Here is a 72,089-nt window from a genome sequence, read left to right as displayed (position 1 = left end):
TTTTACTGAAGTACAAAAATGGCAAAGTTACTTAAAAGGTTTGAATATTCAAGCCCTTTAAGTGTTACTGAAGTACGAAAACAGCAAAGTTACTTAAAAGGTTTGAATATTCAAGCCCTTTAAGTTTTACTGAAGTACGAAAATGGCAAAGTTATTTAAAAGGTTTCAATATTCAAGCCCTTTAAGTTTTACTGAAGTACGAAAATGGCAAAGTTACTTAAAAGTTCTGAATATTCAAGCATTTTAAGTTTTACTGAAGTACGAAAATGGCAGAGTTATTGAAAAGGTTTGAATATTCAAGCCCGTTAAGTTTTACTGAAGTACGAAAATGGCAAAGTTATTTTAAAGGTTTGAATATTCAAGCCCTTTAAGTGAAGTACGAAAATGGCAAAGTTACTTAAAAGGTTTGAATATCCAAGCCCTTTAAGCTTTACTGAAGTACGAAAATGGCAATGTTACTTAAAAGGTTTGAATATTCAAGCCCTTTAAGTGTTACTGAAGTACGAAAATGGCAAAGTTATTTAAAAGGTTTGAATATTCAAGCCCTTTAAGTTTTACTGAAGTACGAAAATGGCAAAGTTACTTAAAAGGTTTGAATATTCAAGCCCTTTAAGTTTTACTGAAGTACGAAAATGGCAAAGTTACTTAAAAGGTTTGAATATTGAAGCCCTTTAAGTTTAACTGAAGTACGAAAATGGCAAAGTTACTTAAAAGGTTTGAATATTCAAGCTCTTTAAGTTTAACTGAAGTACGAAAATGGCAAAGTTACTTAAAATGTTTGAATATTCAAGCCCTTTAAGTTTTACTGAAGTACGAAAATGGCAAAGTTACTTAAAAGGTTTGAATATTCAAGCCCTTTAAGTTTTACTGAAGTACGAAAATGACAAAGTTATTTAAAAGGTTTGAATATTCAAGCCCTTTAAGTTTTACTGAAGTACGAAAATGGCAAAGTTACTTAAAAGGTTTGAATATTCAAGCCCTTTAAGTTTTACTGAAGTACGAAAATGGCAAATTTACTTAAAATGTTTGAATATTCAAGAGCTGTAAGTTTTACTGAAGTACGAAAATGGCAAAGTTACTTAAAAGGTTTGAATATTCAAGCCCTTTAATATTTACTGAAGTACGAAAATGGCAAAGTTACTTAAAAGGCTTGAATATTCAAGCCCTTTAAGTTTTACTGAAGTACGAAAATGGCAAAGTTACTTAAAAGGTTTGAATATTCAAGCCCTTTAAGTTTTACTGAAGTACGAAAATGGCAAAGTTACTTAAAAGGTTTGAATATTCAAGCCCTTTAAGTGTTACTGAAGTACGAAAATGGCAAAGTTACTTAAAAGGTTTGAATATTCAAGCCCTTTAAGTTTTACTGAAGTACGAAAATGGCAAAGTTACTTAAAAGTTTTGAATATTTAAGCATTTTAAGTTTTACTGAAGTACTAAAATGGCAAAGTTACTTAAAATGTTTGAATATTCAAGCCCTTTAAGTTTTACTGAAGTACGAAAATGGCAAAGTTACTTTAAAGGTTTGAATATTCAAGCCCTTTAAGTTTTACTGAAGTACGAAAATGGCAAAGTTACTTAAAATGTTTGAATATTCAAGCCCTTTATGTGTTACTGAACTAAGAAAATGGCAAAGTTATTTAAAAGGTTTGAATATTCAAGCCCTTTAAGTTTTACTGAAGTACGAAAATGGCAAAGTTACTTAAAAGTTTTGAATATTCAAGCCCTTTAAGTTTTACCGAAGTACGAAAATGGCAAAGTTACTTAAAATGTTTGAATATTCAAGCTCTTTAAGTTTTACTGAAGTACGGAAATGGCAAAGTTATTTTAAAGGTTTGAATATTCAAGCCCTTTAAGTTTTACTGAAGTACGAAAATGGCAAAGTTACTTAAAAGGTTTGAATATACAAGCACTTTAAGTTTTACTGAAGTACGAAAATGGCAAAGTTACTTAAAAGGTTTGAATATTCAAGCCCTTTAAGTGTTACTGAAGTACGAAAATGGCAAAGTCATTTAAAAGGTTTGAATATTCAAGCCCTTTAAGTTTTACTGAAGTACGAAAATGGCACAGTTACTTAAAAGGTTTGAATATTCAAGCCCTTTAAGTGTTACTGAAGTACGAAAATCCAAAGTTACTTAAAAGGTTGGAATATTCAAGCCCTTTAAGTTTTACTGAAGTACGAAAATGGCAAAGTTACTTAAAAGGTTTGAATATTCAAGCCCTTTAAGTTTTACTGAAGTACGAAAATGGCAAAGTTACTTAAAAGATTTGAATATTCAAGCCCTTTAAGTGTTACTGAAGTACGAAAATGGCAAAGTTACTTAAAAGGTTTGAATATTCAAGCCCTTTAAGTTTTACTGAAGTACGAAAATGGCAAAGTTACTTAAAAGGTTTGAATATTCAAGCCCTTTAAGTTTTACTGAAGTAGTAAAATGGCAAAGTTACTTAAAATGTTTGAATATTCAAGCTCTTCAAGTTTTACTGAAGTACGAAAATGGCAAAGTTACTTAAAAGGTTTGAATATTCAAGCCCTTTAAGTTTTACTGAAGTAATAAAATGGCAAAGTTACTTAAAATGTTTGAATATTCAAGCTCTTCAAGTTTTACTGAAGTACGAAAATGGCAAAGTTACTTAAAAGGTTTGAATATTCAAGCCCTTTAAGTTTTACTGAAGTACGAAAATGGCAAAGTTACTTAAAAGGTTTGAATATTCAAGCCCTTTAAGTGTTACTGAAGTACGAAAACAGCAAAGTTACTTAAAAGGTTTGAATATTCAAGCCCTTTAAGTTTTACTGAAGTACGAAAATGGCAAAGTTATTTAAAAGGTTTCAATATTCAAGCCCTTTAAGTTTTACTGAAGTACGAAAATGGCAAAGTTACTTAAAAGTTCTGAATATTCAAGCATTTTAAGTTTTACTGAAGTACGAAAATGGCAGAGTTATTGAAAAGGTTTGAATATTCAAGCCCGTTAAGTTTTACTGAAGTACGAAAATGGCAAAGTTATTTTAAAGGTTTGAATATTCAAGCCCTTTAAGTGAAGTACGAAAATGGCAAAGTTACTTAAAAGGTTTGAATATCCAAGCCCTTTAAGCTTTACTGAAGTACGAAAATGGCAATGTTACTTAAAAGGTTTGAATATTCAAGCCCTTTAAGTGTTACTGAAGTACGAAAATGGCAAAGTTATTTAAAAGGTTTGAATATTCAAGCCCGTTAAGTTTTACTGAAGTACGAAAATGGCAAAGTTATTTTAAAGGTTTGAATATTCAAGCCCTTTAAGTGAAGTACGAAAATGGCAAAGTTACTTAAAAGGTTTGAATATCCAAGCGCTTTAAGTTTTACTGAAGTACGAAAATGGCAAAGTTACTTAAAAGGTTTGAATATTCAAGCCCTTTAAGTTTTACTGAAGTACGAAAATGGCAAAGTTACTTAAAAGGTTTGAATATTCAAGCCCTTTAAGTGTTACTGAAGTACGAAAACGGCAAAGTTACTTAAAAGGTTTGAATATTCAAACCCTTTTAAGTGTTACTGAAGTACGAAAATGGCAAAGTTACTTAAAAGGTTTGAATATTCAAGCCCTTTAAGTTTTACTGAAGTACGAAAATAGCAAAGTTACTTAAAAGGTTTGAATATTCAAGCCCTTTAAGTTTTACTGAAGTACGAAAATGGCAAAGTTACTTAAAAGGTTTGAATATTCAAGCCCTTTAAGTGTTACTGAAGTACGAAAATGGCAAAGTTACTTAAAAGGTTTGAATATTCAAGCCCTTTAATTTTTACTGAAGTACGAAAATGGCAAAGTTACTTAAAAGGTTTGAATATTCAAGCCCTTTAAGTTTTACTGAAGTACGAAAATGGCAAAGTTATTTAAAAGGTTTGAATATTCAAGCCCTTTAAGTTTTACTGAAGTACTAAAATGGCAAAGTTACTTAAAAGGTTTGAATATTCAAGCCGTTTAAGTTTTACTGAAGTTCGAAAATGGCAAAGTTACTTAAAAGGTTTGAATATTCAAGCCCTTTAAGTTTTACTGAAGTACGAAAATGGCAAAGTTACTTAAAATGTTTGAATATTCAAGATCTTTAAGATTTACTGAAGTACGAAAATGGCAAATTTATTTTAAAGGTTTGAATATTCAAGCCCTTTAAGTTTTACTGAAGTACGAAAATGGCAAAGTTACTTAAAAGGTTTGAATATTCAAGCCCTTTAAGTGTTACTGAAGTACGAAAATGGCAAAGTTACTTAAAAGGTTTGAATATTCAAGCCCGTTAAGTTTTACTGAAGTACGAAAATGGCAAAGTTATTTTAAAGGTTTGAATATTCAAGCCCTTTAAGTGAAGTACGAAAATGGCAAAGTTACTTAAAAGGTTTGAATATCCAAGCCCTTTAAGTTTTACTCAAGTACGAAAATGGCAAAGTTACTTAAAAGGTTTGAATATTCAAGCCCTTTAAGTTTTACTGAAGTACGAAAATGGCAAAGTTACTTAAAAGGTTTGAATATTCAAGTCCTTTAAGTGTTACTGAAGTACGAAAACGGCAAATTTACTTAAAAGGTTTGAATATTCAAGCCCTTTAAGTGTTACTGAAGTACGAAAATGGCAAAGTTATTTAAAAGGTTTGAATATTAAAGCATTTTAAGTTTTACTGAAGTACGAAAATGGCAAAGTTACTTAAAAGGTTTGAATATTCAAGCCCTTTAAGTTTTACTGAAGTACGAAAATGGCAAAGTTATTTAAAAGGTTTGAATATTCAAGCCCGTTAAGTTTTACTGAAGTACGAAAATGGCAAAGTTATTTTAAAGGTTTGAATATTCAAGCCCTTTAAGTGAAGTACGAAAATGGCAAAGTTACTTAAAAGGTTTGAATATCCAAGCGCTTTAAATTTTACTGAAGTACGAAAATGGCAAAGTTACTTAAAAGGTTTGAATATTCAAGCCCTTTAAGTTTTACTGAAGTACGAAAATGGCAAAGTTACTTAAAAGGTTTGAATATTCAAGCCCTTTAAGTTTTACTGAAGTACGAAAATGGCAAAGTTACTTAAAAGGTTTGAATATTCAAGCCCTTTAAGTTTTACTGAAGTACGAAAATGGCAAAGTTACTTAAAAGGTTTGAATATTCAAGCCCTTTAAGTTTTACTGAAGTACGAAAATGGCAAAGTTACTTAAAAGGTTTGAATATTCAAGCCCTTTAATTTTTACTGAAGTACGAAAATGGCAAAGTTACTTAAAAGGTTTGAATATTCAAGCCCTTTAAGTTTTACTGAAGTACGAAAATGGCAAAGTTATTTAAAAGGTTTGAATATTCAAGCCCTTTAAGTTTTACTGAAGTACTAAAATGGCAAAGTTACTTAAAAGGTTTGAATATTCAAGCCGTTTAAGTTTTACTGAAGTTCGAAAATGGCAAAGTTACTTAAAAGGTTTGAATATTCAAGCCCTTTAAGTTTTACTGAAGTACGAAAATGGCAAAGTTACTTAAAATGTTTGAATATTCAAGATCTTTAAGATTTACTGAAGTACGAAAATGGCAAATTTATTTTAAAGGTTTGAATATTCAAGCCCTTTAAGTTTTACTGAAGTACGAAAATGGCAAAGTTACTTAAAAGGTTTGAATATTCAAGCCCTTTAAGTGTTACTGAAGTACGAAAATGGCAAAGTTACTTAAAAGGTTTGAATATTCAAGCCCGTTAAGTTTTACTGAAGTACGAAAATGGCAAAGTTATTTTAAAGGTTTGAATATTCAAGCCCTTTAAGTTTTACTGAAGTACGAAAATGGCAAAGTTACTTAAAAGGTTTGAATATTCAAGCCCTTTAAGTTTTACTGAAGTACGAAAATGGCAAAGTTACTTAAAAGGTTTGAATATTCAAGCCCTTTAAGTGTTACTGAAGTACGAAAATGGCAAAGTTACTTAAAAGGTTTGAATATTCAAGCCCTTTAATTTTTACTGAAGTACGAAAATGGCAAAGTTACTTAAAAGGTTTGAATATTCAAGCCCTTTAAGTTTTACTGAAGTACGAAAATGGCAAAGTTATTTAAAAGGTTTGAATATTCAAGCCCTTTAAGTTTTACTGAAGTACTAAAATGGCAAAGTTACTTAAAAGGTTTGAATATTCAAGCCGTTTAAGTTTTACTGAAGTTCGAAAATGGCAAAGTTACTTAAAAGGTTTGAATATCCAAGCGCTTTAAGTTTTACTGAAGTACGAAAATGGCAAAGTTACTTAAAAGGTTTGAATATTCAAGCCCTTTAAGTTTTACTGAAGTACGAAAATGGCAAAGTTACTTAAAAGGTTTGAATATTCAAGCCCTTTAAGTGTTACTGAAGTGCGAAAACGGCAAAGTTATTTAAAAGGTTTGAATATTCAAGCATTTTAAGTTTTACTGAAGTACGAAAATGGCAAAGTTACTTAAAAGGTTTGAATATTCAAGCCCTTTAAGTTTTACTGAAGTACGAAAATGGCAAAGTTACTTAAAAGGTTTGAATATTCAAGCCCTTTAAGTTTTACTGAAGTACGAAAATGGCAAAGTTACTTAAAAGGTTTGAATATTCAAGCCCTTTAAGTTTTACTGAAGTACGAAAATGGCAAAGTTACTTAAAAGGTTTGAATATTCAAGCCCTTTAAGTTTTACTGAAGTACGAAAATGGCAAAGTTACTTAAAAGGTTTGAATATTCAAGCCCTTTAAGTGTTACTGAAGTACGAAAATGGCAAAGTTACTTAAAAGGTTTGAATATTCAAGCCCTTTAATTTTTACTGAAGTACGAAAATGGCAAAGTTACTTAAAAGGTTTGAATATTCAAGCCCTTTAAGTTTTACTGAAGTACGAAAATGGCAAAGTTATTTAAAAGGTTTGAATATTCAAGCCCTTTAAGTTTTACTGAAGTACTAAAATGGCAAAGTTACTTAAAAGGTTTGAATATTCAAGCCGTTTAAGTTTTACTGAAGTTCGAAAATGGCAAAGTTACTTAAAAGGTTTGAATATTCAAGCCCTTTAAGTTTTACTGAAGTACGAAAATGGCAAAGTTACTTAAAATGTTTGAATATTCAAGATCTTTAAGATTTACTGAAGTACGAAAATGGCAAATTTATTTTAAAGGTTTGAATATTCAAGCCCTTTAAGTTTTACTGAAGTACGAAAATGGCAAAGTTACTTAAAAGGTTTGAATATTCAAGCCCTTTAAGTGTTACTGAAGTACGAAAATGGCAAAGTTACTTAAAAGGTTTGAATATTCAAGCCCGTTAAGTTTTACTGAAGTACGAAAATGGCAAAGTTATTTTAAAGGTTTGAATATTCAAGCCCTTTAAGTGAAGTACGAAAATGGCAAAGTTACTTAAAAGGTTTGAATATCCAAGCCCTTTAAGTTTTACTCAAGTACGAAAATGGCAAAGTTACTTAAAAGGTTTGAATATTCAAGCCCTTTAAGTTTTACTGAAGTACGAAAATGGCAAAGTTACTTAAAAGGTTTGAATATTCAAGTCCTTTAAGTGTTACTGAAGTACGAAAACGGCAAATTTACTTAAAAGGTTTGAATATTCAAGCCCTTTAAGTGTTACTGAAGTACGAAAATGGCAAAGTTATTTAAAAGGTTTGAATATTAAAGCATTTTAAGTTTTACTGAAGTACGAAAATGGCAAAGTTACTTAAAAGGTTTGAATATTCAAGCCCTTTAAGTTTTACTGAAGTACGAAAATGGCAAAGTTACTTAAAAGGTTTCAATATTCAAGCCCTTTAAGTGTTACTGAAGTACGAAAATGGCAAAGTTATTTAAAAGGTTTGAATATTCAAGCGCTTTAAGTTTTACTGAAGTACGAAAATGGCAAAGTTACTTAAAAGTTTTGAATATTCAAGCATTTTAAGTTTTACTGAAGTACTAAAATGGCAAAGTTACTTAAAAGGTTTGAATATTCAAGCCCTTTAAGTTTAACTGAAGTACGAAAATGGCAAAGTTACTTAAAAGGTTTGAATATTGAAGCTCTTTAAGTTTAACTGAAGTACGAAAATGGCAAAGTTACTTAAAATGTTTGAATATTCAAGCCCTTTAAGTGTTAGTGAAGTACGAAAATGGCAAAGTTACTTAAAAGGTTTGAATATTCAAGCCCTTTAAGTTTTACTGAAGTACGAAAATGGTAAAGTTTTTTAAAAGGTTTGAATATTCAAGCCCTCTAAGTTTTACTGAAGTACGAAAATGGCAAAGTTACTTAAAAGGTTTGAATATTCAAGCCCTTTAAGTTTTACTGAAGTACGAAAATGGCAAATTTACTTAAAATGATTGAATATTCAAGAGCTTTAAGTTTTACTGAAGTACGAAAATGGCAAAGTTACTTAAAAGGTTTGAATATTCAAGCCCTTTAATATTTACTGAAGTACGAAAATGGCAAAGTTACTTAAAAGGTTTGAATATTCAAGCCCTTTAAGTGTTACTGAAGTACGAAAATGGCAAAGTTACATAAAATGTTTGAATATTCAAGCTCTTTAAGTTTTACTGAAGTACGAAAATGGCAAAGTTACTTAAAAGGTTTGAATATTCAAGCCCTTTAAGTGTTACTGAAGTACGAAAATGGCAAAGTTATTTTAAAGGTTTGAATATTCAAGCCCTTTAAGTGAAGTACGAAAATGGCAAAGTTACTTAAAAGGTTTGAATATCCAAGCGCTTTAAGTTTTACTGAAGTACGAAAATGGCAAAGTTACTTAAAAGGTTTGAATATTCAAGCCCTTTAAGTTTTACTGAAGTACGAAAACGGCAAAGTTACTTAAAAGGTTTGAATATTCAAGCCCTTTAAGTGTTACTGAAGTACGAAAACGGCAAAGTTACTTAAAAGGTTTGAATATTCAAGCCCTTTAAGTGTTACTGAAGTGCGAAAACGGCAAAGTTATTTAAAAGGTTTGAATATTCAAGCATTTTAAGTTTTACTGAAGTACGAAAATGGCAAAGTTACTTAAAAGGTTTGAATATTCAAGCCCTTTAAGTTTTACTGAAGTACGAAAATGGCAAAGTTACTTAAAAGGTTTGAATATTCAAGCCCTTTAAGTTTTACTGAAGTACGAAAATGGCAAAGTTACTTAAAAGGTTTGAATATTCAAGCCCTTTAAGTTTTACTGAAGTACGAAAATGGCAAAGTTACTTAAAAGGTTTGAATATTCAAGCCCTTTAAGTTTTACTGAAGTACGAAAATGGCAAAGTTACTTAAAAGGTTTGAATATTCAAGCCCTTTAAGTGTTACTGAAGTACGAAAATGGCAAAGTTACTTAAAAGGTTTGAATATTCAAGCCCTTTAATTTTTACTGAAGTACGAAAATGGCAAAGTTACTTAAAAGGTTTGAATATTCAAGTCCTTTAAGTGTTACTGAAGTACGAAAACGGCAAATTTACTTAAAAGGTTTGAATATTCAAGCCCTTTAAGTGTTACTGAAGTACGAAAATGGCAAAGTTATTTAAAAGGTTTGAATATTAAAGCATTTTAAGTTTTACTGAAGTACGAAAATGGCAAAGTTACTTAAAAGGTTTGAATATTCAAGCCCTTTAAGTTTTACTGAAGTACGAAAATGGCAAAGTTACTTAAAAGGTTTGAATATTCAAGCCCTTTAAGTGTTACTGAAGTACGAAAATGGCAAAATTATTTAAAAGGTTTGAATATTCAAGCGCTTTAAGTTTTACTGAAGTACGAAAATGGCAAAGTTACTTAAAAGTTTTGAATATTCAAGCATTTTAAGTTTTACTGAAGTACTAAAATGGCAAAGTTACTTAAAAGGTTTGAATATTCAAGCCCTTTAAGTTTAACTGAAGTACGAAAATGGCAAAGTTACTTAAAAGGTTTGAATATTGAAGCTCTTTAAGTTTAACTGAAGTACGAAAATGGCAAAGTTACTTAAAATGTTTGAATATTCAAGCCCTTTAAGTGTTAGTGAAGTACGAAAATGGCAAAGTTACTTAAAAGGTTTGAATATTCAAGCCCTTTAAGTTTTACTGAAGTACGAAAATGGTAAAGTTATTTAACAGGTTTGAATATTCAAGCCCTTTAAGTTTTACTGAAGTACGAAAATGGCAAAGTTACTTAAAAGGTTTGAATATTCAAGCCCTTTAAGTTTTACTGAAGTACGAAAATGGCAAATTTACTTAAAATGATTGAATATTCAAGAGCTTTAAGTTTTACTGAAGTACGAAAATGGCAAAGTTACTTAAAAGGTTTGAATATTCAAGCCCTTTAATATTTACTGAAGTACGAAAATGGCAAAGTTACTTAAAAGGTTTGAATATTCAAGCCCTTTAAGTGTTACTGAAGTACGAAAATGGCAAAGTTACATAAAATGTTTGAATATTCAAGCTCTTTAAGTTTTACTGAAGTACGAAAATGGCAAAGTTACTTAAAAGGTTTGAATATTCAAGCCCTTTAAGTGTTACTGAAGTACGAAAATGGCAAAGTTATTTAAAAGGTTTGAATATTCAAGCCCTTTAAGTTTTACTGAAGTACGAAAATGGCAAAGTTACTTAAAAGGTTTGAATATTCAAGCCCTTTATGTTTTACTGAAGTACGAAAATGGCAAAGTTACTTAAAAGGTTTGAATATTCAAGCCCTTTAAGTGTTACTGAAGTACGAAAATGGCAAAGTTACTTAAAAGGTTTGAATATTCAAGCCCTTTAATATTTACTGAAGTACGAAAATGGCAAAGTTACTTAAAAGGTTTGAATATTCAAGCCCTTTAAGTGTTACTGAAGTACGAAAATGGCAAAGTTACTTAAAAGGTTTGAATATTCAAGCCCTTTAATATTTACTGAAGTACGAAAATGGCAAAGTTACTTAAAAGGTTTGAATATTCAAGCCCTTTAAGTTTTACTGAAGTACGAAAATGGCAAAGTTACTTAAAAGGTTTGAATATTCAAGCCCTTGAAGTTTTACTGAAGTACGAAAATGGCAAAGTTATTTAAAAGGTTTGAATATTCAAGCCTTTTAAGTTTTACTGAAGTACGAAAATTGCAAAGTTACTTAAAACGTTTGAATATTCAAGCCCTTTAAGTTTTACTGAAGTACGAAAATGGCAAAGTTATTTAAAAGGTTTGAATATTCAAGCCCTTTAAGTGTTACTGAAGTACGAAAATGGCAAAGATACTTAAAATGTTTGAATATTCAAGCCCTTTAAGTTTTACTGAAGTACGAAAATGGCAAAGTTACTTAAAAGGTTTGAATATTCAAGCCCTTTAAGTGTTACTGAAGTACGAAAATGGCAAAGTTACTTAAAAGGTTTGAATTTTCAAGCCCTTTAAGTTTTACTGAAGTACGAAAATGGCAAATTTGCTTAAAAGGTTTGAATATTCAAGCCCTTTAAGTTTTACTGAAGTACGAAAATGGCAAAGTTACTTAAAAGGTTTGAATATTCAAGCCCTTTAAGTTTTACTGAAGTACGAAAATGGCAAAGTTACTTAAAAGGTTTGAATATTCAAGCCCTTTAAGTTTTACTGAAGTACGAAAATGGCAAAGTTACTTAAATGGTTTGAATATTCAAGCCCTTTAAGCGTTACTGAAGTACGAAAATGGCAAAGTTACTTAAAAGGTTTGAATATTCAAGCCCTTTAAGCGTTACTGAAGTACGAAAATGGCAAAGTTACTTAAAAGGTTTGAATATTCAAGCCCTTTAAGTTTTACTGAAGTACGAAAATGGCAAAGTTACTTAAAAGGTTTGAATATTCAAGCCCTTTAAGTTTTACTGAAGTACGAAAATGGCAAAGTTACTTAAAAGGTTTGAATATTCAAGCCCTTTAAGCGTTACTGAAGTACGAAAATGGCAAAGTTACTTAAAAGGTTTGAATATTCAAGCCCTTTAAGCGTTACTGAAGTACGAAAATGGCAAAGTTACTTAAAAGGTTTGAATATTCAAGCCCTTTAAGTGTTACTGAAGTACGAAAATGGCAAAGTTACATAAAAGGTTTGAATATTCAAGCCCTTTAAGTGTTACTGAAGTACGAAAATGGCAAAGTTACTTAAAAGGTTTGAATTTTCCAGCCCTTTAAGTATTACTGAAGTACGAAAATGGCAAAGTTATTTAAAAGGTTTGAATATTCAAGCCCTTTAAGTGTTACTGAAGTACGAAAATGGCAAAGTTACTTAAAAGGTTTGAATATTCATGGCCTTTAAGTTTTACTGAAGTACGAAAATGGCAAAGTTACTTAAAAGGTTTGAATATTCAAGCCCTTTAAGTGTTACTGAAGTACGAAAATGGCAAAGTTACTTAAAAGGTTTGAATATTCAAGCCCTTTAAGATTTACTGAAGTACGAAAATGGCAAAGTTATTTAAAAGGTTTGAATATTCAAGCCCTTTAAGTTTTACTGAAGTACGAAAATGGCAAAGTTACTTAAAAGGTTTGAATATTCAAGCGCTTTAAGTTTTACTGAAGTACGAAAATGGCAAAGTTATTTAAAAGGTTTGAATATTCAAGCCCTTTAAGTGTTACTGAAGTACGAAAATGGCAAAGATACTTAAAAGGTTTGAATATTCAAGCCCTTTAAGTTTTACTGAAGTACGAAAATGGCAAAGTTACTTAAAAGGTTTGAATATTCAAGCCCTTTAAGTGTTACTGAAGTACGAAAATGGCAAAGTTACTTAAAAGGTTTGAATATTCAAGCCCTTTAAGTTTTAATGAAGTACGAAAATGGCAAAGTTACTTAAAAGGTTTGAATATTCAAGCCCTTTAAGTTTTACTGAAGTACGAAAATGGCAAAGTTATTTAAAAGGTTTGAATATTCAAGCCCTTTAAGTTTTACTGAAGTACGAAAATGGCAAAGTTACTTAAAAGGTTTGAATATTCAAGCCCTTTAAGTTTTACTGAAGTACGAAAATGGCAAATTTACTTAAAATGTTTGAATATTCAAGCGCTTTAAGTTTTACTGAAGTACGAAAATGGCAAAGTTACTTAAAAGGTTTGAATATTCAAGCCCTCTAAGTTTTACTGAAGTACGAAAATGGCAAAGTTACTTAAAAGGTTTGAATATTCAAGCCCTTTAAGTTTTACTGAAGTACGAAAATGGCAAAGTTACTTAAAAGGTTTGAATATTCAAGCCCTTTAAGTTTTACTGAAGTACGAAAATGGCAAAGTTACTTAAAAGGTTTTAATATTCAAGCCCTTTAAGTTTTACTGAAGTACGAAAATGGCAAAGTTACTTAAAAGGTTTGAATATTCAAGCCCTTTAAGTGTTACTGAAGTACGAAAATGGCAAAGTTACTTAAAAGGTTTGAATATTCAAGCCCTTTAATATTTACTGAAGTACGAAAATGGCAAAGTTACTTAAAAGTTTTGAATATTCAAGCCCTTTAAGTTTTACTGAAGTACGAAAATGGCAAAGTTACTTAAAAGGTTTGAATATTCAAGCCCTTTAAGTTTTACTGAAGTACGAAAATGGCAAAGTTACTTAAAAGGTTTGAATATTCAAGCCCTTTAAGCGTTACTGAAGTACGAAAATGGCAAAGTTACTTAAAAGGTTTGAATATTCAAGCCCTTTAAGCGTTACTGAAGTACGAAAATGGCAAAGTTACTTAAAAGGTTTGAATATTCAAGCCCTTTAAGTGTTACTGAAGTACGAAAATGGCAAAGTTACTTAAAAGGTTTGAATTTTCCAGCCCTTTAAGTATTACTGAAGTACGAAAATGGCAAAGTTATTTAAAAGGTTTGAATATTCAAGCCCTTTAAGTATTACTGAATTACGAAAATGGCAAAGTTACTTAAAAGGTTTGAATATTCAAGCCCTTTAAGTTTTACTGAAGTACGAAAATTGCAAAGTTACTTAAAAGGTTTGAATATTCAAGCCCTTTAAGTGTTACTGAAGTACGAAAATGGCAAAGTTACTTAAAAGGTTTGAATATTCAAGCCCTTTAAGTTTTACTGAAGTACGAAAATGGCAAAGTTACTTAAAAGGTTTGAATATTCAAGCCCTTTAAGTGTTACTGAAGTACGAAAATGGCAAAGTTACTTAAAAGGTTTGAATATTCAAGCCCTTTAAGTTTTACTGAAGTACGAAAATGGCAAAGTTATTTAAAAGGTTTGAATATTCAAGCCCTTTAAGTTTTACTGAAGTACGAAAATGGCAAAGTTACTTAAAAGGTTTGAATATTCAAGCCCTTTAAGTTTTACTGAAGTACGAAAATGGCAAAGTTATTTAAAAGGTTTGAATATTCAAGCCCTTTAAGTGTTACTGAAGTACGAAAATGGCAAAGATACTTAAAAGGTTTGAATATTCAAGCCCTTTAAGTTTTACTGAAGTACGAAAATGGCAAAGTTACTTAAAAGGTTTGAATATTCAAGCCCTTTAAGTGTTACTGAAGTACGAAAATGGCAAAGTTACTTAAAAGGTTTGAATATTCAAGCCCTTTAAGTTTTACTGAAGTACGAAAATGGCAAAGTTACTTAAAAGGTTTGAATATTCAAGCCCTTTAAGTGTTACTGAAGTACGAAAATCGCAAAGTTACTTAAAAGGTTTGAATATTCAAGCCCTTTAAGTTTTACTGAAGTACGAAAATGGCAAAGTTATTTAAAAGGTTTGAATATTCAAGCCCTTTAAGTTTTACTGAAGTTCGAAAATGGCAAAGTTACTTAAAACGTTTGAATATTCAAGCCCTTTAAGTGTTACTGAAGTTCGAAAATGGCAAAGTTACTTAAAAGGTTTGAATATTCAAGCCCTTTAAGTTTTACTGAAGTACGAAAATGGCAAAGTTACTTAAAAGGTTTGAATATTCAAGCCCTTTAAGTTTTACTGAAGTACGAAAATGGCAAAGTTATTTAAAAGGTTTGAATATTCAAGCCCTTTAAGTTTTACTGAAGTACGAAAATGGCAAAGTTACTTAAGAGGTTTGAATATTCAAGCCCTTTAAGTTTTACTGAAGTACGAAAATGGCAAAGTTACTGAAAGGGTTTGAATATTCAAGCCCTTTAAGTTTTACTGAAGTACGAAAATGGCAAAGTTACTTAAAATGTTTGAATATTCAAGCTCTTTAAGTTTTACTGAAGTACGAAAATGGCAATGTTACTTAAAATGTTTGAATATTCAAGCCCTTTAAGTGTTACTGAAGTACGAAAATGGCAAAGTTACTTAAAAGGTTTGAATATTCAAGCCCTTTAAGTTTTACTGAAGTACGAAAATGGCAAAGTTTTTTAAAAGGTTTGAATATTCAAGCCCTTTAAGTTTTACTGAAGTACGAAAATGGCAAAGTTACTTAAAAGGTTTGAATATTCAAGCCCTTTAAGTTTTACTGAAGTACGAAAATGGCAAATTTACTTAAAATGTTTGAATATTCAAGCGCTTTAAGTTTTACTGAAGTACGAAAATGGCAAAGTTACTTAAAAGGTTTGAATATTCAAGCCCTTTAAGTTTTACTGACGTACGAAAATGGCAAAGTTACTTAAAAGGTTTGAATATTCAAGCCCTTTAAGTTTTACTGAAGTACGAAAATGGCAAAGTTACTTAAAAGGTTTGAATATTCAAGCCCTTTAAGTTTTACTGAAGTACGAAAATGGCAAAGTTACTTAAAAGGTTTGAATATTCAAGCCCTTTAAGTTTTACTGAAGTACGAAAATGGCAAAGTTACTTAAAAGGTTTGAATATTCAAGCCCTTTAAGTGTTACTGAAGTACGAAAATGGCAAAGTTACTTAAAAGGTTTGAATATTCAAGCCCTTTAAGTTTTACTGAATTTCGAAAATGGCAAAGTTACTTAAAAGGTTTGAATATTCAAGCCCTTTAAGTTTTACTGAAGTACGAAAATGGCAAAGTTACTTAAAAGGTTTGAATATTCAAGCCCTTTAAGTGTTACTGAAGTACGAAAATGGCAAAGTTACTTAAAAGGTTTGAATATTCAAGCCCTTTAAGTGTTACTGAAGTACGAAAATGGCAAAGTTACTTAAAAGGTTTGAATATTCAAGCCCTTTAAGTGTTACTGAAGTGCGAAAATGGCAAAGTTACTTAAAAGGTTTGAATATTCAAGCCCTTTAAGTGTTACTGAAGTACGAAAATGGCAAAGTTACTTAAAAGGTTTGAATATTCAAGCCCTTTAAGTTTTACTGAAGTACGAAAATGGCAAAGTTACTTAAAAGGTTTGAATATTCAAGCCCTTTAAGTTTTACTGAAGTACGAAAATGGCAAAGTTACTTAAAATGTTTGAATATTCAAGCTCTTTAAGTTTTACTGAAGTACGAAAATGGCAAAGTTATTTTAAAGGTTTGAATATTCAAGCCGTTTAAGTTTTACTGAAGTACGAAAATGGCAAATTTGCGCAAATCATAATGAACCATAAGAACAACGTAGATGAGATAAAATTACTATTAAATTATTATCGAAAAAAAAAATGAAACAAACTGCTCTGCATTTAATCTATTTCCCGGTATCTGAACCCTGTAGCACGGCTAGTGTTCAACGGCTTTATTGCCAGGACACTGGTGGACATTACTTATAAAATTAAACTTTTCGTTGCAGTGAAATTAATATATATGCATCTGTTCGTGCTCACGTTACACACGGGGAAAACATCGAAAACATCCATGTTGTCAGTCCATCCAGCTGTTGTTGTTGTTGACTAATGCTAACTTGTCTGCTTGTACTATAGTCAGCCCAAGCCTACTAAATTCCTCGTGACAACGAGCGCAATATAACGCCTGTCGTTGGCAACAGCCTTGAGCACCTTACAGGTGACAGCGCGATTCTCTCGGGGCGGGTCCGAAGGTCTCTCACCCCTCTTCCCCTATCACCAACCTCTCGAGAGGACTTGGCTAACCGCATATTTAGAGGGTCCCCCATGCTGCACGAACACTATACATTTACAAATATCCATGCCTCCTCTGGGATTCGAACTAGGGCCATACAGCACGGCAATCAGCAACGCTAACCCCTAGACTGGCTAGGCGGTGCTGACAGGACTTTTGCCGGCATTTGAACCTGTGTCGCTCTACCAGAATTCAACGGCTGTGTTGCTGGGATAGTGGTGGGTTTCACATATAAAGCAAGTTTTTTTTTCTCATGCGAATATGTAAGTGATAATAATAATCAGTTAGCTATCTAGTCTATCGAAATTTTAACTGGAGCAATTCTTAATAGAGAAAACTTCTAATATTGAAGTTAGAAACTTTTTACTTGAGTCGTAACCAAAAACTATATAATCCGAAAAACGTTATGGTTCAATCATTATGAAACGCTGCCATTCATTTGCTTTCCGAGAGACTAGACAATCATTAATTAGCATGGCTCTTCAATTTATCTTTTAAGTAGCTTTTCAAATAGCGAGTTTCCAAAGTGTTGCTATACTTAATGCATCTTTCTGCTTTACATTGCATTGCATAACAAATTTAGTTACTTAAAATAAGTAATAAATATAGTTTTAGTTTTAACTATCTAATTAATATATTTCAAAATAATTTAATTTATAATAAATTCTGCTGGAAAATTTTATGAATATTTGTAGCATTATTGTAATTAGTAAAAATGTTTCTAGTTTCATATATTGGGAGTCTCAGTATAGAGTCTTTTTAAATTAGTTCAGTGGATTAAAACAAATCATTGACGGAACAACAAGATTTGTTGGAGAAACAAGATTGCAAGGGTTGCTTAATATTGAGTAAATGGCTGTGTCATTGAATTGGCGAGATACTGGCAATCTGGCAATGGCATTGGCGATTAATTTTTTTTCCCAAATTTGGTGAGACATCGCCCAAAGTCGCCAAACTTGCGACCATTTGGTGACATTTTGATCCTGTCCCTGTATACCTGTAATTGGTACTGTATTTGATCCCTATATGTAACTTTAACCATATACACCAGGCAGGTACTAGAGATTTCTCGGCGGCAGGGGTAAAACTATGCAAACCAGGAAAGAACATCAATTCTCAGTTTTTTTTTAGTTCAGATTCGATTTGGGAGTGTTGAGATTATCTTCTTAGATGCGCTTTGCATTGCATGTGTTTAACGTTCTTAGTAGTTTGAAACGTAACTACTGATTGTGCTCTCTGATGCTAAGAAGAGATGTACCTGTATGTAGAAAGTTCCAGAACTGTAAAGTGTTCGATCCATTACGAACCAGTATGCACGCAACAATATATTAAAATCGTTAATTATTTATACTATGACTGTAAGAAGAGACAACTTTTGTTATAAAGATTCTCCTAACACCTACTTTTCAGCTCCAAATTCATAAGGCATATTACGACACTTAAATCAACACTATCCGTAGCGTAATCGCCATTATGCAAGAATTCTACTGGTTGCATTGCATTTACACAGCAAAGAATTGTGCGGTTTTTTTTTCTTTGTTACGTACATTACGGTACGGGTTCGTGGATTTGGAGTGAATAACGACGGCAGCACTTCAAAAAGTATCGAAACACAATCTATTAGCCAGTATTATTCAAGACAGTTCCAAACAAACGTTTACAGTCGTCGAAGAACTACGATAAATACTTCGGAACAATCAGCTACACAGCCCCCAGGCTATAACATTGGAGACAGCTTCACGGCAAAGCACCAGAATACAGCTCCCGACTCTGCTCGGTCGTTCTCGGAACTTTAATCCCTATATGTAACTTTAACCATCTACACCAGGCAGGTACTAGAGATTTCTCGTCGGCCGGGGTACTCTCGAGACTCTCGATGCACTCAACGATGCACTAGAGTACAGCTCCCGACTCCTCGGTTCAGTCGTTTCCGAAGCTCAACACATTCGACGATGCACTAACTTGCGATACACTAAGGGACTCTCTCGATGCACTAGACTAGACACTCACTTACTGACTATCAACTCGATACTAACTCCGCACGGACTAACTCTCCGCGTATCACCAAGGTTTATATAGTTTTTGGCTTGTGTTCGAGAACATTCTGGGCTCAACCAGTAAGAATTCGTTCCAGAAGGTTCTCCATTCGTCCATGGCGCATCGGCAATTTTGTCGCCAAATGAAAAATTTCTCGCCAAATGTGGCAACCCTGCCTTCTTTTGCCATTTTCTGGCAACCCTAAAACTGCTTTGCGGGGAAGCTATCTTACCGCGCATGGACATTTCGTAACAGAATGAAACTGAGGAACAGGTCTCTCTGCTACTATCTCCTGGCAGTCGAAGGACTGTATTTCATTTTACACAGTCAGCATCTTCAAAGAAGCTGAAGAATCGGCTCCCGAGCTTTACCATCGAATGTGGCCCTACTTCACATTATCTTCTCGAGTGAGAATTTATCCCTCACATTATGCTGAGCTAGATTCGCACAGAGGTTCCGGTCTGTAAGACCTTAAAATTCACATATACCCAAACTCACGTATAACTCAGATTCACATACAATGTTTTAGAACATTTAAGCAACTGATTTTGCAGTTATTCAGTGCCCATTGAAAAGAAAACTATGAAATAATAACTAAAAAGAAAATCCGAAAGTGTTCCAATTTTAGTGATCGCCCCCCCTCCAAGATGATTTTGCTAAGGTGTTTTACTCTCTCGCTAAGCTCACTGTCCCCCAATCTGCTGTTGCACTCACTGCTACTAACCCATTTCTTTTTGTCTTTTTAGCTTTATTATTAAGAATATTTTTCTTTGCACTTACGCCATATACAATTCAATTGTAAAATTACACAAATTTTAAAAGCAGCATAGCAAAGTACGTTTAGAATTCTGTATGCAGTGGTAAATGTTGGAACATATTTTTCTATTTTTGTTCAGTCTTTCCTCAATTAATCATATTCTTGCTCAGTTTCCTTAGTAACATGAGTTGCAAACTTTTTCAGTTAGGTTTGCCCCTGTAGGACTATTGTTTCGTTTTGCGATTTTGAGTTGGTTCACTATAAATGTCCGTTTCACTTTTGAAACTGTTGCCACCAAATGTTAGAGTCCTGCATTATATTGGAAGAAATTAAATAATGAAAAATCTGCATAAATGTATGTCTATTTCTCGCATTGGGATAAAACAACGCTACATAGAGCCATGGAATTTTGAATGACGGCATCCTCCTACCAATATGGGCACGTGGAAGCACAAATTTGAAATTTAGAATATGTTTTATGATCGAGTTCATATTTTGTAAAACTTTAACGAATTTTTGATTAACAAACTCAAGGATTTCAAACCGAGCAATGGCAACGTTATGAGGTACTTCCCCCCCGTTTTCCTAGCGTGCCTTCGTGGTGTAGTGGTCAGCACACTGAGCTATTATTCCAGAGGTCCGTGGTTCGATTCCCGGCGAAGGCGATTGCTAATTTTTCAATTCTCCTGCATCCAAAAAAAAAAAATCCTAATGTCTCTACAACGTTGTACACATAAAAAAAAAAAAAAAAATATCTCCAGCGCGTGAGACTCTGTATCAGAAATTCTAAAAGTATGTTCAATTTAAAACTAATTTGCGGTATTGCTCTTGAACTGAATTTTATGGTTTAAGTGCGAAGAACGTGATATTTAATAAATAAAAGTAGCTGGCCAAATTCAGCATTAAAATCACAAAGTGTTTAAAGAGAGCGTATGTATAAAATTTTGGATAGAGAGTCTCGTGTGCTAGGAAAAAAAAAATAAAAAAGTTATATTCCGTACGGTTTGAGACTGCTTGCTTTCAAACTATTGAATTTGTTGATAAAAAATTCATTGAAGTTTTACAAAGCATGAAATACGAAACTCAAAATTCAGAATTCGGGCTTTCAGGTGCATATGTTCGGGTGGAGGACTACGTTACCCAAAACTGGAGGATTGTAGATACCGTCGTTTTCTTTACAGTGCCAGGAACGTACATTCATACATGCAGATGCTTCATTACTTAACTTCTTTAAAAATAATATTTGATGGCAACAATTTGAAAAGTGACTAAGCCGTTTATGGTGGACAATGGAAGATGCAGTTTCAAGACTAGAATCCCTTTTGGGCTTAGATCCACTTTAAACTTTAATAGTGATTGAATTACAGAAATACTTGGAAAATAAAGAAACCATAACCCAAATGTGCAGCTACAAAGTGTGGACATTTGTAATTTTATGTGGAATAACTTGCCATGTATCACTGTTTATGGCTTTAGATATCTTAACATCACTGCAGTTTCAACGAACGTTTCGTGTATTTCTATAAGAAGTGGAGGAAGAAGTATTTCAATTAAACTGTAAAAGAAATTCATTTCTTGTTCGAAGTCGTTATATATAATTACACATTTTCTCGATCAAATTGATAACATTTACAATTTTATAGACTATAGCCAGGAGGTGGCAATTTCGAACGAAGTGATAAGATGAGAAAAGCAATTTGGACGACTGTAAATTTTCTCATTTTGTTCAAAAACCTGTTTCAGGACATAAATCATAATTTTCGAAATGCCACTGGCGAACAATAGCAATTTCTTAATTGCTTGGCCTTCGGCAATAAAATTCCACGGGGCAATTCTGAAGCTTTCTGCATTTGCGTGTTCCTCAATGATTCAATTAAAGTTCTGATTAATTTAGTTGGAGTCTAACTGAGGAAAATTGTAAATAGATTTTGATGCAATGATTGTTTTCCTTGAACTTTAGAGTTTTTATGTGTCCTATATTTTACCAGCAAGATTTTTTTTACTCCAATCTGTAGCATCCGATATTTTTTTTACTTTTAATTTAAAGAGTACACTAGCTTCAGTAACTAAGAGGGGACATAGGAGGCTGCAAAGGAATCGTCTTCTACCACGACAATGCGATATCTCATACCTCTTTCTCAAAACGAGCGAAATTATTGGAGCTTGGTTAGGAAGTGATGTCGCATCCTCCATATAAACCCAACTTTACACCATCGGATTATCATTTATTTCTAAGTTTGCAAAACTTCTTAAATGGTAAAAATGTCTGTAGTACAGATGATCTAAATCGCACTTGGGTGAGTTTTTTGAAAATAAAAACCAGAATTTTCGTGAGCGCGGAATAAAGAATTTATCAGAAAGATGGTAAAAGGTTATCGAACATAATGAAGATATTTGAATGATTCAAGTTTATTTTTTGTATAGAAAAAGTTGAGTTTTATTTTATACTAAACAATCGAAATTAGTCCGATTTTGTGATCTAATAAACTTTCAACGGTTTTCTCTCATAACAATCATTGAAATATATCTATAAGCCCTAGTGGGTTCTACTTTCTTTCCAAAGATGCATTCTTATTTACCTGAAGACATTTGTTGATTAGTCAAAATAAATATGCGTTCTTGTTGCTAATGCTCACTTGTCTGACGTATAAGTCAGCCAAGCCCACAAATTCCTCGTGGCAAGGAGCGCAATTTTACTCTTACCGTTGGCAACAGCCTTGAGCACGCGATTTAGCTTATTTCTGTCCCCAGTTTTGATGGAGAGCACCCCGGGGGGGTTGACGGGTCCGAGGATTTCCTATCTCTCTTTCCTTACCACCAAACTCTCGAGAGGGCTTTCTGTTCGCCGCATATTTGAGTGCCCTCATCCCGCAAGAACACTATACATTTACAAACACCCATGCTTTCTTAGGGATTCGAACCCGGGCCCTACGGTATGGCAGTCAGCGAAGTTAACCACTATGCCGGTTGGGCAGCCACGAATAGCAGTAGTATTTTAATACTGAAATGGCGATATATTACTGTGTATTATTTATCGTACAAAAAGATTAAATATTACAAGTAGGAAAAATGTGTTTATAAATTTAAAAAAAAATATTTATTTACTTTAATAACTAAATAAGTGAAAAAAATTGCATTCTGAAAACTTTAACGTAAAAGTGTTACAACTGGGAGATTTTTTTTTTGTCATTAAATGAATTAATGAAAATAATACCTACTATTATTATCATCTAGGCTGAAAGCTTCATTGTTCAACACAAATCAGTTGAACTAAAAAAAATTAATTTTGAAAATCCGGGTGTTTGTTTTTAAGCATGAAGAGCTATAAATAAGACATTACTATTAAATGCATTATGATTTGAAAAAATTTATATATTAAAAAATCTGATGAGTACAACCACATGACTTCTTTGTACGGAATATTAAATTATACGCATTTTTTTCTTGAATTTCATTTAAATTGATTGGATTGAATAAAATCTGCTTCGTCGACAGCGCATAGAATAAATGCACTCTTTAAAATTCACTCTATTTGTTTACTATAACGACAGTCTGGCGCTAGGTTCACTTAACAGTATTATATTTCGTTCATATTATAACTCAGAATGCACAAAATTTGTATCATTTAAAGAATTATCTAATCGTTGCCACATGTTATTTTCAAATACTATAATAAAGCTAGAACGATGTATGAAAGAAATTAAGAAAACAAAACAGAAAAGAAACAGTTTTTCACATACGATTGAGTATTTCTCATTCAATTAATTCAGTTCTCACCTCGCGACAAGGCAAAAATACAAAAAAAACTCAAAATATCTGTATTAAAAATTAGGAAGTAAATCTTAAACGCTTATTTCCTCGAAAAGATTCCAGAAAGGTTTAAGCATGATTTAATTCGCAATAATAAATGAAGACGTTATTTTTATTGTTGCGAAGCTTAGTCTCTCCAGATTGGCAACAAATCTACAATTCTGCTGTTTCAAATGTAAACAAATATGTCCGCCATGTTATTTAAAACTTAACCGCACTTAAACAGCTTTTAAATTGTTGATAATTGTACAAATATTGCTTCCAGAATTACGAAAGGCATAAAAACTTTAACCGGAAGATAAGAACAACATAATTCAATCATTTTTAAAGCAAAAAATGTACAATGTACAAACATATAAGAGTAAAGAAACAGAGATCACTGTGCCGAGTAACAGAGTGGATATATATATAAATATAATATTTATATACGTTTGGTGCGGCCGATCGCAACCAAAATACGAAGTGCACATCTACATGTTATTACAGTCCTATATACAAAATTTCAACGTTCTGAGGCTACTCGTTTTCGAGTTATGCGAGATACGGGGTACGTACGTACGTACGCACGTACGTACATACGTTCGTACATACGCCACGAAAAATTCTCTTCAGAATTCATTTTAAAGCAGTTTTATAATTTTTTTTGGAGGAAACCAGTCTTCTATTCTGTCCTTACGTACAGATATCACGCAAAAACATCGTTAAATTGCATTCGAAAGCGGTCAAAATGGATATTTTCGTTGAAATATGCTGCCTGAAAATTTTCGCGATTACAATACTTCCTTTTTACTTCGTACAAGAAAGTAAAAAAGAAATAAATAAAGAGGACTGCGTTCTATAAGGTATAAGGTATTTCATTCATACTTCCAGCATGCTTTTGTGGTGTAAGGACAGCACACTCCGCGCGTATTCGAGAGGTCCAAGTTAGAGACTCGGAATAGGCATTACACTTGTTTCATGTCTTCTGCTTACAAATAATCTAATGACTATAGTGGTCTCCGAACTGGAGAGATGGTTGATGATGATTCTTCACTACCAGGATTCTTCACCACCAGGTCCCCTATTCCGCAGTCGCCCATTAAAAGGGGAGGTATGTGAGGCATTTTCTCCCTCATTCCAGCATGCTTTCGTGGTGTAGCGGCAGCACACTTGGCGCGTATTCGAGAGGTCCAGGCTGGAGACTCTGCGAGGGCACTGCACATTTTTCATGTCTTCTGCTTCCAAATTCCAAACAATCTAACGACTCTACAAAGTCAGGTAAATTTTCATCATTATTATTAGATTTTATTTTTTAAACGAGCAATGACACGAAAAATTAGATAGTTTGCTTTAAGGAATAACATGAGTTGAAAGTTTCACGTCGGCGCGTTATATAGTGTTATACTAATACCGTAAAATAACAATATTTGCATGCCGCTAAAATGCACAGAAATTGTTAAGAAAACATAAATTCGTTTCCTAAATGATTAATTTTTTTTTTTAATAATAACGAACATCTCATTTCTACAGAAGACAAATAAAAGATCTTGCGTCTTGACCATTGGCTACAATTCCTCTTCATTAAATATATTGAACAAAAGCCACTGAGTGAAAACAGTAACACCTCTTTAATGTTGTAAAAAGGCTAACTCCGAAGTAATAAGAAAACTTGATATTAGGATTTTTTATTAAATTTCTTTCCCCAAATCTGAGGCAATTTCATATACTTTTAATGTAGGTTGGCATTTTAATGTTCACTATCTATATGGTGTCAGGTTGATATATTGAGTAGGACATTCTCGTATAATGTTACAAGTATTACAAAATCGAATTGTATTTGTCTAAAACAAGGTTTCACTTTTTGGCGCTACAGATGCTACTTCCAACACGCAACCTTCCCAATTAGAAAATAAAGGCCACGCCTAACCCTGAGGGGACGTTTTCTCGTTTCATCTTCCTAGTCTCACGAAAACCATGAAAAGTTTTAAGCGTAAGTTTATAAGTTAGTAGTGGCACGGCTGACAATCACGTAGATTTACAATCTTTTATTATTTTATTAAAAAAATGGGTTTTCTCTTACTCAAAACTTTTTACCTCCTGCGCAGACGCTTACAGAAAGAATTGCATTGAAATTCGGATCAAAAGACCTTTTTCCTATTCCATTAGATAAATGTCCCGGGCTAAATAAGTTACCACTTAATATTTAATAAAACTCACTGAAAAACCTTTTCATTGGCGATGGGGTGGGGGGAGATACTTGAGGGAAAATCAAGGTTTCGTCGCTTTGGAGAAAATACCTCACCTACAGGAAACTTCTCTGCTATTCTTAAATTCATATTTAATTCAACTTTGACCCAGTTTTGGGACACGTGGGCCAAAGAGTCCCGTTATTTTCATGTCTTTCATTTCCCAACGTGTTTGTGTTAAAGCATTTACTTACATTTCCCTTAAGTAGGAGCGGAAAATGCTTCAGCTCTTCAAATATTGACAGAGGGTGTCACGCTCAGTGGAGGGTGAAATGGAAGTTGAAGTATTTATTTAAATAAAATATTTTCTTCCGCGGAGATCGGAAACAAAAGAGAGATACTTCTGTTTCTATTTGGATTAAGCAGATAATGATTGCTTGGAATTATTTCGGAATATTCCGAGGGCATTCTGTGATTTTCTAATACAATACTAGTCAAAAGAAAATTACATTTTGGAACGAGATGTTTCCGCTGTTTTTCCACCTCTATTTCCCTTACGGAAAAAATAAATATAATTTATCCTTTGCTTGTGTCTGATGATAAAATGATTTATGTGCAATAAAGGAAAGAAAAATAAAAAAGAATGAGGAAAAATGAAGAAAATTTTAACGTGTTTGTAAAACTGTTAATTCTTATATTATAGTCCCATTAATGTCTGAATGGGTAAGAGATAACACTGAAGTATATTTACTCTGATTAAGCTTACTCTGATCTCCACACAAAACTCAGTTCAACAGCAAAATAACAAGATATTTAAAATAGTGTTTAAAATAGTGTATGTAAATAGTTTCCGATATAGTCCCGTGGTTTTATCCCCTACAGTGTTTCCACAGATCGCTTTCAAGTGTTAAAGTTTGTTAATCAAAAGTTCCTTAAAGTTTTACAAAATATGAAATAGATTGTAGATTTGCGCGCCTCCAACTTGCACGCAACCAAGAGGTGACTGTTGAAACTGGATAAATGACAGAGTCTTGCTAAGGGTTTAAGTCCCTTTTTATTCAACGTAATAAATTACAAGTGCGTGCTCTTGACGCTCACAAACTACGCCAACTCGGCGGTAAAATAAAAATAAGAACCTGAAAAGAAACTAATAACAAGACTCTAACTACGAGGCTCTCTAAAAGTAACTAACCTCACCGCGTTTTACAATACCGCTGCTAATTCAGCAAACTTTGAATATCCCTATGAACGATTAACAATTCTTCACACAGGCCGAAATGCGGGGTTCTTCAATTTCTGGCTAACTACCTCCGCGCTCGTGAAGTAAGAACAGCACACCTCGAACTCGTTTCCTTTCTATTTAACTCAGAATACTTCCGCTGATAATTTGAATCCTTGCGCGTTCAACTAAAATTTACAAAAAAACTGTGTAAAGGACATATTTTAGGGGAACAGAAACCTATTTAATTACAGTTACTTTTCCATTATATCTAAAATACGTTTGTTTTAAAAACCTATTCATTATAATTAATAAAGAATTTTCTGCAATTAAAATAACAGTCATTGCGAAATGTTGTTAAAAAGTCCAGATAAAATGAATTTTAAATGAAGAACTTAACTCTGTATTCGATACGTACTTTCGGAACATCGAATTTAAATATAAGAATATATATAGTCGATATATATAGTATGTAAATTCTATTAGAAACAATGTCCATTTTTGTCAGACACGATTTTATAAAAACTGGAAGCAGAAGAAATTTGCAAGAAAGCTAAATTTGAAAGTTTTGTTAAATTCCAATTGGTTAAAAATTTGATTTGTGATTCTAAATTGTTGCAGAAGTCTTTAAAATTCGGTATGACTAGTAATAACTTAGAGCAAAATCCTTAAATATTTTTTTAAACATTGAAGAACAATAATTTAGGCCATACAAAATGTCCTTGCTGTACTTCAATTAACTGAATTAAAATGCGCTTTGAACCATTGTACTGAAAAGTATCTGATGTGCAGATCACGTGACTTCCCTGTGCGGTATAGTAAATATACACTTTTTTTTTTTTTTTTTTTTTTTTTTTTTTTTGCTGAACTTCATTTAAAGTATATTTCCTCGAATTTCATGAGAGAGGTTTTTCACATTCAGTCAATTCAGTTCTCACTTTGCGGCGAAGCAAAAATGCATGCAAACTCAAAACATCTTCATTAAAAATTATAAAATACAGAAAAACCTAAAACACGAAATACAGATGAAGACAGTTTAAAAAAAAATTGCAGTTAAAATTTGTATGCAAAAACAAGCACTTCGGCCAACGGGCAGGAAGATCAAATTTTTGCTGCACACAACATGAAGTTAACTTTGGGACCACTGGGCAAAAGACACTGAAGTTGGTGCACTAAGTGACTTAAATCAGTACTCTACTAAGCATTTCAAATGTAAAAAAAAAATGGCGGCCTCGTTAGGCCTAGAGCCACTTTTAAATTGTTGATAATTCTACAACTGTTGCATGCAGATTAATTAAGGCATAAATGTGTTAACCAGAACATAAGAACAACATAATGCAACCACTTTTAGAGCAAAACATTAACAATTTACTAACATATAAGAATTAAAAAAAATTAGCTCACCGAGCCAGGTAGCGGGTGGGGAATATATATATATATATATATATATATATATAAAATAATTTATTTCCTAAACAGTGTTGATTAATTGATTATATTATCTCCTAAGTTTAATTAAAGTAGAATTATATATATATATATATGATATCCAAATATTTCGCTATTACAGTACCTTTTTTTACTTTATAAGATATTTTCTCACTCCTTTCTGAATGCCTTGTAATGGAAGCATACTCGATGCTTATTCGAGAGACGAAAGTTTCGAGTCCCGGCTAAAGCAATGCACATTATGCACGTCTCCTTAAAAGAACCCAAAATATGGTAACCTATGCTATCCCTATGTAATTTCTAGAGTTAGAGAACTATTTTGAAACCTTGAATCTAATGTTGTCATATTTGGTATTGCTTAAAAAGTATAACCTTATGCTTTTAAATCTTTGGAAAGGAATTAGTTGATTTTATATTCGACATATAGTCTAATATACATAGGGTTATTGATAATAATTAGAAATATGAAACTAATTCTAAATTCTGTATTCAAGTGCTAAAATGCTCTTGAATCTATGTTGTAAATGGGGAGGAGGTACTTTAAGTACTGGCGAGACAAAAATCCTCACGACGGCCTTGATGGTAATAGAAGAATATTAGTGTCTCAAATGTGTTATTTGATTTTTTAAAAAAAATTCTATTTTTTTTTTCCTTTAAAGTTTTAGTTTCAAAAGTTATTTTTGATTGTGTTTTGAGTTCTTATCTTGCTGCATGGTGTATCACACATATATTACGACATAATATTACCTTTTAACAGAACAAAAAATTCCATGTCATTTTGGGTATAATTACTCTTTTTACAGAGTTCTAACAGTTGCATTAAGCGATGCGATGATTGAGCAACTCAGGTTAAAATAGATAATATCCTACTTAAAACAGCATGAATAGAGGGTGTAACTTTAATAACTCATGTCAACGCCAAGATTTTATTTTATTTAATTACTGTTTATACATTAGTTACGGATGTTTCACGTACGGTTCATATCAAAGAGGGATAATTATAACCTTCCAAGCAACGTTTTCAGACATAATAAAATCTTATATCGCATTCTCTGTGAGACTTTCAGATTTGATTACGTTATAGAGACATTAGGATTTTTTATTTTGAAAGCAGGAAAGTTGAAAAATGAGCAACGCCTTCTCTGAGAATCGAACTACGGACCTCTGGAATACGCGCCCAGCGAGCTGACCACTACACTACGAAGGTATGCCAAGAAGGCGAAAGAAATACCTTATATACTCCCGCTTTTAAAGGACGACTGGTGTTTTAGTGGACTCAATCGCCAAATCCTGGGGTGTGAAGAATCATCATCCACCACCCGTTTTAGTTCGGATGCAACTGTAGATTACATTAGGACTTTTTTTAAAAGAAGGAAAGTTGAAAAATTAGCAACGCTTTCGCCGGGAATCGAAACATGGACCTCTGGAATACGCGCCCGGCGTGCTGACCACTACACTACGAAGGCATGACAAAAAGGCGGTAGAAATACCTTATACGGTACATCAGAAATTTACCAAAAGATTAAAAAAATTGATCAAGAGCATCACAAAACGTTATTCAATTAAATGGTTCAATAAAAATTGGTATCTTTAGATGACTTTTTTTTAGCTCCTGTAGGAAAAGTTAACATTGTTAATTATATAAAGTTTGGTTTGGTTTAGTTGATTATGGTAAAGCCAACTAGGGCTATCTACTTAAGAACAGCGATGCCTTCGTGGAGAACTTCCTAAGGGAAACTGGCTCGTATGCACGTTACACACGGAAAAATCACGAAAAACGCCTGTGCAGCCAGCTCGTTCGCCTGGAATCGAACCCAAGTCGGAAGTTCCAGACTTAAGCGATTTTACCTCTCGGTCAGTGCTGGGCTGTCATTTTAAAAAAAGAATTATTACAGTTCTCTGTGAGTGTTACGGGGGAGCAAAGAGTTAGTACGTTCAGCAGCAACTGGAAATCCCATGATTGGAAACCTGAGAACAGCAAAGTTATTTCTTCAGGGTTCTTTTCTCGAATAAACCAATAGCCTCAGCAGGTTTCATATTAGAATGTGATGGCTAATCATTCCTCAAAATCTGGATTTATTCATATTTGCCTCTCTCGAATTCAATTTTAACGGAGTAAGAATGTATTTACTAATTCAGAAGTCAAACAGCAAAAATCAGCGTTATATTTACAAAAGTTTCACAGGACTAGTTTCGATGGTTTTACCGAACCACCATCCTCAGCTGCAAAACCGCAAATGAACAAGATAGGAAATAATGATTAGATAAGATAAGAAAGACCTGGACAAGAATAAGCAAGTGGCACCATCTGTTGGTGAAACCAGAACTAAAACATAATTTCTTTAAAGGCCGAAGGCAAATTTGGATTGGAATTAGGATCGTTAACTAGAACAGAAAGATTTTTATGAATGTGAAATACCTCTAGAAAATCCAGTTCTCCAATGGAAGAATTGCCTTCGGCCTTTAAAGAAATTATGTTTTAGTTCTGGTTTCACCAACAGATGGCGCCACTTGCTTATTCTTGTCCAGGCTTTCTTATCTTATCTAATCATTATTTCCTATCTTGTTCATTTGCGGTTTTGCAGCTGAGGATGGTGGTCCGGTAAAACCATCGAAACTAGTTCTGTGAAAATTTTGTAAATGTAACGCTGATTTTTGTTGTTTGACTTCTGAATTAGTATTTATTCGGCGTGTTATTGTGTCTTAAGAATGTATTTATTCATCGATTTCCTCCGTGCATACTCTCGTAGTGTAAATGATTACTTCTTGTAGCTAGCAGCTGTAAAATGTAAGATTCGAATACCAGTGAAAGCGTCTTTAAGTTTTCATACTTTCTAGTCTGAAAGGTCTAAAGTTCTCTACGGTTTTACTAAAAAGTTTACGAATTGTAAAAACCTTGATTTTTGAATGCCGTTGTTTATATAATACGAAATTAAACAGTGTTACGGTTTTGGTATTTAAAGAGCTAATGTTAGTTGAATTATAAATTAAATTGTTTTATTCCCCGTGCATTGCAGCGCGTGACGAATATTAAAAGAAAGCTAAGCCGGAAAATTGAAAATACAAGAGCGCGTGCATGTAACATTTAATAAATATCGCTTTCGAGAAAGTTCCAGAAAGTTCTTGCGCGCGATTTAAAATCTTATAAAAGAAGGAAAACTTCTCAATTCGTTGTAGTTGTTATTTTAGTTAGTTTGTTGTTGCTATAAGAGTTTGTTTAGAAAACTGCTCTTGTTGACTAGCGAATTCGCGGATTGGTTTTCTCTAGCTGTTTTGAATTAAGTTCTCTTGAAAGTTTGAGTTAGTTAAAACATAACTACCGGGAGATATTGTAATACTGAACGAATATCTGAGGAAAATTAAGCATTTTTGTTGTGATGATAACAAAATTTGTTCATTTTTCATCGTACTTGTGCATTCAATTCAAACGAACCCGTACGCACGCATAAATATTAAAATTATTGCATGTATTCTAGAACCTAGTAAACGCTAACATCTGATAACACCGTAAAAATAATTTACTATCTGAATTTAAATTTGTCTTTGTATTGATTTGTAAAAGAAGTAATATTCATGATATTATTTTTCCACTGTTTTCTGAAATAAAGCTCCAAATAAGATTTATGCAGATTTTTGAGTCATATGACAACGTCACCCATAGAACGATGCAATTTTAGCATTTGTTTCGTTCGACAAGTATTAAAATATTGAATACTACCGGTATCAAGTCAATCATGGAACTCAGTTGCGTCTGCTATCGTTTCGAATTAAAAATTCTGTAGTACGTGCAGTATGTGCGGTCAAAATATGAATTTCTGCAGTAACTGCAGTCAAAATATCAAGCATTAAAGCAATTGGTGGGGGAACAATTACTGAGAAATTTGATTCGCCTTTGGTTGCGAAATTTTTCTCAGAAGAAATGAGGCAACGAAACGAAAAGTCATGGTCATGGGCCAACCACCATTGTTTCCAATGATCTAACAGAATCAGATCTACAATAATTAAGCAAGATATCGTTTGGGCACTCCATATACAATTTTCAATAGTTTCATGGCATTTGGCAGTACCAAACAGAATAACAAATAGGTACTAAGAAGAGTAACAATAAGTTCAACAAATAGGCAAGTCTCGAACTCACGGAATAAAAAGTAAAGCATTTGGAAATGTGCTTTCAAGAAGACGCAAAGAAGACAGATTTCTACGGCAAATTGTGATTGTGGATATGAAGCATTCTCTAAAAAATCTGATGTGTACACCACATGACTTCCTTGTACGGAACATTATATTATACGCATTTTTTCTTGCATTTCATTTAAACTTATTGGATTGAATTAAATCTACTTCGCCGACAGCGCATAAACCACAATAGAATAAATGCATTCTTTAAAATTCACTCTAGTATTTGTTTATCATAGCGACACTCTGGCGCTAGATTCACTTAACAGTATTATATTTCGTTCATATTATAACTCAGAATGCACAAAATTTATATGATTTAAAGAATAGAATTATGTAATCGTTGCCACATGTTCTATTCAAATACTATAATAAAGCTAGAACGATGTATAAAAGAAATTAAGCAAACAAAACAAAAAAGAAGCAGTTTTTCACAGACGATTGAGTATTTCTCATTCAATTAATTCAGTTCTCAATTCGCGAGAAGGCAAAAATACACAAAAACTCAAAATATCTATATTAAAAAATATGAAGTAAATCTTAAACGCTTATTTCCTCGAAAAAATTACAGAAAGGATTAAGCATGATTTAATTCGCAATAATAAATGAGGGCGTTATCTTTGTTGTTGCGAAGCTAAGTTTCTCCAGATTGGCAACAAATCCACTAGTCTGTTGTTTCAAATGTAAACAATCAATGGCCGCCATCAAAAAAAAAAAAAAAAAAAAAAGGCTTAGCGGCAATTAAACAACTTTAAAATTGTTGGTAATTCTAAAAATATTGCATACATATTTACTAAAGGCATAAAAACCTTAACCGGAAAATAAAAATAACATAATTCGATCATTTTTAAAGCAAAAAATGTACAATTTACTAACATATAAGAGTAAAGAAACTGAGATCACTGAGCCGGGTAACAGAGTGGATATATGTATAAATATATTTATATACGTTTGGTGCGGCCGATTGCAACCAAAATACGAGGTGCAGATCTACATGTTAGGGAAAAATATTGCTTACTGTATGGTGGTCTTCTACGAATGTTATTTTTCTATTCATTACTTCCACGAGAAGAAAGAATAAATTATGTTTAATGCTTTACAAACATATGCGATAAGTTCATGATAAATTTTGCTGCAAGCAACCAACAGTTTTGAATAGAGATATACTACCTTAGCTTAACAGCCTGAAACGGACAACAGTATCAATAACACAGCAAATCGACAATTTGGGATACGGAATTATACCTTTTACTATATACTTGTAGAGACAATAGGTATTTTTTGAAGAAAGCAAGATGAAAAATGAGCAACACCTTCCCCGGGAATCGAACCACCGACCTCTGGAATACGCACCCAGCGTGCAGACCACCACACCACGAAGGCATGCTAGGAAGGCGGGAGAACTATTTATATACTCCTAACATTTACCAAAGAATATCATTATTTCTGTGGTTCATCAGTGGTCGAGCGATAAAATCGCTGAACACTGGTAGTTCGGTCCGAGTTTCTAATCCCGCCGCGAGCGGGCTGGTTGCATGGGCGTTTCTGTGTTTTTCCCCATATGTAACGTATACACGAGCCATATCATAGGTATATATACAAGCTTTATCATGTTACTTTAAAAACATCTATGCCAACTAAGACATTTAATTTCAACGTTGTTTGATTGGGCCATAGAATAATTAATTGAAGCTGATACTTAACACAGCTTAATTTCTTAACTTAGAAGTGCCGGAGGGAGGGAAAAAACGTCAGGAAAGGTACACAAAAATAAGTAAATAAATAAAATAAAGAAAAATTAGTTAATTACATTTGAATAGAACATAAAAACTTTTTTCTCAATGGCAGGCTCTCAGCCGACATCGACTTGGCCACAACTAAGATCTGAATTGGTGGTCACTTTATTATGGAGGCACCTAATAGATGGGGCACCTTTGCCTGCTATAAAGGGGATGTTTATTTGTTTATTAATTATGTTTATCTCCTATTTTTGTTGCACCAAATCAGATGTTCAATTTATCTTGTGAATCTCAAATTGTATTCCTACTATTTTGTAATCTATTTATGCCCTACACCATTATTTTTAATAAATACTGGATGCGGGGCGTACTGTGGAATTGCACGATGTACCATAATAGGCAAACTTTAGACCTTTCAAAAAGCTTCAGTCTATGCAAATTCTTATAAAACTTGCAATTACCCCCCCCTTTTTTTTTCTTTCAAAGAGTTAGTATGGGAAGGCATTACTAGTTGACCTATGGTACATCGCTGGTGTCCCCCATACTTTACCTTTACTTATGAAGGGGAGGGACAGTTACAACCACACCTTCTCCGAGATTCTAACCCGGGTCCTTTGGTATAGCAACCGACTCCTTTAACCACTATACTATCTGGGAGGGGGGCATAAAACATAAAAACATATATCAAAATTAATATGTTAACTGAAATTAGAGAGGTACAGTTAAATCTTAAATTAAAATACCACAAATCATATCAGATGGAATTACAACAAGGAATTACAATTATTACAAGTTCATACACAAACTAAGAAGGACCAGAATATGGTTCCGGTTTGAAATTTCCTGCTGTTATTCCAAACCAAAGGTATGTAAAGGTAACACCACCCGTGTAAGGTTGGGTCGCAAATTGTGTTTTCTTCCTTTCCCCCTTTCTATGGATGTAAGCTCGTCGCTGTTTGTCTTGCATGTTCGGCAACTTCTTTAGAGATGAGTTGCCTAAATGATGGATGGGATCGGCCATTTTTGACAAATGCTTTATGAGAAAATGTCCGCCACTAGAAGAAGGAACTTAGAGCGTTAAAGAGACATCAAGAACAGTTTATTGAATTTTTTTTTTTTGTTATGCCCTTGGAAAATATTTAAAAGGTCCTATTCTTAGTTTGAACTGATCTGTTATAATTGTTATAAGGCACCTTGCTGTAGAAAAAATGACTCAGCATTATGTACGATTGCAACACGAATACAACTGAATAAAACGATGAGGAAAAAGATGTTATGTTGGGACGTGATAAGACCGCGAAAGCTTTCTGACCTTGCTAACGGGGCACTTCGATCAAGGACTTTGATGGGCAGGGAACGGGTGGGGATGGCCCAAGGGTGGGGCGCCCCAAATTCTCGATCGTTCTCTTTTGCCCATATACGTCAGCCACTAATTGTTAAAAGAAATTCTTTTATCAGTCTCCAATTTAAGGATTTTTTAGTTTCAATTTCTTAAGTACTTACACGTGGGATATTTAGGTCTTCGTTCTAATCAGGCTATTGTGTTTGGTGGGAAAAGGAATGGCGGATGTTGCAAAAGATGTAAAGATTTTTTAATATTTGTGATACATACATTTGCAGGTATTTACAGTGAAAAAATTTCACATCCCTTTCTTCATTAACTGAAATAAATTTAAGAGATTATAACAGTAAAAGAAAGGAACAGACTCGGGAATCATCAAATGTAGAAACAGGGGGGAATCCTGTACTGGATACAGACATTACGCAACAGAAGAGTTTCCGACAGACTTCGCTAAATTTTGATGCAGAGAAAAGTATAGATTATTTGAATATGGCAAAGCACACAAGAGTTATCAACTCTTGTGCGTGTGGACACAAGAGGGCCTCCCTTAGAAAGTCCTCCATGAAGGCATGCCTTACGCGTAGGTAAAATCACCAAAACTAACCATGTGGCCAGGTGGGATAGAACCTAGGTGAATCCTAACATTCAGCAGTCTTAACCACTCCATCACTGGTGAAGCTTTTGATAGAGAATATCAATGCACTTCTGGACAAAATAGACTTATCACGAGAATGCTTTGCCTGCTTTGAAGTAAACACAGAGCAATGTTTTCCAAAAGAAGCTGGCATATTTCTCCAATAAAATATGGGATATTTTCTCCAAGAGAAAATGTTTCTCAGGAGAAAATGGGGTACATTTTTAGCTTTAGATTACATTAGATGCAGCTTTAGATTGCAGTGTAAGTGATTATGTACGGCTAAGTTTAGGAGATCGTAGGCCGAATCTGTGACGACAATTTCTACTGTTTGCTTTCCCGGAAGAATATATTATCTATAACACAACAAAGTGCTTTATAAGCAAAGATCGAGAATGCGATGAATTAGAATCTGCTCAAGATTTAGTATTGAAATTTATATACTTGTAATAGGTTTTTTTTCAATTTCTTTTCTTAAGCTTAAACTGACTAAACTGATTTCCTTGCAACGGTTTTGGTAAAACATTTATAGCCGAAAAGGGGCTATTAGTTTTGAAATAGGACTTTCCGTTGGTTCACTATAAATGGAGAATCGTTTTCAAAACACTTGCCACCAAATATTATTGCCCTCTATTCTTCCATGGCACAAAACATCCTCAGGATGTCCTATTAAAGTTGCAATATCCCGGGACATACGTAGAATGTCCTCAGGATGTAGTAAGTAGGAGTTCATATCCTAATAACATGGTACGCTGTCAATGGGACTTAGTTAGGATGTCCTGAGGATGTACTGGGATGTGGCATTAAGCACTCGGGAGGAGGTGTTTAGGAGTTTCGCGGTATATACCGGGATGTCCTGAGGATGTGCGCATATTCCGCGAGCAACATCCTCGGGATATCCCAAGGATCATTTTGTACTATGTGGGATTAATTTTAAAGAAATTAAATAATGAAAAATCTGTACATATGTACGTTGTGAAAAACAATTGTACCTAGTAATTTTAATGAATTTTTGATTAACAAACTTAACGATTTGAAAGCGAACGAAGACAACACTGTACGGAATAAAACATTTTTTTCTCCAGCATGCGAAGCCGTCTGTTGGAATTTTAAAGGCATGCTGTTTTTAAATGTAATGTAATTTAGCTATCGAATTGGATTTTATGTGGCATAAATGGGAAGAACGCAATATTTAATAAATAAAGTTAACACATAAAAAGAGAAAAAGAAAGGAATTGTTAGCTATCTTACTAAGAAAACTGAGTCTTGATATGATAAACTGAGAAAAGACTGGAAAAAATATAAAAAATATTTGCCAACACTTAAAAAATGCACCGAAAATTTTAACCATATGCTACTATGCAACTTTTAAAAATTTTGTGATTTGTTGTTAGTGGAACTATGTGCGGCGTAATTACGAAGAAAACGATGCTTAATAATAAAGCTAAAAAGACAAAATAAATAAATAAATAAAATGAAATATGAAAACTTTCTGATTTTACACTACGTCCAAAAGGGCAATTTTTCACGTTTTGTGTGCTACCTTTATTTATTAAATATATTCTTCGCACTTAAACCATAAAATTCAATTCATCGGCAAAATCACATGAGCATATCTTTAGAATTTCCGATGCACAGTTTCGCGCGCTGAAGATAAAAATGTGTTTTCTTTTCCTTACAGTATTGCCATTGCTCGCTTTGATATCGTCGAGTTTGTTAATCAAAAACTTGTTAAAGTGTTACAAAATATGAAATCGATAATAAAACAAATTTCTAATTCCAAATTCGGGTTTCCGGATGCCCATATTCAGTGGAAAATTACGTTATTCAAAAATTTGATGGCTCTAGGTACCGTTGTTTAATTACAATGCGAGAAACAAATTTATGCAAATTCTTCATTATTTAATTTCTTTAAATATAACACAGGGCTCTAATATTCGGTGGCAACAATTTGAAAAGTTTACCAACATTTATAATGAACCAATGCAAAATTTCAAAACAAAATTAATAGACCTTGTGGGCTGTGGGCTAATCGAGAATTTAAAAAATCCTTAACATATTTTTTTGGGGGCGACTGTAAAAATCTGAAACCTTTCAGACTTTTTTTTTAAGAAGGAGACGCGAAAATGTGCAATGTCCTTACCGGGTCTCGAACCCTGGACCTCTCGAATACCCATCAAGTATGCGCCCAATTACACATTAAAGGAGGGAGTAAATATCTTAGTAGTAATTCAAAATCATCATAAAACTGGAAATATTTATGATTACTTCAAGGAACTGATAACTGAAGTTTTACTGCATTTATTAAAGCCGCATATTAAATTTTTGAAACATGAAAAATGTAATACCTACAAATGACCCTCAAGCTTCAATAAGTCATAAGATGCGAGCAAAGAATTTTAAATCGCTTAAAACTGCACTGAGAGACTTTGAGCCAATAATGCTTTGCTGTAACACCCAAAGTGCCATTCGTTAAATTTCTAATGATGTTTTTGACCTTCAAGGCGCGTGGCTTTGAGCGATAAAATTACGCATTTTATCCTTGGGTGTCATCTTTTAACACGTTTCTCATTGAAATACCAGCAATTAAAATGAAACTAAGAGAAATTTTAAAACTCCTAGGAAGAGGATTTAAAACATTTCCAAGTCAAAGGTCTTCAAGACATACATCTTACACTCGTTTTTGTTTTTTAAAAAAGCCATTCTTTAATGTCATTTGATTTATCTCGGCCAGAATATTTATTATCTGACTGTTTGTAAAGAAATGCACTCAAGGCTTTACGCGCATTCGACAGAATGTGACATCAATAATTGGTAAAAAAATATAAAAGTTTGTAAAATTACTAATTACTTTAAGAGGTATCAGCAACCCCTATACCGACGATGTTAAATTGGCCAATTTCGATATACCTTTTCTTAAAATCTGCTGTAGATACACGCTTAAAATTTTTTGTTTAATTAAAGTATACCTATCTGATTATACTGAAATCAGCTTTTGAAACATTTTGAATTTTAGAGTAATTTACAGAATATTTTGTTAGAGTAATTTACAGAATATTTTGTTAGAGTAATTTACAGAAGAGTAATTTTAGAGTAGTTTACAGAAAATTTAGCACATTTCTCACACAAAAAACTTTAAAATTTTTTTTCTTAGTTTGTCATTAAAAGCTCATTTGAGTAAATATTAGGAAACCTAATAAATAAGCCATAAGCATTTTAGATACCTGTGAGCAGTAGTTACTGAGTACAAGTACATAGAGTATAAAAAAATTACGTTTGGAGAAAAACGCATTTTCCTTTGCTTTGATAAACGCGATAACGCGATTTGTTTTGACAAAATGCTTTGATAAACGCGATTTTCGTTGATAAAATGCTTTGATAAACGCGATTTTCGTTGATAAAATGCTTTGATAAACGCGAATGCATTTATCAAAGCATTCGATGACAAATTAAAACTAGATTTTTTACAGTTCTAATTTTCATAGAGATTAAAGAATGGTATGTTTAGAAAGATAAAAGTGTAGAGAATTTGAAAATTTAAATATCCGAAATCACCATTTTTGGAAGACTTTGGGGTTCCAACACCCCTTAATTCGATATACTCAAAGGTCTGAGCCATTTCAAACATGTATTTCTTTCATATAAGTAAACTGATGTATCACATTCTAAGGTCTAAATATTATATGATATTAAAGTGAATTTATGGGAATTTAGAAAAAAATATACAGAATCAATGGGAAATCACGAAATATGTGAAAATAATCAGATACTTGAGTACGTTTTGTGAATTTCTTCGAAATTTCTCTTCGTTATGATTCTATATAAAGCTATTTAAATTCCTATTATTTTCCTCGAATTTAATGAAATTTCAGAATGTTTTTGGAAATTTTTCTAACATTTGTTTTAAAACTATTGGCAATTGTTGCTAATACTCAAACTTAATTTAAAACTGCCCTGTATTCCCTTTGATACAGCATGCAAGCCACATACATTCCTCTGGCGGAATCTCATACATATTTAAGGGAAGAGAAAGGGAATTCTAATGTTAGTTAAAATTAACAGTAATGTACATCTTGTAGAGTAAATATCAGATGCTAGCCGTAAGATCCAACGCCAGAGGCCGAGCGGTTAAAACCGCTGTTTACTGGAGGTTCTTTTCCATGTGAACGGGTTGGTTGCATAGTTACTTTCCGTGGTTTTCTCCATGTGAAAGGCGAATATAAGCCAATTGCTCTTAGAAAGTGTTCTCTGAAGGCATTCGTTCCTCTAGGCAGATAGCCCTCGTGTGCTTTCTCACATTCAAATAACTTAATTGGGAGGAGCTAACGTTTTTTGGAAGCCGTGTAGAGACATTAAGATTTTTGAAAGCAGAAGAGATGAAAAATTAGCAACGCCTTCACCGGGAATCGAAACACGAACCTCTGAAATACCAGCTCAGTGTGCTGACCACTACACCACGAAGGCACGCTAGGAAGGCGGGAGAAATACCTTACTCTCCCTTTTAAAGGACGACTGGGGTTTCAGCGGACAAAATCGCCAAATCCTGGGTGTGGATAGTCATCATCCACAACCCTTTTAGTTCGGGCGCCACTGTAGAGACATTAGGATTTTTGGAAGCAGAAGCGATGAAAAATAGCAACGCCTTTGCCGGGAATCGAACCACGGACCTCTGAAATACCGGTTCAGTGTGCTGACCACTACACCACGAAGGCACACTAGGAAGGCGGGAGAAATACCTTACAGCCGTATTGACTCCCGTCTGGAGCTACATGTTGATAAGTGACTTGTTTGTAGTAACTGATGTACAAAAAACAGGTGCCGTGTTTGAGAGAAGCTGAATTTGATAATTGTAAATTTGGGAGTAGATCGCTTAAGTGTTAAAACTTATTGCCAGGAAGCAATCGGTCATTCACGTGGTAAGTATCTCGCCGCAGTCGTAACGCATTCTGAACAAAAAAAAAAATAGAATTTGATAAATATTAAATGTGTGTTCCTGTGTAAGTTGACTGTTATCAAAATGATCATTTGCCGACAATCGGAAAGTGAAACACCATCAAATGCATACCCAGTAAGCACGAACTCGCTTAAGACGAATACTCAGTTAACATGATCAAAATCTTGCTTTCGGCAGCGATATGTATGATTCTGTATGAAGTTTAATCCGTTAAACCCGAACTTCAGTTAGCACGAATTACGAACTGTTTTTTAGTTTAGTGCGTCGTTAGATTTCATTTGTTACGAACTCTCAAGGTTCTGTATGTGTTTTACCTGTTGTACCTTTGCTAAGACTGCGCTCAAAAAATATTTCGCCCCGTTTAAATGAAAACCTCATAGAATACACTTTATTCTTTAAAAAACATAGGCAACATCAGTAACACTGCATGACAGTCACGGTCACTGCCTCAACGCTGAGTTTTGAGGAATTTGCTAGTAACAGATGGCAGCACTGTCGTGTGTGTTTCAGTGGAATCTGGTGAGCAAACAGTTGTGCCTAAGGTGCAAGAAATATCATCAGAAGAAAGTGAGGAGAACAAATATCATTCCACCCACCCTCTAGGAAATGTTATACGCCTTGACCACTGTAGAATGTTTTGCTGCAGCATCCGAATTAACCGCTTTTTACGGAAGCAAGAATACTATTGACCGTGCAGATGGTGACTTGTGGATGCATTTTTTTCAAGTTACAACACAGTAATTATTGTACTAGCACTGTAGTGTTTTCTATGACGACATACCTAATATATTAGGATTTAGGATCTAGGAACGGGAAAGACGGGCACCACACCTTTACCATTTGGTTAATTGGTTTAGCGCCGTCTCCCCACTGCGTGATCCCAGCCGTTTATTGATAGTAGCAAACAGATACATAATTTGAAATGGATTCAAAATTTGGAATGATACATTATTGATATGAATATATAATTTGAAATGAATACATAATTTGGTATGATACGTAGTTTGGAATGTAAAAAAAAAAAAAAAAAAAAAAAATTGAAGCCTAATGTATAAAATAGGATAATTATAAACGTACAGAATTTTGAATGTAATACAAAAATTTTAAACATAATATATGACATAACTCTTTAAAATATGTGCGGAATTTTGAACATAATATGCGACGAAAAGAAATAGTAGTGATGAAGAGTAGTTTGGAGTTCCAACTAAAGTCTATAGTTCAAAGTCTATATTCAGAATTCACAGTTCAAAGTCTATAGTCCATATTCTATAGAAATAGTACAAAATCTATAGGTAGTATTTATGTAAGTACTTACTGTAAATGGTTAATGTATAAGGTATTTCTCCCGCCTTCGTAGTGTAGTGGTCAGCACGCTCGGCGCGTATTCGAGAGGTACGTGGTTCGAGTCTTGGTGAGGGCATTGTTCACTTTTCACATCTCGTGCTTCGAAATAATCTAATGCCTCTACAGTGAGGCCCGAACTAAAAGGTGGTGGTTCTTCACCACCAGGATTTATCGGTTGGGTCCCCTGAACACCAGTCGCACTTTAAAAGGGGGAGTATATAAGGTATTTCTCCCACTTTTTTAGCATGCCTACGTAGTGCAGTGGTCAGCACCATTCGAGAGGTCGGTGGTTCGAGTCCCTGCTAGGGCACTGCTCATTTTCACATCTACTGCTTCGACATAACTTAATGTCTCTACAAATATGTAGAAAACATTATTCTCCAAATCACTTTTGAGTCCTCGGTTAACACGAATATTTTAAATTAATAATTTTAACGAATATTTTTAACACGAACTTTTGATTTTTTGACCCCTTAAGATTCGTGTTAACAAAGGTTTACTGTATATTAAAGTAGTTTAAGTAACATAGTTATAAATTTCTTGATGAGTCATATTTTACAGACGGAATAACTGGTAAGTATAAACCATGTTTACTAGTTATTCTAGCTCTTTAACCATACTTAAAATCCTGGGATATACATTGTTATTGAAGAAGAGGATATGATACAGTTTATTTGCTCTTCACCAATTTTACTTGGTACCATGTCTTTAATATGCCTCTCTTTCAGAGCAACCATTTCTAGATTCTTTTGTTTTTAGATTAAATTAAATAATTTTAATTAATAATCCGTTTTGTTTAAGAAACCAAATTGCTTATCTGCGAGGAAATTTACTTAAGGTGAAATCGATTTTTAGCAAAAATGGAAAATAGTTCGTTGGAAATAATTTTGTAAAAATAACACCTAAGGATATGTGAAGGTTTCATTCACGTCTTATAAAGGTCTGTATTTACTTATCTCAGGGTAGAGCCAGCAAACGAAACCTGAAAGAAAGAAATCAATCTTCCTTAAATCTTATCAATTTTTAGCTCTTTAATCTTCATCTATAACCTTTCCCGTCAGATTTCAGAAACTAAACTTTTTTTTACAAAATCTAAAACATAATCAGCCAATCAAAGAACTCATATTTTGCACCCTTATCATTATTTCTAGCAAACGATTCAAACTTTATTTCATCATAACAATAAAATAAATTACGTTATGCGCGTGCGGTTTCGTAATTGGTTGCATGCACACAGAATCGATAATAGTTTGATAAAATTTATTTCCCTAAAAGAAACTCTTTACAGTTCTGGGGCCCACCAGCGGCCGAGCGGTAAAGACGCTGAACACTGGTAGTTCGGTCTGAGGTTCGAACGGGCTGGCTGCATGGGCGTTATCGTAGTTTTCCCCATGTGTAATGTGTATACGAGCCAGTTTCCCTTAGAAAGTCCTCCACGAAGGCATCCCTTCCTTTAGGCAGATAGCCTTCGTGTGCTTTGCCATAAGTAAATAGTCCAATCTAATCCAATCCTTTACAGTTCTGGAACTTTTCACAGAAGTACCTGTAAAGCGCTTCCCATAATGCCAGAGTACAATCACCAATTGCCACTTCAAACTACTAAGAGCGTTCAACACAACGCAATGCATCTGAAAGGGAAGCTCACACGGAGTTCAGTACTCTGAACTCAGATCAGCACTAAATTAAGAACTGATACTCTCTCCGGTCTTATGTAGTTTTCCCTGCTGTTCCCTTTCAGCAGCTGCAGTTACAGTTACATAGCGTCGAGTACAGTTACATATGAATCGGACTAATTACAATTACACAAGGATCGGTGGCTGTACAGTTATACAGATCGGTGGTTATAAGATCGAGCAAATGGTCGCCAAGTTAGGCGACGTTTGGCAATTTCTCGCCAAATTTTGTTGCGAGAATTAGTCGCCGAATCCATCGCCAGCTTGGCGTTTTCTCTCGAATTTCCCAAAATAGGCATTTACCTAGAAGTAACTTTATTTTTTCCGTGGAGTGTGTTTTTCTGCTGCCTCTGTAACCTTGTTTAGTCGCTTTACTGAGACCTTCTGTTACCTACCTCACATGAAATTTTATATTGTACAAGAGATACTAAATTTATATGTAATTTCGCTAAAATTACTTACATACAGTTGTGGCCAAAATTGTGGACACTTTTGGAAATTTTTATGTTTTTGAAATTTGTATGCTTATAGAAAATGTTACGTTTCGCAAAATGCAAACTTGTACATATCATTTTAAAGAGAATTTATTACTGAATTCAATACAAAACACAAAATTCAATTATTTGGAATACAAAAAATGTTATATGTACTTTAATACAAATAAAAACACAGTTATGAAGGGGTTTGTAATGTCTAGCTTTCCTGGTCAATCACTGTTCTTGTTCTGAGAACCAATGAAATGTTAGTAACTGCCAGTAGAAGCTGACATCATGTTTACACTTGAAACATTTCATTATTTTGCTTTGTTCTGTAGGACCTGTTTCTTATACACTGCAATTACAAGTAGGAATTTTTGTGAAAATTTTTAATATTTAGTCAAGAAGCAATGACATCAAATAAAAGAGTAGATTGGACACCTATAAAGAGATGTAATATTATTGTGTTACGAGAAAGGGGTCTTTCCTATGCTGAAATTGCAAGACAGGTGGGTGGTTCAGTGACTACATCTGGAGTCCGAAAGTTTTGTTTACGATATCAGGAGACAAATTCAATAAAAAAACAAAGAAGGAAAAGGCCGAAAAAGGTGCACCACATCTATTGATGACAGAAGAATAAAAAGACTATGTCTCCAAGATAGAAAAATGTCATCAGCGGCCATCAGAAGTGAGCTGAATGATGCTGGTGTTTTTGTCAGTTCAAGAACAATCAGGAGAAGATTAACAGATGTTGGATTGAGAAGTAGAATTGCACAAAAAAAGCCTTATCTTAATTTTTAGCAACGAAAGAAAAAAAAGACTACAGTGGGCAAAGGAACACATTAATTGGACAGATGATCAGTGGTCACAAGTTATATGGAGTGATGAAACTAAGATATCTTTAATCGGTAGTGATGGGCGAAAATATGTAAGACGTAGAATAGGAGAAGAGCTACATCCTGACTGCATTCAAGCAACTGTGAAGAACCCAGTTAGTGTTATGATTTGGTCATGCATGTCAGCAGATGGTATTGGTCACCTTCATGTCATCGATGGGACACTGAATGCCAGAAAATACATTGACACTATTCTAGAACCAAAATTTCTATCTTCCATCAGAGATCTGTTTCCCAACAATGCTTTATTTTTCAGCAGAATTATGCTCCTTACCACACGGCCAAAATATCGAAAGAGTGGTTTCGTACAAAGAGCATTAAATTGTTGTCATGGCCAGGAAACAGTCCTGACCTCAATCCTATCGAAAATTTGTGGCACCGTTTGAAAACTCTTGTCCGAATGAGGCGCCCATCAAATAAAAGGGAACTAATTGAGGCTATAATTGTTTCCTGGCATCATGTAATAACGAAAGAAGAGCTTAAAACTCTTGTCAGCTCAATGAAAAGTCGATGTGAAGCTGTAATCAAAAATAAAGGGTACCCTACTAAGTACTGATAACTCACTGCAATCATCACTATCTAATGTATATCGATAACTATTATCGTTTAACTTTTTTTGTATTGCAAATAATTGAATTTTGTGTTTTGTATTGAATTCAGTAATAAATTCTCTTTAAAATGATATATACAAGTTTGCATTTTGTGAAACGTAACGTTTTCTATAAGCATACAAAGTTCAAAAACATAAATATTTCAAAAAGTGTCCACAATTTTGGCCATCACTGTATATATAAAATTCATAACAATTTTCATTTGAGTTTCAGCATTATTAAAAACAAATGGGAATACTCTGAAACAGTTCTTTAAAGTATTATAAGAGAGTAATATGTAGAGACATTAGGTAATTTTTGGAAGCAGGAGAAATGAAAAATTTGCAACGCCTTCGGCGGGAATCGAGCCGCAGACCTCTGGAATACGATCTCAGCGTACAGACTACCGCACCACGAAGGCGGGAGAAATACCTTATATATTCCCCCTTTTAAAGGGCGACTGGGGTGTTTTAGAGGACGCAATCGCCAAATCCACAGTGGGGAGAATCATCATCCACCACTCTTTTAGTTCGGGCGCCACTGTAGAGACATTAGGTTAACTGGAAGCAACAGAGATTGAAAAAATGAGCACCCTCTTCGCCGGGAATCGAACCTCTGGAGTACGCGCCCAGCGTGCAGACCACTACAGCATGAAGGCACGTTAAGAAGGCGGGAGAAATACCTTATATACTCCCCCTTTTAAAGAGCGACTTGGGTTTTAGGGGATCCAATCGCCAAATTTTGAGTGTGGAGAATCATCATCCATTACCCTTTTAGTTCGGGTGCCAGTGTAGAGTCATAAGTTTTTTTTTTTTTTTTGGAAGCAAGAGAGATTGAAAAATTAGCAACGCCTTCGCCGGAAATCGGAACGCAGACCTCTGGAATATGCGTGCAAACCACCACACGACGAAGGCATGTTGGAACGTGGGAGAAAATAACTTTATAACTGAGCTTTAAACACGTAATTGAAAAGGGGTGTTAATTAAATAATCTAAACTAGACATATTATCAAAATATTCGTATGAATACCTAGAATTATCAATAAGACAAACAAATGGGCGAACACCTTTTACCAGGATAGTAACTATTAGTCACAAATATTTCGTTATTAGTACAATAGCAATAAGTTAGAATAAAATGACACACATTTTCTTCATAATCTGACTTAAAAGGGCGTATGTGGTACTGTTATAATCTTTTTTTTTTTTTTACCAATAATTACGCACCAATTCTTCCGCATGCATTTCTAGATTTAGTGAAGCAATCATGAGGAAGATTTCTTTTATTATTATTTTTTAGTCTTAGCTGACCACGCCATTATCGTGCCATCTGCTTTTCCCGATAGAAAATGTCCAAGGCCAAGAAGCAAAAAGAAATTAAAGTCTTCAATAGCCTGCCACGCCCTTTTCCATCTTCCCAATGCCATGTTGTAAAAAAGCCTTGGGGTATCTGCATATCTTTCTTTGGGAATCACGCTTTTCACAGATTTTCTGTTCATACTATTACTTACCTAGCATGTCCAGATTTATTAATTTTTAAAATATTTCAAGAAATCAAAGTTTCGGGAATTTATGACAGTCTTTCTACCGCTGCTTTACATCTAGATCTACCTTTATGAATCGTGGATAATTAATAATTTCCTGTCATATTGATGACAGAGTTTAAGTAGTTTGTTAGTAGTATATAAGCGTTTGGGGTGATAATGAAAAACGTGTAACCTATGCTACACGTTTCCTTAAATTAAAATGAGAGTCTGTGTTCTTCTTCCGCGTAGAAAATTTTATCATCGCTGTAAAGGAAATGACACATAGAGAAAAATTGTTATGCAAAATATTAACTATGCATATCACTGTTAATTAGCAACTTTATATGTGCAAAATAACGCATGGCCAATGTTTTGTTTTGGACAGTAATTATGATGTTATAAGGTATTTCTCCCACTTCCCCAGCGTGCCTTCGTGGTGTAACGGTAGCAGAGGTCCGGTATTCCAGAGGTCCGTGGTTCGATTCCCAGCGAAGGCGGTTGCATATTGTTCATCTTTTCTGCTTCCAATTAACCTAATGACTCTACAAGTGACGCCCGAACTAAAGCGTTGTGGATGATGATTCTCCGCACCCAGAATTTGGCGACTAGGTCCCCTAAAACCCTAGTCGCCCTTTAAAAAGGGGAATATATAAGGTATTTCTCCCACTTCCCTAGCATGCCTTCGTTGTGTAACGGTAGCACGCTAGGCCGGTATTCCAGAGGTCCGTGGTTCGATTTCCGGCGAAGGCGGTTGCATATTTTTCATCTTTTCTGCTTCCAATTAACGTAATGACTCTACAAAGTTAATAATGTATATGGTTAGGGAATGAAAGATGATTATTCTGTTTCTTGGGACGGTTCTACATAGATGAATATACATCCTGGAGTGAGATTCAGAGCTCATCTTCGGAAGAAGAATTAGGATTCTGTGAAAGGGAAGATTTGGGTTTCTCTAGTGGAGAATCCCATTCCTTGAGACCTACCTAGACCTGTAGGTGTCGCTAACTTTAGATTAAAAACTGGACATGACTACTTCATGAAACACGCAGATTTGGTTTAGCAGACTTTCCATCTTGTTCATTATGTGATACTGACGGTATGTGCGGTGACTATTTAGACACTTGTTCCGGAGTTAACGACGTGGCAACGGCTATTGCTGTCAAAAATTATTGTACTTTTCTAATGTTTCTCATCTTTATTGGGCGGCCCGTCACAGACTAGGTGTTGATGCCTAGATCTGGAGTAAGACAAAAAAAAAATTGCTTAATTGATGGCTGGAATAAAGAAGATAAATAGTTGCTTAAATATTAGTTTGTTAGCTGCTGTTGAAAATAGTTAGAATTAAAAAAAGAAAATCTGAAAGGTTTCAGATTTTAAATTACGTCCAAAGGGGCGCTTTTTTAAGGGGACTCACACACCTTAAAACCCATAAGATGTTCGAATAGGTGACTGTTGCAAGAATTGGGATAACTTATTTATTTTAAAAGCAATTACTACCATTTTTTACAGCTGACTACATAATATAGCTGCTTTCTGAAATAGTAATCAGAAAGTTTGTGTTGCCACAAATGTTTTTATAATTTAATACGCTTTGTGACAACATTTTTCTTCATGTTTTCAACTTGCGCGCACAGTTTGAAACATTTTGTTTCATAATTTAATTCCATATTTCATATATAGCTTTTATAACATTTGGAAACTACTCGGAATCTGAAATTCTAAAAATTTCATGTTTAATTTTTATTTTATTTTGAGTTGAGTTTATAAAATGTATTTTATTAAAAAAAATTTAATCTTTTCGCTCATAAAATTTTTTAATATTAAAATATTCATCAAATTTTTGGGTTCAGGTAGAAGATAGTGTCCATGTAAAAAATTCCATCAACTTTCAAGTATGTACCATTAGCCATTTTTAAAATACCATGCGCGCTAGGTGGAAATATGACGAAATATTTTGCCACAAAGTGGATTAAATTACAAACATATTTGTGGCAACACAAACTTTCTGATTAGTATTTCAGAAAGCAGCTATATTATGTAGTCAGCTGTAAAACGTTTGAAGTAATTGCTTTTAAAATAAATAAAATATCCCAATTCTTGCAACAGTCACATATTCGAAGATCATGAGTTGTTTAAAGTGTATGAGTCCCCTTAATGTTCTGTGTGTTACTTTTATTTATTAAATATCATGCTCTTTGCACCTAAACCATAACGTTCAGTTCAATAGCAATGTCGCAAAATAATTTTAAAATGAGCGTATCTTTAGAATTTCCGATACACAGTTCCACGCGAGATAAAAAAACAAGATAAAATGGTTTCTGCCCCCCCCTTCGTAGAGTGTTGCCATGGCTCGCTTTGAAATCCTTGAGTTTGTTAATCAAAAAGTTAAAAGTTTTACAAAATATGAAATCGATGATAAAACAAATTCCAAATTTTAAATTTGGTCTTCCGCATGCCCATATTCGTAGGAAGATTACGTCATTCAAAATTCGATGGCTCTATGGAGCGTTGTTTTATCACAAAGAGAGAAATAGACATACATTTATGCAGATTTTTCCTTATTTAATTTCTTCAAATATAATGCAAGGCTCTAACATTTAGTGGCAACAATTTGAAAAGTGAAACGAACATTTATAGTGATTCAACGCAAAATCGCGAAACGAAAACAATAGTCCTTCAGGGACAAAGCCTCTTTTTAACTAAAAAAAAAAAAATTGCAGCGTCTTTGCTTTGCTACGCTACCAATATAATACCAGTGAGAAATATAAAGAAACCTCGAGCATAAAGTATCCGTGCTTTTAAGATGCACGCTATGTTAATGTTAATGGAACGGTTTGAAATCACTGAGTTTGTTAATCAAAAATTCGTTAAAGTTTCACAAAATATGAAATAAATAATAAAAAATACTTAAAATAAATTTCAAATTTGGGCTTCCAGATGCCCATATTTAAATGGAGGACTACGTTATCCAAGATTTGATGCCTAGGTACCGTCGTTTTTTCACAGCGCGAGAAACGGTGGGTGGGTATTTAATTATGCAAAGCTCACTAGGGCTATCTGCCTAAGGGGAGGGATGCCTTCGTTGAGGACTTTCGAAGGGAAACTGGCTCGTATACATGTTACACATGGGGAAAACCACGAAAACACCCATGCAGCCAGCCCGTTCGCGGGAATCGAACCTCGGACCGAACTACCAGTGTTCGGCGACTTTACCGCTCGGCCGCTGGTGGGCACCACAGCGAGAGAAACATGCATACATTTACGCAGATTCTTTTCTTCATTATTTAATTTCTTTAAATATAGTACACGACTCAAATATTCGATGGCAACAATTTGGAAAGGGAATGAGACTTTCATAGTGAACCAACGCAAAATGCCAAAACGAAATTAATAACCTTTCTGGGCTAACGCCCATTTGAATTCTTAGGTTGGTGGATAATGCTATTACATTATGTGGTTTAGTTTATCATTTGGCAAATATTTAAAATATATGAAAAATATATGAGAAAACATTCCTAAAACCAGCTGTAAATGTTTAAACAATTAATGAGTCTTTATCTCTGCATAGTTATTTTCAGCTTTTGTCTACTTCGACATGATACTTTGTCAATAAATCCAGATTAGTATTATTGCATGGGTTTAAACTTAAACTCTTGATTAATGGGCATGAGAAGATTGACTGAATAAAACAAGGCGCTGAAGGTTAACCTATTAAAGCAAAAGGGAAGTCTAAGGGAAAGAAAAAGATGAATATTTTAAAGGGATTATTTCTTATTTCTTTAAATGTGTAAGAAACCAAGAAAGTTAAGGGGGCTGATACACTTTAAACCCCTTACGATCTTCGAATATGGGACTGTTACAAGAATTAGGATTTTTTTTTTTTTTTTTTGTTTTAAAAGCAATTACTTCCAACGTTTTACAGCTGACTACATAATATAGCTGCTTTGGGAACTAGTTGCCACAAATATGTTTGTAATTTAATCAACTTTGTGACAAAATATTTCGACATATTTCCACCTAGCGCGCATGATATTTTAAAAATGGCTAATGGTATATACTTGAAAGTTGATGGAATTTTTTACATGGACACTATCTTCTATCTGAACCCAAAAATTTGATGAATATTTTAATATTAAAAAATTTTATGCACAAAAACATTACAGATTTTTTTAATAAAATACATTTTATAAACTCAACTTAATTTTATAAACTCAACTTCTTAAATAAAATAAAAATTTAACCTGAAATTCTTAGAATATTTGGTTCAGAATAGTTTGCAAATGTTATGAAAGCTACATATTAAATATGGAATTAAATTATGGGACAGAATGTTTTAAACTGTGCACGCAAGGTGGAAGCATGACGAAAATGTTTGTCACAAAGCAGATTAAATTATAAAAATATTTGTGGCAACGCAAACTTTCTGATGACTATTTCAGAAAGCAGCTATATTATGTAGTCAGCTGTAAAAAGTTGGAAGTAATTGCTTTTAAAATAAATAAGTTATCCCAACTCTTGCAATAGTCACATATTCGAAGATCTTATGGGTTTTAAGGTGTATGAGTCCCCTTTTAAGTACGTTTTGTTGGAATTTGAACTCGGATTGAAATACCAGTATTCAGCGATCTCATGCATTCTGCAGTTAGTGGATTCAACACAAAAGCGAAAACCAGGAACATCGCACGAAAACAAGGGTTGAAATCTAAGACAAACTACCAGTGTTTATCGGTTTTAGCCGTTCAGCTACTGCTGAATGTTACATGTTCTGGAAAAAAATATTTCATATTAAATCTGGAAATAAGCATAAACTTTCAAAATCATGTATTGCGAAATATTTAGGTAGAGTAATTGGGTTATATAGATGCTAGAACGTGAAAAGTATGCAACGCTTTCGCTTAAATTCGATCTCCGAATCTCCCGAATACGCCTCGAGCGTGTTTCCAGTTACACCTCGAAGGCATGTAAAAATTAGGGAGAAGATACCTTATTTCTCTCTCCTGTTTTTGATGAAATTTATATTACTTTAAACAAACAGGTCGAACTTGAAAATTAAATAATACCGCGTGTAAAAACTTGATTTGCTTATTCATAGCTGCTGTTTGCTGGTACTTCTGTTAGCAAAATTCTAAAATTAGATGGTTTACTAAATTAACCCATTAACTACCAAATGATTTCCCCTCAATTTATATTTATTTCTCGGTGTCTAGATTGACATAGAGACTGGGAATTGGGATATAAATGGGCTGTAGATGGAATCTACCATGAAGCCCCAAATAGGGACGAACATTCAAGTAGCATTAACAATAAATAGTAAGCAAATATAGTCTAAAACCATTAGAAAACACGGAAGTATATAGGAGTTGGAGATGATTTGCATAATAATATGACATACCGAGTTTTGAAAATGTTGAAACCTTGAAACTCACAAAAATTGTACTTCTGCTCACAAATAATACTCTTGAACTCACTCATTTAACAACTACGGCTCAACAACTCATGCAAAAGCTTGTGAAGGGTTTAAACAACAATGTAGAAAAGTAACCATTGTTGTCAACCTTAATTAAAGTTACTAAATTTCTGCTATTAAGACAGACAAATTCTGCTGTTAAGACAAATCCCCCAAATGGGAATCTTGGAAGTTAATGAGTTAACTGTAATTATCAGATTCCTGATCTAACAAAATAAATATAAGAGTAGGAATGAAAAAAGCATGTATTTACCTTTCCCTGTCTAAAAATTCCAATAAATTTTCGAACATCAATGGCAATAAATTAATATGTTAAACACTATATTCCTCATCGGAAGATGTCGGAGATAAAAAGCAAAAAATCTATCAAGGTCAAAATTTACATCGAAGAAGATGCTCTCTTGACCTTGACTTGCCACGTCGTTGGTTCCGATGTAATGCTAAAATATCAATGAGCTAATTTTAATGTGCTTCACGAAATGTTAAGAAGGAAGGGATCCATCGGATTGCGCAACGAAACGAAAATGTATTAGGTTACGCTAATGTACGCATCTATAAAAGGGAAATTCAGGAAGCGATTGCGTCCTGTCGCTTTTTGAGAGCTATCGGGGACACTTGTAATAATGAAGGTAAGCATGATGTTTTCCTATTATGTTAAATTTCTGAATTTGTTATAGATAACTGTATGAGTGGGAGGACTTTTACTGAGAGAAGTAAATTCATTAATTTTTTTATTACTTTTCGAAATACTTCTTCAGAGAAGGGTTCGGAATTTGCTCGGGTTAGTTAATTAATATAATATAATAACCAATTTTATAGCTTCGTTACAAAATTGTATACCGGTTCTTGTAGATATAAAAAAAATCATATTTTATCGAGGACTTTTCTTCTGTGAATGTGTTAATATTATACAGTACTTCACATGTCGTGGTCAAAGTCCTGCAACAACTTATTGGCAACATATTTTTCTCTCAGTTGAGTGTGTAGCTAAGGAAAATAGCTTTGTTCTTAAGCAATTATGAATATTCCATAAAAATAGAAACTTAATTTTTAATCCAAAGATGCAATTTGCCCAGAAGGACTATTAATTTCGGTTTGGCATTTTTCCGTTGATTCTCTACAAGTATAGTTTCACTTTTCAAATTGTTGCCACTAAATATTATTGCCCTGTATTATATTTAAATAAATTAAATAATGAAGAATCTGCGTAAATGTATGTGTGTTTGTCGCAATGGGATAAAACAACGGTACCTAGAGCCACCAAATTTAGAATAACGTAATCCTCCTGTTAATATGGGCATCTGGAAGCCCAAATTTGTAATTTGTAATTTGGTTTATTATCGATTTCATATTTTGTGAAACTTTTATGAATTTTTGATTAACAAACTCAAGGATTTCAAAGCGAGCAATGGCAACGTTGTATAGAAAAAACATTTATGCGAAAGACTGTGTATCGGAAATTCTAAAGATATGCTGATTTTAAAATTATTTTGCGATATTGCTGTTGAACTGAATTTTATTATTTAAGTGCGAAGAACATGGCATTTAATAAATAAAGCTAACACACAAAATATTAAAAAACCGTACGTAATTTAAAACCTGAAACCTTTCAGATTTTTTTGTCTTTTTGTAATAAAATACTTTTGAACATTATTATTACTCTTTTAACAAGCTATATAAAATTTTGCTTATTACTGTTATTTATTATTTATTAACAGATTACGCTAAATCTATTATCCTATATAGACAAATTACACTAAACCACACAGTTGACAGCTTAAAGCAGCATCGGAATATATGACTTTGTCTAAATTGTTTCTAATATTCATTGATGCTGCTTACGATAATGTCATTTGTTTCTGCCAACCGTAGAACATATCCAGCAGTAAAGTCGCTGAACACTGTTAGTTTGGTCTGGTGTTCGAATTCCGCTGAACGGACTTACTGCATGGACGTTTTGATGGCCTTTGCCATGCGTAAATTGTATATAAGAAAATTTCCCTTAGAAAGTTGTTCAAGAAGGCGACACTCCCTTATGCAGATAAACTTAGTGTGCTTTGCTATAGTAAATTAAACCGAAATTATAGAAGAATATTATGCATGTGAACATTTTAGTTCTTTAGCAGTTTATTTATCTTGCATATGAACTTTACCATTTCTACGACTTTTCTACTTTATCCGTTTCCCACTTACTACTGTCGAATGCATATTTCGTCCTTTGCCTAATAATATTTGTTTAATGAATCTCACCTTATCAGATTACATTATTCATCATGTTTAGAAAGTACAACACTGTTTCGGCCCTTTTTTATAATTTCTATTTCTCTGTTTCCTGCTTTATATATTTTTTGCTTTTTCTGTTTTGAACTTTACATTATTGGATGCACATTTCGGTATTTGCATAATGATAGGTACTGGAATGATCTAATTTGCTACGATCTTCATTTAGATTTTATATTTAGAGCAATTGGTTATTTAATATAATACTGAAACAAAGTTTAGCTAAATTAACGGAATTATGTACCAGTATTTTTAGAAATTCAGCTTAATATGTAAATAAGCTTGTCAGTAAACATAAAATTTTTGCATGCATTCATAGGCGATGTCAGATATCACCACATACCCCTTCCCAGTGTGGCTGAGAAGAAGAGATTAGCGCACTGACAGCTAGAAAATAAGTCATTATAATCCCAGTGCCTCAGCACAGCTGATTTTCATGTTTCCTCCTCTGAAAGTCTTAGTAGTCTTTGCATTGGCACCCGAACTAAAAATGCGGTAGAAATTAAGTCATCATCACCTGAATTTAGTCGACCGGATATCAGTCTTCTCCCCACAAGCTTGTTTATTGGAGGAGAATATAAAAAAAAAATACTTTATTCACCTATGCGTGCTCTCGGGGTGTAAGTGCTTAGCAGATTACACAGCTAGGTGAAGATTCGTGGCTGGAAATTTAGCGACAGCACATTTGATTTTTTTCATGTTCTCTGCTATAAGAAATCTAATGGTCTTAAATATGGTGCCTCAACTAAAATGCGATAAACAATAATAAGTTACTACGTGTATTTGTTCGACTGGATCACTTGCCTTTTCCTAGTCGCGTCTTGATGAAGTGTAAGAAATCTGATGTATAAACCACATGACTTCCTTGTAAGGAAATTAAATTATATGCATTTTTTCTTGCATTTCATTTAAACTTATTGAATTAAATCTACAAGCCGACAGCGCATAAACCCCAATAGAATAAATGCATTCTTTAAAATTCACTCTAGTATATGTTTACCATAGCGACAAATAGAGAATGCACGTATAGAGAATGCACAAAATTTATATCATTTAAAGAATAGAATTATATAATCGTTGCCACATGTTTTATTCAAATACTATAATAAAGCTAGAATGATGTATAAAAGAAATTAAGCAAAGAAAAAAAAAAAAAAAAAAAAAAAAAAAACAGTTTTTCACAGACGATTGAGTATTTCTCATTCAATTAATTTAGTTCTCACTTCGCGATAAGGCAAAAATACATAAAAACTCAAAATATCTATATTAAAAATTACGAAGTAAATCTTAAACACTTATTCCATCGAAAAAATTCCAGAAACGATTAAGCATGATTTAATTGGCAATAATAAATGAAGACGTTATCTTTGTTGTTGCGAAGCTAAGTTTCTATAGATTGGCAACAAATCCACTAGTCTGCTGTTTCAAATGTAAACAATCAATGGCCGCCATAAAAAAAAAAGGCTTAGCGGCACTTAAACAACTTCAAAATTGTTGATAACTCTAAAAATATTGCATACAGATTTACTAAAGGCATAAAAACCTTAACCGGAAGATAAAAACAACATAATTCAATCATTTTTAAAGCAAAAAATGTACGATTTACAAACATATACGAGTAAAGAAACTGAGATCACTGAGCCGGGTAACAGAGTGGATATATATATAAATATATTTATATACGTTTGGTGCGGCCGATTGCAACCAAAATGCGAGGTGCACATCTACATGTTATAGCAGTCCTATATACAAAATTTCAACGTTCTGAGGCTACTCGTTTTTGACTTAAGCGAGATACGTACGTAGATACGTACGTTCATACGTTCGTACAGACGCCACGAAAAATTCTCTTCATTAATTTTAAAGCAGTTTTATAATTTTTTTGAGGAAACGAGTCAAAATGGATAGCGGTCAAAATGGATATTTTCGTTGAAATATGCTGCCTGAAACTTTTCGCTATTACAATACTTCCTTTTTACTTCGTCCAAGCAAGTAAAATGTAACGCTTTCTAATGTGCACCATTTTGCGGTGGGTGTCATTAACACATCTACTATATAGCACCGTAAGATCCGTGTTTCAAAGCCCGCCGAAAATGCAATTTTATTTCAGTATTTCTTAGTTGGAAAAATGAATTTCCTCTCCTGTGATAAACTGTTATAAACTGATAATTTTCTTGCGGCCTTCTCAGAAAATCTTCTAAAAAATCTTTAATTTTCATAAAGGGTTCTTTTATATTTACAAAACCTTTGCATTACAGGTGCTGATTCTTCTTGCATTAGTAGCGGCATCCCAAGCCGCGGCCGTGGTATATCACCCTGCCTGGTGGCCGGCTGCATCTGCATACCAAGCAAAGGATGTAAGTTCCAAGTCTATTTGTGTTCTGTACATTCTGATAAATGTGTGAAACGTCTAATCTATGCTACGCATTTTAGTTATTCGTATTTATTTTACATGAGGAGGAAGTCATAAAAGCCTTACGCAGCTAACACAGGGAAACAATGATCTATAATAAATTACCGAAATCTGCAGTTTCATCAAATGTACATCTGAGCATGAGAAACTTAAACAGCTATTGATAATTAGAATCCCAGAATCCCTTGTTCCAAATTCATTCATTTATATCTCTTTATCTCAAGTAACCTGCTCGATCCTGTTGAAAAATCAGTAACCTGCTAACAATAATTCTGTTACTGGCAACAGATACCGGCCGAATTTAAACGAGTATTAAAATTCCATATCAAAGAATACCAAACCACCTTTTCGAAGACAGAGCTAGAACTCTGTGAGCGAATCATATTTGGGTACTTAGCAACAATTTTGTTTGTAGTCCGGCGAAAATTATCCGCAAAAGCTTTTGCACTTAGCGAACTGTATTTTCATAAAGCCTTTCGCAATGACAAAGCTTACCTTCATTAGTTCATTAATTAATTTCAATCCAGTTCTTTCCAGTCCTTTCTAAATTATAAAGTTTTTTTTATATTCGTTTCTAATTTTCTCATCAGATGGCGCTGTACTCGTTTTCACTTTGCTTTGCTCATTAATTTACACGTATATGTGGTTGTTGCACCACATAATTTTGAAAATTTTTGTTTTGAAGAATAACGACCTGAATCTGATAGTACAGGAAATTGATAGAATTTTATTCAGAATGTGAGTCTACATTTGCTTTTTAGCCCAAAGAGGTGGTAACCCAAAAGGGCTATTAGTCTCATAAAAGCATTTTGTGGCGTTTCACCAGAAGCAGCGAATCACGTTTTAAATTGCTGTCAGCAAATATTATCATCCTGTATTATATTTAAAGAAATTAAATAATGAAGAATCTGAATGAATATATGTATGTTTCTCCCATTGTGAAGAAACGACGGTACCTAGTGCCATCCAATTTTGAATAACGTAGTCCTCAACCCGAACATGGGCATCTGGACACCCGAATTTTGAATTTCGAATTTTTTTTATTATCTATTTCATATTTTGTAGAACATTAGCGAATTTTTTATGAACAAACTCAACGATTTCAAAGCGAGCAATGGCAACATTAGGGAAAAAATCATTTTTATCTTTAGCCTGCGAGACTATCTATCGAAAATTCTGAAGATATGCTGTTTTATAGCATTTTGTGATGTTGCTGTTGAATTGAATCTTATATAGTTTAAGGGCGAATACCATAATATTTAATAAATAAAGCTAGCACACAAAACGTTAAAAAAAAAGACCTTTGGGAGTAAGTTAAAATCTGAAAGCTTTTAGATTTTTTTCCTCTAATTTTCATCTGCTATGAAATCTTTCGAATATAATTTATTGCTTTTGGAAACTACAGATTCATAACAGATATCGTATTCGCGATGCAGAAGTATCTGAGACAGAGTACGTGTTGCCATTCTCGAATTAAAAAAATCGGGCTCAATTTTGTAATTAAATTAAGCTTGTAAAGTTGCGCACTTCCAACCTGCACGCAACAAAGTGGTGACTGCTGAGAACTGGAAATAGACCAAAGTCTTGAGAAGGGTTTAAATCCCTTTTTATTCAACTTTAGAAATTACAAATGCGTGCTCTTGACGCTCACAAAATACGCCGACCCGGCGGTAAAATAAAAATAAGAAACTGAAAAGAGATAATAACAAGTGACTAACTACGAGGCTCTCTAAACGTAACTAACCTCACCGCGTTCTAAAATACCGCTGATAATTCAGCAACTCTGAATATTACGTTGAAAGATTAACAATTTGCCTAGGCAAGCACACAGGCCGAAACGCGTGGTTCTTCAATTTCTAACTAGCCACCTCCACACTCGTGAAGCAAGAAAGCACACTTTCGAACTCGTTTCCTTTCTATTTAACTCAGAATACTTCCGCTGATAATTTGAATCCTTGAGCGTTCTATTAAAATTTACATACTCTGGCATTGGCAATTCCAGGGGAAAGTAAGGCTTGACAGGAAAGATAGTTTAAACTTAAAATAAGTGTTAATTAAAATAAATATAAACCCTACAAGCTACCTCTATGATATAGCGTAAAATAAACATTTGTGCCTTTGAATAAAAAATACCAGTAATACGACAAACAATGGGAGCAGTTAAAATGTCTAAAATTTTCCTGTTAGTCTAAGTGACATACTCTTAGGAATCAGTCCATAACGCTTTTTTCACAACTCATTTCAAGCGTTCAGATTTATGAAAAGATGTAAACAGGCTGATTTCTTTTATGATGACAAAGTGAATTTACTATTCTGCCAACTGCCAATTTAGAAAGAAAAATGTCTTTTCTGTGAAAATTTCCCACGGTGAGCAATTGTGTTAAGTAGCCAAATGATTTACGAACCAGTTTTGACATATTGTTGAAAATGATGGCCGGCTGAAGTGCTTTTATCTTCTTTACTGTTTGTTTTAATCATGAATTTTAGATAGCAATTATAGATTGCGAATGGTCTAACTTCTTTCCCCAGTAGCCTTTCACCTTTATAAATGAATGCTAATTTTCTATTTTTTCCAGTTTTATAAATTATTTATGATATCGTTATGATGTTCTCCTTAGATATGTTATAAAGCAGCTTTTCAATGAGAGACGAACTTTGTATATTTATATTTTGTTTATATTTTGTTTTATATTTTGTTTTTGATTGTTAATTATTCGAAGAAAATGTAACTTTTGCAAGAAAAAATATTCTGTGTGATATTTTTTGGCATTTGGGAATGCATTTCGCTTCCATCAACCTTTCACTAATTTGTTTATTTATACTCCATGTAAATTTTTTTTTTTTCAATACCGACTGATTTTAAACTGTGAATTTAATTTTTCTGTGACTCCCTATTGCTTGAAATTAACAAAAATAAGAAGCTTCCTAGAAGGTAATATTTTTAACAAACAATAAATAACATTGTTTTACTTTTCATGAAGTTAATTATTTTTAAATCAATTTTACCTTTTTGGTAACTCAAATAAACGAATACAGAGGCTGTTCGCACATTTTTTAGACGATTATGGTAAGCGGTAAAAAAAATCTTTTGCTGCAAAAGAAGTAATTGCAATTGTACTATGTTTTTAAATGTCAAAATTATCGTTTGTGGCTTGAAAGTTTTCTTTTTATTCAAATGGAGAATTTAACAAAGCAGTGGTTCGAAGGCTACATTTACGCTCTTTCCGAAGAGAAATATGCATACTCCGTTATCCAAAAACGATGCGAGAGTCATGGTTTTGTGATATCTAAAGCGTCGATAGGTAATATCATCAACAAGAAAGGAAAAAAAAACGTCAAATTGGAGCCTCAAGTGGGACAAAAATTCCAAACAAGTATCCAAGGAAAAAACGGACATCTTCGACTATTGCAAAGGTACGTTGTTTAATGTTAAAAGAAAATCCCCCTAGTCAGAGGACAGTTGCAAAATCATTAAAATGCTCGGTGTCCAATGTAAACAAAATGATAAACGTTGATTTAAATCTTAAGAAATCGAAAAAACGCAATGTGCATCGTCTTCTTCCAAAGCATATCGCTCAACGCAGGACACGCTGCAGAATTCTATATGAGAAACACTCATCCAAAGAAAAATGGAAGACAACTGTCACAATAGATGAAGCATGGGTGTATTTAAATGATTGTAACGAAAAAAAGAGCCATTTATTACCATAAAAAGGGAGAAAAAAATTTAAATACATGGTTCAAAGAAACGAAAGAAAGTTTTTCTGAGGGATTCATGATTGCTGCTGGGTTTTCTTATAATGGCAAGTTAAAAATAAAGAGAGTACAAAAAATGTCAAGATTAACTCCAGATACTATCAGGAACATATTTTATCGCCAATTGTTTCTGAATGAAATACCATCGCTTTACCCACAGTGCCATCAATCTGTGAGACTTTATCAGGACAAAGCTAGCAGTCACACATCAAAATCCACTGTAAATTTCCTAAAAGAAATGGAACAAAAATCTGGTATCAAGGCCATACCCTTCACTGATATCCGTAAAAAATCTCCCGATGTGTCACCTATGCATTTTTGTGCTTTCGGACGTTTAAAAACTGCATTATCCAAACGTTGTCCCAAAACCCTAACAGGACTCTGGAAAGCTGTTCGGGAGGAATGGGATAGAATATCTCTTCTGCCACTTCAAAAGGCATTATTATCCTGAAAATTGCGGTGTCGAAAGATAGTTCAGAATAAGGGATGTCAAATAGAACATTTAAATAACAAGAATCTTATGTAATTTAGTTTTGTGAATACAATATACATCGTCTAAAAAATGTGTGAACAGCCTCTGTACTTATGTAAAATTTGAAAAAAAAAAAAAAAAAAAAAAAAAAAAAAAAGATAATTTAAATAATATTTAGAACGTTAATAATTGGGAATAGTCTGAGTTAAAATTCTGCATTTTTGATTTATATACTATTGCATTAACATTTATGCTTGTTATTTTTTTTTAGGTTCTGTTTACTATTATGTAGTTTTTTATTTAATCTCCTGGCTAAATAATTAACATTTCCTTCAGTTTTAATGAAAAATAACGATATTCGTTAACAAATTTAACAACTGCCGGGTGGCTTGGTTGTCTCTCTGTAGAGCTTTGTTGTAGTTTTGACTGATCTATCTTGTCTGGTATTGGCGCAAGACGACGAAATTCATAGTGGCAAGGAGCCAACATTGAGCCTGTCGTTGACAAGAGCCTTGGCATCCATACGACACTACAACTTTGCGCAACTCCACACATAATTTTGAAGGAGGACACCACAGGGGGTACGCGTTCGAGAGTCTCCCACCCTTTCCCCCACCACAAATCTATGGAGGTAAGAAAGGTAAGCTAACTTCCTACCTCCATGCACAAGGGACATGAAAAATATGCAATGTCCTGGCCAGGATTCGAGTTCTGGACCTCCCGAACACGCGTCAAGTGTGCTTCCAGTTATACCACGAAGGAAGGCCGAAAGGAAGGAAAAATGCCGTTTAGAAAAGCTTAGCAGTCGGGAAACTGACTTCTATTGATCTAGAAAATATTTTTCATTTGGTTTCAACTAATTAGAGGTCAGCAGGATAATATACATTTTATGGGAAATTGCAAATATAATGTTTCACTATTCATTTATTATTTCATTGTCGCTGCTAATAGGTTTATTTTAATAATATATGATGCGTAACTACAAAACAATTGCACTTGCAACGTCACTTGGAAAAATTAAAAAAAAGAACTGTCATGTAATATATTACAATTTTTAAATTTTGTTTCAAACTTATTTTCCAAAAAAAATTCGCCTTATTAGCATTTTTCTTCTTGTTAGCCCAAAAGGGACGATATTTACGAATGGGGTATTAGTCCTTAAAAAGGCATTTTGCTTTGAATCACTATAAACGGTGTATCACTTTTCAAATTTGTTGTTATCAAAAATTATCGCCTTATATCGTATTTAAAGAAACTGAATAATGAAGAATATGCATGAATGTGTGCATATTTCTCGCTCTGTAAATAAATAACGGTATTTAGAGCTATCCAAATTTGAATAACATAGGAGGTTTTATTTTACCTGATTGTAATTTCTTTGTCTAAATGAACAAATGTTAAATAAATTTGATTCAGAAATTATAGTTCTAATATTCTTTCCACAGTTTTAAAGCAGAGAAGGTGTTGGTGTATTTAATTATGGCAAAGCACACTAGGGCTAGCTGCCTAAGGGGAGGGATGCCTTCGTGGATGACTTTCTAAGGAAAACTGGCTCGTATACACGTTACACATGGGGAAAACCACGAAAACGCCCATGCAGCCAGCCCGTTCGCGGGATTCGAACCTCGGACCGAACTACCAGTGTTCAGCGACTTAACCGCTCGGCCGCTGGTAAAAGCAGAAGAGGAACGACGGAATATCGCGTAATAAACTGTAAAGAGAACAACTTCTTTGGCGGAAATCTCTCGTAAAATATAAAAGAAGGGAGAAAAAATATACAGTTAAAATAATAAGAATAGAAAATGAGAGTAGTCAGTTCATTATTAGCCAATATATCGTTTATATATCTGGTATTTACTGTAACTATGCATCCAATTTGCAGAGGAAACACTGAGATTCTATTATAGCCCATACAGTTAATGTAAAATTAAAAACAATTTCTCGAACTGATGAAATAAGGGATCTCAAAATAAAACAAAATGATAATAATAAAAAAAAAATCCGAAAGAATCTGAATCTTCACGAAGAACATGATATTTAATAAATAAAGCATATTTCTTTTATTTTTATATATTATTTGTAAAGCATATTATTTTTGCATTTTCAAATTCAATGCATTGTAAATGCCAGTAATAAAAGGGTATAAAAGCAGCAAAATGGGGAATGCCTGTATAATTTTGCTACCATTGAGGGACATTAAAAGAATACGCTATTTTTTTGTAAAAAATAACGACCATGGAGGGACATTAAAAGAATACTCTATCTAAGTTCCCAAATTATACTAATCACTTTTTGCTTATCACATATTTACTACAGACTTTTCTTTGAAGTTGTCTATGCATAAAACTACGCGACAGATACTCTGTGAGTCGTAAATCAAAAAATGCTTGTCTTCAAAATTTGACGTTGCAGCAAAAAAGAAGAAAACCATTAGTCTTATTTACGGATTTGGCAATTCCTTTGTTTTTGCTCGTTCAGTGGAATTCCCGAAGAAACATATTTCACCTTTTGTCGGAAATGACTGGGTTTGGTTGAGACGTTAGACTATTCCCTCCCTTTCTCTAGTGCAAGTAAAGAAATTAGATATTGTACATTTTTCTAAACAAAAATGCTTAAAGAAACCAGAGGGTGCAACCTTAAAAATATTGAAGCGAAAGCTTTAATTATAATGAAATTATCCGTACAATGGTAATAAAAGAAACATTATATTTGGAAACATCAATTAACCATATTTTTCTGCCTTGACAGAATGGCGAAGTTGCATTTCTGTACTGCATCATGCAGCTTTGAGCAGTTATAAGCATTAAAACTTTATAATTCTGATATGGCTTAGACGAGAGGTCGCATTTTCAGCTGCATTTAGTTATTTTCCCTTGAAGTTGATTTCACAAAATTCTGAGAACACCATAATTATTTCAGAAAAATCAGATGCATAATCTTTTACATCCTGTTTAAAGAATAAAGACCTTTTGATAGCTTTGAAGTAGTCTTTAAAGATTAATAAAATATTTAACTCCATTTGAAGTTCTAAGAATTATTTTGCTGTCATTTAAAAGTTTAAAAAAAGCCCTTTTTTTAAAATAAAATTTTTCCATAACTCATTCTAGATTTTACTGTAAATATTAAAAAAAATTAATAAACCTTTTGCTGATGTTGTCAGTCTAAAGGATAACAGTTTAAAGGCGAAATTTCGGGGATGGATATAAATTCCGTTCTTTATCTCCAAATCAAGTCTTTACATAGTTTATTCCCTAGACGTAGAGAACTCCGTGAAGCTACTGGCTAGGATCTCTACCTAGGCAGTCTCGGTCCGGTGGTATACAATTGATGAACCTGGTGGTTCCAGAACTCGGGTTGAAACTTCTATATGGTTTGACCTTTGGGGATTGGGGTAAGACTTAGAACTGATAGTTCTCTAGCTCAGTGTGTGACGGCACCGAATTTGCTGGGTAAAGTCCTGATGTAACGGGCAGCCCGCGTAGTACTGGAGGGATAAGATAAGATAAATCTTGGGTGCCCTGACCCGTGAACTAAGCACAATACAGGTCCACTCCTAGTTTGGGCACTTCGTGGATGTTCAACCTTCACTGTTACCCTTCTAGGGGAGCGGCGCACCACCAGGATATGACACAAGGCAGCCCTGGTCGTCAATTGCTCCTGCCAGTCGCATCGGCGAGCCCGTCGCAGAGGGACGTTACCCAGCCAAACCGGGGGATAAACCCTCGGCTACGAATCCAACCGCTCAGGGCATGCCAGACTCCGAGGCCGGCCAATAACTGACCTTTCCCAGAGCCTTCAGAACCACCAAGTTCAGAAATTTTATACCCTCGTGGCCGAGACTGCCTAGGTACAGATCCTAGCCAGTAGCTTCGCAGAATTCTCTACGTCGACCCCCGAGTGGGAAGTACTGGAAGGAGCATTTTGACGACCAGTCAGATCTTCTGGCATGCAGGTCACGCCGCTCATCAAAAGCCAAGAACAGGGGGTGGGGACTCCTCGGGCGTGGCTCATCGGTGGGAGTTTTTGGAGTCATTTTAAGTATGAGGCTAAGATCCGGATTCGGGGCCTGGATCTCCATAAAATTAGAATCGAGTAAATCTCTTAAGCGGAATTTTTGATTAATCGGGTTTAGGCTAAGAATTGGACTTTGTCACCCAGATCTCCAGTCCGAAAGAGAATGTTCATTTCTGATCAGATGACTGCGACCTCCCCCTGCCTAACATGGGGGTTTCGCTGGTGGAAACAATCCGTTTAATTGCATTAAGTTGCACGAAAGGTGTATAAAGTTGATTGATTTACACAATTTATTTGTAAGGAATTATGCATGCGTGAAGCACATGGATAATGGATAATAATGGATATAAGTATAATGGATGATAATATTAATCCAAATAATAATGGATGCTCGGGAAAAATATATGGTGTGAATTTCGGCGATAGCTGAGCTGATTTCTCACGTTCTCTTGTTCCGAAAAAACTTAATAATTTCTAGACATTTACCTATTTCAACAAAAGATAAATATGCTAAATAGTAAAGGAAAGCGATTTTAAGGTAACACAGTTTTAAATTAGATCAGATTGTCGCAGACTTTCCGACTAATAATATGAAAAAGAGAGTTTTTTCTCTGAGAAACCTTCAAATTATTTTTGGATGTAATGGTAATATAAAGGTAAATGAAGGCTAGCAATAGCATTGAATTTACTAGCCCAAAAGAGCGTTAGTCCAGTAGTCTCAAAACGGGATTTTGCGTTGAACCACTATAAAAGTTTGAATCCCTTTTCAAATTGTTGCTACCAAATATTATCGCCTTGTATTATATTTAAAGAAATTCAATAATAAAGAATCTGAATAAATGTAGCAATTTATGTGAATGTCCAAAACGACTACCTGAGGATGTGGAATATTTAATTTTCTCATACCCCATATTTGATGGGCCTAGATTATGCTTGCAGAACGATTTGAAAATGTTTGGAGTGACTTGGCCAGTGAACTTATCTGTTTTCGTGAAGTCCGGACTGCTGTTCTCTGCTTTTGTTCGTTTTATTTATGCATGCAACTTTTAATGTTTTAGTTAATTTACTTCTGTAAGCCCCGTGTTGCACATCTGTGGTGCACGGAAGGTTTGTATGTTTAAAAAAAAAAAAAAAAAAAAAAAAATCTCAAATTTTTCAGATTTTAAATTACGTCCAAAGGGGCGTTTTTTTTAACGTTTTGAGTGTTACCTTTATTTATTAAATATCATGTTCTTTGCACTTAAACCATAAAATTCAGTTCAAGAGCAATATCGCAAAATAATGTTAAATTAAGCATATCTTTAGAATTTCCGATATACACAGTCTCGCGAGCTGGAGATAAAAGTATTTTTTTTCTATATAACTTTGCCATTTCTCGCTTTTAAAGCATTGAGTTTGTAAATCAAAAATTCGTTAAAGTTTTACAAAATATAAAATCTATAATAAAACAAATTCCAAATTTGGGATTTCAGATGCCCATATTCGCAGTAGGATTTCGTCATTCAAAATTCGATGGCTCTATGTACCATTGTTTTATCACAATGCGAGAAATAGACAATCATTTATGCAGATTTTTCATTATTTAATTTCTTCAAATATAATGCAGGACTCTAACATTTTGTGGCAACAGTTTGAAAAGTGAACCGACGTTTATGAGTCCGACGCAAAATGCCAAAACGAAAGTAATAGTCCTTCGGGACTGAAATCCCTTTGGACTAAAAAAAACTGACATCACGTTTTAAAATAATTTTCTTTTCTTTCCTCTTTTTAGGCTCTTGGAAACTATGTATTTGGACACCACGATGCCAATCCTTCAGGACCATCCTTCCATAGCGAATCTGGAGATATCTCGGGAAAGAAAATTGGTTCTTATGGTGTCAAGGATCCAGATGGTAAAGTCAGAGTCGTAGACTATGTAGCTGATCACGAAGGATTCAAGGCCAATATCAAGACATCAGATAAACTGGACAAAGATCACAAAGATCCAGCTCACGTAACTACATCTGAAGCCAAGCATGTTGTACCTGTTGTTTATGGACATCCTTTGACTTACTACGGGAATCCTTACTATATTGCATATTAAATATAACGTATACTCTTGAAAAATGTGCTCAGTTTGGTGTGGTATATTTTTGCAAATTTAAGTGAACAACAAGAATGTAAAAGTGTTTTTATATCAAGTAAAAATGTTCTCTATAAAATATCTATGATTATTTTATGAAATTTCCCATCAAGGATTTTCAGAGTTTAACATTACCCAAATTTCAGAAAAAAAGATTACACTAAGAGATTTATGAAAACCAAAATTAGACATTTTTTGTATTTTGACTAGCAATAATTTATTTTCTAATATTGAGCATGGTATAGCATAACTTAGCACATTACCTTAAGAAATAACAAAACACATATAAAACCTTGGAGAACTGTATAAAATAATTTAGAATTTTCGAATATTTCCGAGGGGAAATAAAAAAAGGAAGCGTGTAATATAATTATTCAAATTTCACTTTAATGCATAAAAATTGAGATAAATTTATATCGTTTCTATGCGAAACATATAATCAAAAATAAAATTTAGATTGATTTTTAGTAATGGAATATACTAAATTATGTATAAATATGATATGTAAACTAAAAGGAAATTGGGATCAAGGTTTGGATCGGCTACTATTATATATTAGGTTTATGATTATACAAATCGATGAGTACTTCAAAAGGTTAGTGTATTATGTAAGAGAGTATCTAGTAACAATGGAAAGTTTTCAGTGCTTTGTTGAATTGCATGAATAACCAACAAATTATGGCATATGCCAGAGGGATTCAAAAGTACCATACTACGGGGAGTACAAAAATACATCTAGTGCCCAACATTTTAGGGCGTCTCGAAATAACTACATATTATAAAGAAAATTTAATAAATAAAAAAAAAAAATCTGAAATGTTTCAGATTTTAAATTACGTCCAAAGGGGCGTTTTTTAACATTTTGTGTGTTACCTTTCTTTATTAAATATCATGTTCCTCGCACTTAAACCATAAGATCCAGTGCAACAGCAATATCGCAAAATAGTTTTAAAACGAGCATATCTTTAGAATTTCCGATACAGAAACTCACGCGTTGGAGATAAAAATGTTTTTTCTGCACAACGTTGCCATTGCTCGCTTTGAAATCCTTGAGTTTGTTAATCAAAAATTCGTCAAAGTTTTAAAAAATAGGAAATCGATCATAAAACAAATTTCAAATTTCAAATTTGGTCTTCCACATGCTCATATTCGTTGGAGGATTACGTTATTCAAAATTCGATGACTCTATGTACCGTTGTTTTATCACAATACGAGAAATATACATACATTTATGCAGATTTTTCATTATTTAATTTCTTCAAATATAATGCAGGACTCTAACATTTTGTGACAACAGTTTGAAAAGTGAACCGACATTTATGAGTCCGACGCAAAATGCCAAAACGAAACTAATAGTCCTTCGGGATTCAAATCCCTTTGGACTAAAAAAAACCATAAACACAAATTCACAGCATAGAACACCACAGACATCCAAAACCCACACAAACACAAAATTCAATTTTAACAGAAGATTCCTACTAGCGCCCTATTTTCATTGATAAACTTCATTATAGCAATAGAATATGATTTAAAAACTTTAAGATTAATGGCATTTACATTAAAATCAGTAATGTTAAAAATCTGTCTAATAAGGGCTGTTAAACTAAAATCAACCATGAAATGCCTAGCATCACCATCAACCTGACAACTATTACATAATTTATTTTCCTGCAGATTAAATCGGTTGAAATAGAACGGAAACCTACCATGTCCAGTTAAAACCTGATTAACATCAATGTTGTTCATACATTTCATTTTATTTGTGATTTTAATTAGTTCCATAAATCCTTTGTTTTTAGGTGAAGAGAACCACTGTATTTTCCATTTGTTAACGTAAGTAAGAGAGTATCTAAAAATTTAAAGTTTTCAGTGCTGCTTTGTTGAAGTGCATGAATAACCAGCAAATTATGGCATATGTCAGAGGAATTCAAAAGTACAAAAATACAACTAGTGCCCAACATTTTAGGGCGTCTCTAAATAACTACATATTATAATTAGCATAGCATAAAAATTTCTTACAAGTTGGATAGCAAAAGCTTGGGTTTTTCTGCGATGGTGGGTAGGAGTTGGATCTATGGTTAAAGGGAAAGTGGAAAGACGCCAGTCTTACAGTCTGTTGCAGATAATATCTATATGGTATTTGATTTCCATCAATTAGTGTTATGTCCTAGAGATATAATATTCGAGGACTATAACTGCTTGCTATTAGTTCACATCAAATGTCCTTTATATTTTTTTCTATCTATCTGTCTGTCAATCTGTCGATCTATCTCTCTACCTGTCTGCTTCTCACTCTTTATCAAGAAATTAATCTCAATAAATCAACTTTTCCTTTCTGAAAGTTGATTTTTATTTTGCATATTAGAAACAACATAGCTCAAATGCATTTCGAAACATTATACGACATCGCTCCTCTTTTTTGGAAGTCATTTGGAATATTTTTTTTCTTTTTGTCCGAATTATAGATCTCAATAAACTGAACATCTAAATTCAACGTTTTATTTGAAATAAATACTACATTTTATCATCCTTTCCTAATTAATTAACTGTTATTATTATCTTCATTAAAGCTGTGAATCTAATGCATCTAGTAAGAGATAAGCTGACATCATATAAAATTACAGCGATGATGAACAGACAGCAAATGAAACATACAATTATATTTAAAGAAATTAAACAACGAGGAATCTGAATAAATGTATGCATGTTCCTCGCATTGTGATAAAGCAACAGCACATAGAGCCATAAAATTTTGAATAACGTATGTCTCTACCCGAATATGGGCAGCTGGAAGTCCAAATTTGGGATATGTTTTATTATCTATTTCATATTTTGTAAAGCATTTATGAGTTTAAGCAATTTAACCATATCAAAGCGAGCAATGACAACACTGTAAGAAAAAAAATATCTCTGGCGCACGAGACTGTGTATCGGAAATTTTAAAGATATGCTATTTTTAAATTATTTTGTGATATTTGTTCTTGAACCGAATTTTATGGTTCAAATGCGAAGAACATGATATTTAATAAATAAAGATAACATATAAAACTTCAAAAAAAAAAAAAAAAAAAACGCCCCTTTGGGCATAATATAAAGTCTGAAAGACTTCAGACCTTTTTATTATTATTATTATTTTAAAACCATTTTTGAAATGGAAATTGGTTTGTGGTTGAATGTCATCTTTTTTAAATAATTGAATTATATAGTGAAAGGCATTCCGAGTCTGCACTTAACAAATAACCTATTATTAAAATAAAAAAAAATTAAAAAAAAAAAAAAATTGGAAGCAAGATTTACAAATAATTTTTTGAAAGGAATTCATTAGAATCCTTCTAAATAATTCATTAGTTTTAACTTTTGTATTTTTCATGACTTTCAATTAAGCAGTTTTCTCTGCTTAATTGAAAGCTCTGCTTTATCTCAAAGTTATATCTGTGGGTGTTATTAATGGCAAGGGAATTAAATATAATTTTTGTGACAAGATCATTGGCATTATTGATGATACGGAGTATTGTTAATGATAGGTGAATATTGTCGAAGAGAAGTATGTGGGTATTATTTATGGCAACAGAGATAAGTGCAACCTTAATTAAAGAGAGTGAAAGAGAGCTGAGAAGAATTAAATTATATTTTAATGTTTCTTGTTTTTGTTTTTCTCTATCAAATGAAATTCTTTTAAAGAAAATAGTTTTAAGGTAACCGACCTCGTTCGAAGGGCTTTTTTTAAAATGTTTGTTATATTTCTGAATTTATGAGATTTTTTATTGATTGGCACTTAACATTTAAATATAATCTCTTTAAAAGTGATAAAAATTCCTTATTTCGTGGAATTTATGAAAAAAAAAAACTGAAAAAAACCTTTTATCGAAATTAATAAAAACATCATCTATTACTGGAAAGAAAATAATGATGATAAAAACACGCTTTTGACTGAGGATAAAATGTTATATACAGGGTTACCCAAAAGTCCGTTAACACTTCAAAATTCAATAATTCGTTGAATAACGTAGGTAGAGATGTAAAAACTGACACACACGCGTGAAATGTCACGGGGTT

The 72,089-nt window shown here is 33.5% G+C and overlaps 1 protein-coding gene and 1 non-coding gene across 2 annotated transcripts; both read left to right on the top strand.

Annotated features, from left to right (window-relative positions):
- Window positions 1-20,106: 20,106 nt before the first annotated feature.
- On the top strand, window positions 20,107-20,179 carry TRNAN-AUU (transfer RNA asparagine (anticodon AUU)). The gene has a single exon. It is a non-coding gene; the product is annotated as a tRNA-Asn (tRNA).
- Window positions 20,180-53,547: 33,368 nt separating this feature from the next.
- On the top strand, window positions 53,548-68,112 carry LOC118185633 (cuticle protein 14-like). Its single transcript, XM_035355523.2, has 3 exons — window positions 53,548-53,605; window positions 57,515-57,613; window positions 67,683-68,112. Exons 1-3 carry the CDS (start codon window positions 53,600-53,602, stop codon window positions 67,992-67,994), a joined length of 417 nt encoding a protein of 138 aa, XP_035211414.1. The 5' UTR covers window positions 53,548-53,599; the 3' UTR covers window positions 67,995-68,112.
- Window positions 68,113-72,089: the final 3,977 nt, after the last annotated feature.

This window comes from Stegodyphus dumicola, chromosome 9 (genome assembly GCF_044657685.1).
Source record: "Stegodyphus dumicola isolate Sdum_Otavi_A_Nest chromosome 9, ASM4465768v1".
Taxonomy (NCBI): Eukaryota; Metazoa; Arthropoda; class Arachnida; order Araneae; family Eresidae; genus Stegodyphus; species Stegodyphus dumicola.
This window is presented reverse-complemented; position numbering and strand designations above follow the sequence as displayed.

What these genes read in the sequence shown, in the direction of transcription:
- LOC118185633 (XM_035355523.2), top strand. An exon ending in CTGCATACCAAGCAAAGGAT is followed by an intron (nt 57,614 to 67,682) that starts GTAAGTTCCAAG and finishes TCCTCTTTTTAG; the next exon opens with GCTCTTGGAAACTATGTATT.